The sequence below is a fragment of the Phacochoerus africanus genome, chromosome 4, assembly GCF_016906955.1.
Source record: "Phacochoerus africanus isolate WHEZ1 chromosome 4, ROS_Pafr_v1, whole genome shotgun sequence".
In the NCBI taxonomy this organism is placed as follows: Eukaryota; Metazoa; Chordata; class Mammalia; order Artiodactyla; family Suidae; genus Phacochoerus; species Phacochoerus africanus.
The window spans coordinates 11,893,956-11,949,412 of NC_062547.1; the positions used below are offsets into that span (position 1 = coordinate 11,893,956).

The following is a 55,457-nucleotide window of genomic DNA, read 5'->3' on the forward strand; positions in this document are numbered from 1 at the left end:
CCACCCTGTTTTAAGGAAAACATCTATACCTAACTACCACTTTGCGTGTCAACAGGGACCTGGCTATGGTGATTTTGCCAACTGCCTACAACAAAATTGCCCTTTGCTGCTTTTAAAAAAAAATCAGCTGTGTTTGCATACAATGAACTGCACGCATTTCAAGGTACAATTTGAGGGACTTTGACATATATGTACAGCCATGAAACTGTCTCCACAACTAGGATAAGGAATGCCTCCGTCATCCCAAAAAGTTGTGCCCCTGAGAACTTGCAGAATCTCAGCCCCTAACTCTGTCCAAGCCTGCACTGAGAGACCACCAGACTGTAATATGCTGAGTCCTTAGCATGCCCCCAATATCACCCCCTCCCCCCATGCAAGTGCCTGCCTGGGAAGCACAGAGCTGCCAGGACAATTTACTGTCTGTGGCGGCGGGCACCTGAGATGGGCCACTGACCTCCCTTGCTTCGAGAATTTATTGGAAGGGCCTTGCAGTTGTGAATATGCAACTCCTGCAATTCACAAGTGTCTCTCTCAAGGACCGAGAGCCATTCCTTTGAATGAGATCATCAGGAAGGACGGGGGTCAATGTCACCCAGCCACCCACCTTCCATAACCGCCAGCCCGAAGGCACAACCCACGGAAATGCATGGACATTGATGGACTCTGCAATTTTTCACTTTTCTTCGGGGCCAGATTGGAGTGGAGCTCAGCCCTTTCCCTAGGTTTCAGTAACATCAGGCTGTGTTCAGCTCTGACCTTTCTTTCTACTCCTTGCCTCCACGTTCTGTCTGTATTGAAGCCAACCTCTCATCCTGCTGTTAACTCCTGAGGTCCCTGGAGACCACCCACTTTCTGTCTCATTTCCTCCTCCAAGCAGACATCACTAACTTTCCTTCCGTGCCCTTTCCTTTGAAGCCCAAGCAACACAAAGCTAATTTTCTTGGCTCACTCCCAGCCATCTATGAATCCACAGATAACTCCCACAGGATTTCATCCTCTTCAAATATCCTCCATTTTTAAAAGGGTCAGGTTTTTTTTTTTTTTTTTTGAGTAAATATTTTTTAAAAAAGATTTCAAAAGTCAAGTGATCAGAACACATGCTATTTTTTAGATAACGCACAGAGGATTAAAACAAACTTTTGAACTGCGGTGGGGAAGTATTGTGGCACAGAGAAGAGACACCAGCTTGGGAGGTATGAGCTTTGATGTCTTCGTGGGACAACAGAAAATTCTTTAAAGGCATCTAAACTTCTGGGTAGTCAGTCTTTTCATCAGGGAAATGGAAGAATTCACTGCCTCAAGCCCCTTTGCAAGCAGGCAAGATCTGCACAATATTATTTATTTTTTTTTGTCTTTTGTCTTTTTTTGTTGTTGTTGTTGTTGTTGCTATTTCTTGGGCTGCTCCCTCGGCATATGGAGGTTCCCAGGCTAGGGGTCTAATCGGAGCTGTAGCTGCCAGCCTACGCCAGAGCCACAGCAATGAGGGATCCGAGCCGCGTCTGCAACCTACACCACAGCTCACGGCAACGCCGGATCGTTAAGCCACTGAGCAAGGGCAGGGACCGAACCCGCAACCTCATGGTTTCTAGTTGGATTCGTTAACCACTGCGCCACGACGGGAACTCCAAGATCTGCACAATATTAATATTGATATTAATATTGGATCCATTGATCTAGGAGATTTCTAGAATTTTGGAGCTTTTTTTGAACATATATTAAAACTTAAAAAAATTGAAGTGTAGTTGATTTACACTATTCTGTTAGTTTCAGGTGCATGGCAAAGCGATTTGGTTATCTATCCATCTATCATCTATTTACTATATCCTTTTTTCTATTTCTTCCTATTATAGTTTATTAAGTTTTAAATAATGTTGCCCTCAATTTCCTTGTGTCTAGTCTTAGACTGTGTTCTGTCTATTGCTTTACCAAGCCAGTTGCATCTCAATTAACTAAAACCCTCAACTTTTCTGGGGGTGGGTAGGGGACACACCTATGGTAGTGGAAGTTCCCAGGCCAGGGATGGAACCCTTGCCACAGGAGTAGCCAGAGCCGCAACAGTGACAATACCAGATCCGTAACCCTCTGAACCACTAGGGAACTCGCTCAGTTGTTTCTTGATATTTAACTGATGGCTGATGGGTGGTGGCAAGAAAAACGTTTTAGGGAGTTCCCGTCGTGGCGCAGTGGTTAACGAATCCGACTAGGAACCATGAGGTTGCGGGTTCGATCCCTGCCCTTGCTCAGAGGGTTAACGATCCGGCGTTGCCGTGAGCTGTGGTGTAGGTTGCAGACGCGGCTCGGATCCCGTGTTGCTGTGGCTCTGGCGTGGGCCGGTGGCTACAGCTCCAATTCGACCCCTGGCCTGGGAACCTCCATATGCCGCGGGAGCGGCCCTAGAAATAGCAAAAAGACAAAAAAAAAAAAAACGTTTTAGAACAAGAATTTCCAGGGGCGACTTATCATAGTGGTTAAGAGACTGGGCCCTGAATCCCAAACACGGGAGCTTCTGTGCAGAAATTAGCTGTGAATGTAATCCTATCACCTATACAACTGAAACGTGCTGAGAATGGTGAGCACGAGATGTACGCGCCACTAAGAAAGTAAAGTTGGAGGGTGGGAGGGTAACTAGGAATCCTTTTGAATGGGTGCCTGTTTGCAACAGGAAAGAAGAAAACAGAGAACTGTGTTTATATATATTTTGCTTTTGGCAAGAACGAACTCAAGATCCTAAGAAATTCTTTAGAAAATTGCCCAGGCAAACCGTTCTAATAAACGAGGCTTCTTGAAATTCATGGAGGGCCCAACTCGAGGGAAAACACAACCCTCTTTTCCACCCAGTGTGCATTGTCCCTTCCCTCCTAACCAGCTGACCTCCTGTCTATGCTCTGCAAGTCCCCTTCTTAATACTGAAGAGCCCGTTATTCTGCTGTGCATCACTCAAGTTCTTCGCTTGAATAGACATCATCCTCTACCTCTCAGGAGGGTGATGAACATTGAAAATATTTCTGAAATCCATAATCAAGCCGCACGGACACACATGCACAGACAGGCAGTCGGACACACCAGCACGCACCAAAGAGCCCCAATGTCACCGAATGACCTCACTTAAAGCTCCCAACCCTCCAGTCCCTACCCGGGAAGTAGTGCTGGCCGTTGGGTGGCAGACACTGACCTTAGGAGTGATTGTCCAGGAATAGTCCCCTCTAAGGTAGACATGCATCTGATGGTTGGTTGGTACAGTATCTTCTCTCCTATTCTCAGGGGCTAAGGGCAGGCTCCAAGAATCACTTCTGTGTGGTCCTACCACACTGCCCCATGGATACCCCATGGCTGCTGCCATGGATACACCAGCCTCTCAGCCCCAGGCCCAACGGAAGGATCACCAAAGGGAATACATTTGGATGTGATGGTTGAACCTGAGTAGCCAGACTTTCCTACTGGGATGCCGCTCCCTTGAGTGTTATTAAGACATTGATCATGCACGGGAAGGGGTGGGCAAACAGGCACATTTTGGTTTCGCAATTCTCCTAAGGCAGGGGAGGAGATGAATCTTCAGAGATCTTGTGATGAGATCCTAAATGTCTTTGCCTCAAAGGCTCACAGGAGACAGACAAGTCTGTCTCCTGACGAGGCAAGAACTCAGGGAAAATACACAGAACTCCCAGGAGATTGTGCTCCAGCTCATGCCCTTTCTTTTCTCTTTTCTTTAGGTAGATGATTTGCTCGTTGTCTGAATAACATACATCATTGAATTCATTATAAAGACTGGGAAGCACATTTTCTCTTTGTTTTCAAGCAAACTCCTCACAAAAAGAGAGCATATAAGGAGACAAAGAATGTGTTGATACCATTCATAGAACAAGTTTTTTTTTTTTTTTTTTGCTTTTTAGGGCCACACCCGTGGCATATGGAGGTTCCCAGGCTAGGGGTCGAATCAGAGCTGTAGCCGCCAGCCTACACCACAGCCACAGCAATGTGGGATCCGAGCCGTGTCTGTGACCTACACCACAGCTCACAGCAACGCTGGATCCTTAACCCACTGAGTGAGGCCAGGGATCAAACCGCAACCTCAAGGTTCCTAGTTGGATTTGTTTCTGCTGCACCACTACGGGAACTCCTATAGTTTCTTTTTCATTTCACTGTTGAAATACTATAGGAAGAGATGCTTTCACTCATCTACAATCTGGTTGCCTGTTTTTTTTTAAATCTTATAATTTCTTTTTTATTGAATTGTTGAAGTACTATAGGAAAAGATCTAAATTTTATTTTATTTTATTTATTTTTTATTATTTATTTATTTATTTATTTTCCCACCATATAGCAAGGGGATCAAGTTATCATTACATGTATACATTACATACATTTTATTTTTTTTAATTTACTTTTTGGCTGCACTCATGGCATGTGGAAGTTCCCTGGCCAGGGATCGAACCTGAGCCACAGCAATGACAATGCCAGATCCTTAACCTGCTGAGTCACCAGGGAACTCCCCCAATATTGTTTTTGAAACCTTATCTCTTACTATAGATCCGCGGATAGTCTCACTTGGAAATACTGCACACCTTCGACTTAAAATACCTAAAATTGATCTGATCATTGCTATCAAGCGCTAAACACTTTCCTCTCTGTAGCGGGTGTAGTCATACTCCTTGTCTCAAGGGTCCAGTATCATTGAAATACCTCTGATGAGTCCCCTTAGCCCCCCCCCCCCTTTTTTGGCCTTTTGTAACCCTTTTTGGCTTCTTCCTTCATTGGCCCTAATTTTTCATAATTTACTTCTTGAACTTGTCAGTTCTGCTCTGATATTCATGCTTTTGTGCAATCCCGTCCCCTCACATGTGGACTGGACTTGGTGATTTGCTTCTAATGAAGAGAATACAGCAAAAGTGATAAGATGTCACTTTTTCTTTTTAATTTTTTTTTTTGTCTTTTTAGGGCTGCAACTGAGGCATATGGAAGGTGCCAGGCTAAGGGTAGAATTGGAGTTGTGGTTGCCGGCCTCCACCACAGCCACAGCAATGCCAGCTTCAAACCACATCTGCAGCCTATGCTGCAGCTCATGGCCTTGCCGGATCCTTAACCCACTGAGTGAGGCCTGGGATCGAACTCAAGTCCTTATGGATACTAGTTGAGTTCATTACCATTGAGCCACAAAGGGAACTCCAGGATGTCACTTTTAAGACCATGACTTCTGTCTTGCTGACACAGTTTTTTCGTTTTTGTTTTTTTTTGCTTTGATCACTTTCTCTGACAAAGTAAACTGCCCTATGGGAGAGGCCCAAAAGGCTAGCAACTCGAGATGGCCTCCAGCCAACAGCCAGGAAGGAACTGCAACCCTCAGACCAAGAGCTCATGATTCTTCTGGTCAGGTCAGTGAACTTAGAGACTGGCCCTTCCCCAGCTGAACCTTGAGATAAGGTTGCAGCCCTGACTGCAGCTTAATAGTCTGCTATTAAGTGAGATTTCTGTGGACAACTTTCTGTTTTAGACCTGAAAGATAAGTCACGCCACAGTAACAATGACACAACTCTGCAAATCCCTCCAGGGTAGTGTTTTGTGAGTGGAATATCAGATGCTTCAACATAGTTTCTGTGGTGCTGATTGTACTAGCATCTTAGAAAGTAAGCTGAAACAATCTGAATCTTCTTTGACTTTCTCAAAGAAGTCTAGAATGACAGGATCATTCCTTTTTTATTATTCAATGAATTGATTACATTTATAGTTGTACAATGATCATCACAATCCAATTGTATAGTATTTCCATCCCACACCCTCCGTGCATGCCCCCACCCCCACCCCGTCTCCTTCAGAAACCCTAAGTTTTTCAAAGTCTGTGAGTCAGTATCCATTCTGAAGAAGTTCATTGTGTCCTTGTTTCAGATTCCACATGTAAGTGGTGTTTCATTGTCTGACTGACTTCACTGAGCATGATAGTTTCTAGGTCCATCCATGTTGCTAAAAATGCCATTATTTCGTTCCTTTGAATGGCTGAGTCATATTCCATTGTGTATATGTACCACATCTTCTTGATCCACTCCTCTGTCTATGCACCTTCAGGTTGTTTCCATGAGAAGGATGGCATCACTCCTAAACCAGTCCATTTATGTGTATAGATACACTTATTTGCTTATAAAAATGTTGCAGAAGTTTAAAAATCAATGTTTCTAATGTAGAAAAAAAAAATCACAGACAGTAGGGCCAAATACAAGGGATTTGTGTAGGATAAGTTAGCATCTGCTTAATATGTAATGTTGCCCTAGAAAATGTCTCTACTTGGAGGAAAAAATATATTAATCCAAATAATTATTTGATGTTATGGTGAAGGGAAGTAAATGTAATGCTTGCTATTCTCCTGAAGTCCACTGCTTTTGTTTTTGTTTTTTCTACTCGTGCCACGTGGAAGTTCCCAGGCCAGGGACTGAACGCTCGCCATAGCAGTGACCTGAGCCACAGCAGTGAGAGCACCGGATCCTTAACTTAGGCCACCAGGGAACTCCACCTCACTGTGTTTTATCAGGTTGTTTTGCATGCTGCAAACAGGTCAAGGCAGCTTCATGGGCAGCTTTTGCTGAGCGGCTGTAATTTGTGGAGTCCTGCAATTGGGAACATAAACTCTGATGGTACAGAGTTTTGGTGACTTAAAACGTCGCCCAGTCACAAAGGTTTTGCTTGAGGTAGAGTCAACAGAGAGGTTGGAAAAGAAGGCATCCTTGTGACAAGTTCAGAGGGTCAGAAGAGCACTGACATCTGAGCAAAGATGGAACCAGGTGGTAAATGGGGATTTTTCTGCAGATAGATGCAGCGGAGGACAAATTTATGTCTTTATTGGAATTTTATTTTATTTTGTTTTTTCTCTTTAAAAATATTGGCGTATAGTTACTTTACAATGTTGTGTTGGTGTCAGATGTGCAGTAAAATGAATCAGTTACACGTATACATATATCCATTCTTGTTCAGATTATTTTCCCAAGTAGGTTATCCTAGCATATTGAGTAGAGTTCCCTGTGCTTACAGTAGGTCCTTGTTGATTATCTATTTTATATATAGTAATGTGTATTTTATAAATAACAGTGTGTATATGTTCATCCCAAACTCCTAATTTATCCCTGTTTCTCCCCACCCCCCCCACCTTTCCCCTTTGGTAACCATAAGTTTGTTTTTGAAGACTATGATTCTGTTTCTGTTTTGTATCCTTTTTTTTTTTTTTGGTCTTTTGTCTTTTTAGGGGCACACCTGTGGCATATGGAGGTTCCCAGGCTAGGGGTTGAATTGCAGCTGTAGCTTCCAGCCACAGCCACAGCCACAGCCACAGCAGTGTGGGATCCGAGCCGTGTCTGAGACCCACACCACAGCTCACAGCAACACTGGCTCCTTAACCCATTGAGCAAAGCCAGGGATGGAACCCGCATCCTCATGGATACTAGTTGGGTTTGTTGACCACTGAGCCACAACAGGAACTCCTCTGTCATTTTGTTTAGATTCCACATGTAAGTGATATCATATGATGTTTGACTCTCTTTGACTTTCACTAAGTATGATAATCTCTAGGTCCATCAATGTTGCTGCAAATAGCATTATTTCTTCTTTTTATGGTGGAGTATATATACCACATATATTCCATTGTACATATATACATTCCATTGTATATGCACCCCATCTTTATCCACTCCTCTGTCAATGGACAGTTAGGTTGCTTCTACGTCTTGGCTATTGTAAATAGTGCTGCAGTGAACATTGGGGTGCATTCCAGAATATTTTTGAGTGGTGAGAGTAGAATGGAGCACAGGAAAGGATAATCAATAAGAAAAAAGACTTGTTTCTATAGGAACTTCTGCATCAGTAAATGTTTGTTTACAAGTAGCCTATGGAAAGGATGGGGCTAAGTGATGGTTGTCTTCCATGAGTCTTGCCTTCTTGGCCAGTCTTCTTTGGGCAATGTACTCCAGTGTTCCATCTTTTGGAACCTAGCCTGCAAGTCTAGTGTCATCCTAATCTCCAGGATTACCTTCATCAATTTGCCCTTTTTTTTTTCTTTTTTTTCTTCCCCCACTTTTTAGGGCCGCACCCTCGACATATGGAAATTCCTAGGCTAGGGGTCCAATCAGAGCTACAGCTGCTGGCCACAGCCACAATCGCAGCCACACAGGATCTGAACCATGTCTGCGACCTACACCAAAGCTCACGTCAGTGCCAGATCCTTAACCCATTGAGCGAGGCCAGAGATTGAACCTAGGTCTTCATGGACACAAGACAGATTCGTTTCTGCTGAGCCACGATGGGAACTCCCAAGTATTTTTATGTAACAAGAGACTCTTTTTAGAGACAATGCTTTAGACCTCATAATCTAATCCAACCGTGAGGTTTTAGCCATGATCGTAAACGTGGAGGAGATCCCTAGAGCTCACCATTTTTCATGTTCTTTCTTCTCTCTGGCATCAGAACCAGATTACATTCTCGAGACCCCCTTGCAGTTAACTGGGGTACATGATGAAGGGCTGGCCCACCAACCATGGTCAAAAATGACACACACTACTTTCAGGACTGGTTCCCATCCATCCCTCCCCTTTCCACATTATTCTTTTTTTTTTGTCTTTTTGTCTTTTTTTTTTTTGCTATTTCTTGGGCTGCTCCCGAGGCATATAGAGAGGCTAGGGGTCGAATGGGAGCTGTAGCCACTGGCCTACACCAGAGCCACAGCAACACGGGATCCGAGCCGCGTCTGCAACCTACACCACAGCTCACGGCAACGCCGGATCGTTAACCCACTGAGCAAGGGCAGGGACCGAACCCGCAACCTCATGGTTTCTAGTTGGATTCGTTAACCACTGCGCCACGACGGGAACTCCCTATACTTTTTCTTAACATATGAAATTCCCTGGAGCTGCAGTCATAGGATCCCAGATCCTGGATCCCATTGGAGTGGGGATCAAATCCACACCTCTGCAGCGACCTGAGCTGCCTGCAGTCTGCTTCTTAACCCACTGTGCACAGCAGGAACTTCTTTCTTAGCTTTTCTTTAGCTTCTAATGCATTAAATGGGAAGTGTAAAGGAGTTGTGAGTTCTCATGTGCAGAAACAGAGAGAAACCTGGGTCTGGCTAGTCTATGATTGGAATAATCCTGCTATGTAATAGGGAGTCACTTTCTTCCTTTGAGAATGCTTAGTATCGGCCTTTTGTAAAGACATTAAAACAAATTTCAATTAAAAATATTACTGGGGTACAGGTGATTTACAACATTGTGTTAGTTTCAAGTGTGCAGCAAAGTGAATCAGCCATATGTATATACATAGCCACTCTTTCTCAGATTCTTTTCCCATCTAGGTTATTGCAGAATATGGAGCAGAGTTCCCTGTGCTATATAGTAGGTCCTTGCTAGTTATCTGTTCTATAGATGGTAGTGCATATATGTCAACCTCAAACTCCCAATTTGTTCTCCCCCCCCCCCCCCCCGCCCCCCTGCTACCCTGCTTAGCATCTGTCTTTGCTTAAGCCTTTCACAAATTCAGGTGCGCTGTCTACAGGCTCTGCCTGTCTGTGTTATTTCTGTATGAATGCTCCCACATAGAACATTACCGATTTCTGCCCAGGAAGAAATCTTGGAGCCATTTGGGGATCCTCTCTCCCCAAGCAAAAGCGTGGATTTGCATTGTTTGGGGGACCACAGGTGGAGTTCTCTTTTCCCTATTTTCCTTTTAAATGTCAAATACTGGTCTTCACTCCATGGGCGTCTGGCTTTGTGGCTGCCGCGAGCCCACCATCACACAAGTGTGACCTACCCTTGCACCAGCCTCTCCCTCTGCACATACTGGTTTATGTGCTTGAATTGTCCTTCTCTGTCTTGTTACCCTTGGCAATGGTAAGGGGTATATTGTCAAACATCTTTTCAAACTCTCAGGAAAAGTGCTTACAATATTTCCACTATACTTTGTTCTTATCTTTGTGAAAGCAACTTGAGGTAGGCTTCTGAGACATTGACTCTATTGAATCCTTCTGCAGCAATTTGACTCCTAACACTGTCAGGCACATAATCAGCTCTGTCAATACGTGTGGGAGGAATAATTGAAAGTGGGTAGTGGAAGGTGTGAATGGGACTCACTTTAAAACGGTATCACATATAGGTTCCCAGCACATACTATAGGACCAAACGTGTCAGGATCCTATGGTCCCATAGATATATATTTTTTTGTCGTTGTTGTTGTTGCCATTTCTTGGGCCGCTCCCGCGGCATATGGAGGTTCCCAGGCTAGGGGTTGAATCGGAGCTGTAGCCATCGGCCTACGCCAGAGCCACAGCAACGCGGGATCCGAGCCGCGTCTGCAATCTACACCACAGCTCACGGCAACGCCGGATCCTTAACCCACTGAGCAAGGGCAGGGACCGAACCTGCAACCTCATGGCTCCTAGTTGTATTCGTTAACCACTGCGCCACGACGGGAACTCCCCCATAGATATTAATTGCTTTCGGCCTTATGGTGATCTCTTCCCATTTTGAGAAAGTGAAATATTTGATATTTATCTTAACATTTTGGTATTACCTTGTCCTCATAGAATTTTTTTTCATATTAAAAAAGTTCTTATTCTATTCTTTCTACTCTATTCTATTCATTTTGCCTTTTAGGGCCACACCTGTGGCATATGGAAGTTCCCGGGCTAGGGGTTGATTTGGGAGCTGCAGCTGCTGGCCTAAGCCACAGCCACAGCCACAGCAATGCTGTATCTAAGCTGCCAGTTCTGAGCTTAATATCTGCCTTTTGTAAAGAATTTTTTAAAAATTCAATTTAATTTAATTTAATTTAATTTTTGTCTTTTTGTCTTTTTAGGGCTGCACCCTTGTCATATGAGGTTCCCGAGCTAGGGGTCGAATCTGAGCTGTAGCTGCCTGCCTACAGCTACACCAGATCTGAGCCACGTCTGCAACTTACACCACATCTCACGGCAATGCCAGATTCTTAACCCACTGAGCAAGGCCAGGGATTGAACCTGGGTCCTCATGGATGCGAGTCAGATTTGTTTCCACTGAGCCACGGTGGGAACTCCTGTAAAGAAATATTTAAAAAATTTAAATTAAAAACATTTTATTGGGGTACAGTGGATTTACAACCTACACCACCGCTCATGGCAACACCGGATCCTGAACACACTGCGTGAGGCCAGGGATGGAACGTGCATCCTCATGGATACTAGTTGGGTTCGTTAAAGCTGAGCCTTCTTCCCATTTTTGAGAAAATGAAATTTTATGTTTGTCTTTATATGTTGGTATTGTCTCATTCTCATAGAATTATTTTCATATTAAACAATTTCTTTTTAAAAATTAAAGATGATTTACAATGTTGTGCCAATTTTTGCTATACAGCAAAGTGACCCAGTCATTGTCACACACATACACACACACACATATATACACGCAATCCCTTTCTCATACTATCTTCCATCATGTAGGACCTCATTGCTTATCGTTGTCCTCACGGAATTTAAATCCTTTCTGAATGCTCCAGTCGTTTCTTTAGTCTCCTCATGGCTGATTTCATTTCCTGGTTCCTCAAGGTATAGATCATAGGATTGAGCAGTGGAGAGATGACAGTGAAGGTGACAGAGATAGCGGTATCTGTGGGGAGGGCGGTGAAGGGCCGGGCGTAGACGTAGATGCAGGGCACGAAGTGCAGGGTCACCACGGTGATGTGGGCGGTGCAGGTGGAGATGGCTTTCCTCCTGCCCTCCCCCTGGTGAGACCTCAGCATCCTGAGGATGACTGTGTACGAGATGAGGAGAAAGAAGAATATGAACCAGCTGACCAGTCCATTGTTGGAAATCATCAGGAGCTCCAGGGTGAAGGTGTCAGTGCAGGCGAGTTTGAGGACCTGGGGGACATCACAGTAGAAAGTATCCAGAACATTGGGTCCACAGAAGGGGAGTGGGAGCAGCAGGGAGATCTGCACAACGGAGTGGACAAAGCCCCCCACCCAGGAGGCCACCACGAGGCTAGTGCATCGTTCCTTACTCATGATGGTCAGATAGTGGAGGGGTCTTGAGATGGCCACGTAGCGATCAAAGGCCATCACGGAGAGAGAGAAAACATCTGCTCCCCCCAGAAGGTGGAAGAAGAACATTTGGGTGACACAGCCATTGAAGGAGATGGTCTTTCTCTCTGACGGAAGATCAACTAGGACCTTAGGAGCTGTGATGGAGGAGAAGCAGATGTCAAGAACGGAGAGGTTGCGGAGCAGGAAGTACATGGGGGTGTGCAGATGAGATTCCCAGGTAACTGTCACCATGATGAGGAGGTTTCCCGCCAGAGTCGTCATGTACACCAAAAGCAAAAAGACAAATAAGACCCAGCTCAGCTCTCGCGACTGAGTAATTCCCAGGAAAATAAATTCTTTCACTCGGGTATAATTTCCCTGATCCATTGAGTCACAGATCTTTTTTTTTCAAGTATATCTCTGGAAGAAATAACAGCATATTAAAGAATGTGTTATGAAATCTACTATTGTCTTTTCTGTCACTTGAGTTTTTTTTCCTTTTTCTTTTTCGTGGCCGCACCTTGCTACTGATGCTGTGGTTCAAAGCCCTCTTCCCAACAACTGGGAATAAGTGTAAAGTGCCATTTACCCTCTAGGGATTTTTTTTTTTTTTTTGCCTAGGAATTTGAACTAATGCATATGTTAAAAAAATTGAGTATTGTATCACACATCTGCTTATAAATAAATTTATTTCTTTATGCAACTGTAAATATAAGCATTTGCATTAAAAAAACCTTTACAGAAAGAAAGCCAACTATAATGTTCAATTTGTGCTTCAGTCATCTGGATATCTGGCTTTGGGGCATAGGGGTGGCAACTTTCAAGGTCTCAGCATTATAGCAATGTGGGTAGAATTATGGAGCTCTGTTTTGTTTATTTTTTCCCTCACTTTTAGTGAAAATTTATGTTCATTTTATTGCTTCTAAAACCCATCATATCCATGTGAAATATGTATTATGTTCCTGATTTTATGGATGAGGAAATCAAGAAAAATTAAGAAACTTGTTCAAGTTCTCACCACTGGTAGAGCCATATCACAAACCGAGATCTGTCTTATTCCAAAGACCTATGGTCTTGGGAGTTCTCTTGTGGTGCAGTGGGTTAAGAATCTAGTACTGTTTTCGCATCAGCTCAGGTTGCTCCTGTGGCATGAGCTCCCGGCCTGGGAATTTCCACTTGCCACAGGCGCAGCCAAAAAAAACAAACGGAAAGAAACCCTAACAACTGCAACTACACTTCTTCCCGGTGTTGGTCAGCCCTTCCCAGAAAATCCTGGAAAGGAAAAAAAAATCCTTTGCCAAGCAAGTGAAAGTAGAATGTGGGCATAAGATGGTGATGTTAGAAGCTGGCGCCTGGTGAATACAAGGTTTGAGAGTTCCCATCGTGGCGCAGTGGTTAACGAATCCGACTAGGAACCATGAGGTTGCGGGTTTGATCCCTGCCCTTGCGCAGTGGGTTGAGGATCCGGCGTTGCCCTGAGCTGTGGTGTAGGTTGCAGACGCGGCTCGGATCCCGCGTTGCTGTGTCTCTGGCGTAGGCTGGTGGCTACAGCTCCGATTCAACCCCTAGCCTGGGAACCTCCATATGCCACGGGAGCAGCCCAAGAAATGGCAAAAAGACAAAAAAAAAAAAAAAAAGGTTTGGCTGAAAGTGACTCACATGAGAGGATGTCAGAAGTGACTTAGAAAAAAAAGGAGAATTTTAAAAGTAGACTTTGCAGTCTTTAGAAGTACCTTCACCCAGAACCTGCATCAACCACAGAGTGTTCAGTGCAAGGTGCAGAAATGAGTTCTGGGTAGCATTATCTCAAACACAAGCTCCTTCCTAAAATAATGGATCTTGTGAGTTCCTACGGATGCTGTCTTTGTACCGAGTGGGGAGGATACTTTGAACCTGCAGCGTTGTACACACTGCGCTGAAACACAGGCCCAATAAAGAAGGAGGGAGGGGAAGTGGATAAAGAAATACAGATGTGGGGAGGGATAAATTAGGAGTTTGGAATTAACATATACACTCCACACTACATAAAACAGATAACCAATAAGTACCTACTGTATAGCACATGGAACTCAATATTTTGGGAAAGGCATCTATAAGTGAAACCTATAAGGGAAAAGCATCTGAAAGAGAAATATGTGCATATATCTGTATGAATATCTGAATCACTTTGCTGTATACTTGAAACTGACACAACATTGTAATCAACTATACTTCCATTAAAAAAAAAGTTATAGTTTTATCTGTTTTTGTAAAGTCAAAAGAAGGATCATGAGGGTTTCTCAGAAATCACCCCAAAGGTGATTTGGAAATCACCCCATGCTTTGGAAACAAGCTTATCAAACATCTTGGTCAGAGCCTGTAAACCGAGGGTTACCCCACAGCCCAGCTTCCCAGAAAGAATGCTGCTCCATTCTCTACATTGAGTTGAATCTCTGAGAGCTTGCCTATGCCACAGTTTTCTCTCTCCCAATATTGAAAAGCCTCTACTCTTAATTGAATCCTTAAATTTTTAGAAGTCTTATGCATATTGAGTTTCGAAGCTGGCCAGATTGCATGTACTAAATCCAGGAATTGCTGACTTTCAGTGCTGTTTTTCCAAGGCAATTGTCCTCCTGAGAGGCAGGAAGTAGCCAGGCACCTTCTCAATTACCTTCAAAACAATTCAAACCTCACCCTCCTCCCTCCCACCCCCAAGTAAAATGCCTCACATCCCCTGGAGCCAACTGAACTTCCTCTTCTATTTTACAAGCCACAATTTCCTTCTTCCTCATAGTGAACAACTACCGCTTTTCTTGGCTTCATTAAAAGTCTTGGTTTCAAAAGGAACATTCTATACATTTGTAGCATTTCTGAAAAATCTACACCCACAGCTTTTGAGTTTTGGAAGTTCACAGGCAAGCACTAACAGACTCAGTCTCCCAGTGAAAAAAATCAACCCTCTTATGATGCTCCCACTGCTTCTTAGAAGTAGGTTCTGGGGAAAGTCTATGTTTCATGGACAGCCTACCTCAAAGCTAGCGATTTGGTTATGTTTTTCTTTCAGCTGGGAAAGGGCAGCCTCGGGGAATCACCTCATTCTGATTCTTCACCTGACAGTGCCTCAACCACCTCTCTTGTCCCTCAGCCACACGCCTAATAAAGGAATTTGCAAAGGGAATATTGTTGCGTATGAATGCGGAAGCTGAGTGGCCAATTCAATGGTGTTCTTGTGAGAGTCATTAAAATGTCACCAAGGCCTCCTCCTTTCTATCTCCCTCATCGCCTCTCTGCCCCATCCCATGTGTGCATGCAGAGACACTAGTGCATCTTCAGGACATAGCCTTTTCTCTAGAGGAAGCCCATGAAACGGTGCATTATCATCCTTGGCTTAGGAGGAACATGCTGTGTTGCACCACACCATGGAGCGTGCGTTTTTCCTTCTTCCCAAAATTGTTTTGCTTTCAATCAGCTGGGAAATGAAACTTAAGTAAAAGGGTAACAACAGAAAAACAAACCAGAACTCAGTGGTTACTGCTAGGGTAGCTCTCAGAGACTGGAGGGTGTAGATTTATTTTTATTTTTTATTTTTTGCTTTTTAGGGCTGTACTCGAGGCACATAGAAATTCCCAGGCTAGGGGTTGAATCTGAGCTGCAGCTGCCAGCCTGCACCACAGCCACAGCAACGCCAGATCCAAGCCCTGTCTGTGACCTACACTACAGCTCACGGCAATGTCGGATCCATCACCCACTGAGGGAGGCCAGGGATCGAACCTGCATCCTTATGGATACTGGTTGAATTCATTACCTATGTGCCACAACAGGAATCCCCAGCTTGTGTCTTTATGTCATCAAGATAAATGATAGACATGTGTGTAAATGGATGCAATTGACCTCCCCTTCCCCTGAGTTATTGAAACAGGTTGTATCTTGTGTTCAGACATAGGTTGAGGAAGTGTCAGGGACAATGGCACGGCAGGGCTTTCCGAGTTCCTGCCCCTGGGATCATATTTCTGTAGCTGAAATGTGGCCTCTGCCTCTGTGCATTGGCACAAATTAAGTCTCAGAGAAAGAGTTTTAGGTGAAGCAGAAAGAACAGCTTAATTGCTTTGCCAGGCAAAGGAGGCCATGGCAGGCTAAGGCCTCAAAACTGTGTCCTGTCTTGAGAGGAAATAGCAAAAGGTTTTATAGATTCAGCTCAGAAGACAGGGTTATTGATTAAGGTGTCTATATTATTCTCCCTCCATAGATCATTTCAGAGTCGCTGGGTCCATCGGTCAGTCCAGTGATGGTTTTGAAACTGACAATACTTATGACTTGAACCCAACCAGCAGATTGGAACTTGAACCCAGCCTAAACCCAGACTAGGACTTGAGCCCACGTGCTGGAACTCGAATTTAGCCAAAAGTCAGATTGAGACTTGAACCCACAGTTTTTAAATTAGAGTCACTCACCTGGTGTCTGGACTTACTGAGGTTCAGGTTCTTTGTGCCTCAGTGCAGAAGGAATTCAGCAAGAGAGAAAGTGATAGGCAAGAAATAGATTTATTAAGATGCTTGTGAGAGATGCAAGCAGGCAGGCAAGGAGGCTCTGCCCTAAGGATTAGGTGGGCTACAGTTTTTTTTTGTCTTTTTGCCATTTCTTGGGCCGCTCCCGTGGCATATGGAGGTTCCCAGGCTAGGGGTCTAATCAGAGCTGTAGCCACCGGCCTACACCAAAGCCACAGCAATGTGGGATCCGAATTGCATCTGTGACCCACACCACAGCTCATGGCAATGCCGGATCCTTAACCCACTGAGCAAGGCCAGGGATTGAACCCGCAACCTCATGGTTCCTAGTTGGATTCGTTAACCACTGGGCCACGACGGGAACTCCAGGTGGGCTACAGTTTTATCATCCAAGGGAAATGGGGGTGGGAAAAACCACCTCTTTCTCTTTCTTCAAGTAGTAGCTTCTCCTTGGTATCCGGTATCAGAGTATTTGACCCTATAAGGTCAAACTAGGACTGTCATGGTGCTTATTAAAAACAGCAGAAGGGTGGTCCTTAAATTCCTGCCCTTGGTCTGAACCTGGATGCTGGCCTCGCCCCATCCCCACCCAATGGCCTGAGGTGCATATCTGGCACCTCCACCAGTCAAGCAAGCCTGCCTCCTTCTGAAGGCCCTCCGGAGCAATCACCAACCCACAATGATCTCCCAAAGCTCCCCCGGCCCCCTCTCTCCATCCATGGTTCCCCACTGGGACCCCCCCACCCCCCGCCCCCAACCACCACACATGCAACTATCCCACTCCATCCCTATCCGTTTCTGGCTGTCTTTGGGGTTATCGTTCCTTGACCTTCTCTTTGGAAAGAAGATTGCTCACAGGGAAGTGGCGATAGGTGGTGTTGTTCCATTACAGAAGAAAAACTAGATGCAATAAAACACTGGGTGCAGTAACTCTAACTAGAAAGTAAACATTAGCAATACGTTTGTGTGTCAAGGCAGGGCATAACATAATGGAGGTGGTTTTAACTAGTGTTGTTTTTTAGCTGTAACACAATTTCCTAATGATTAACTCTGGAGTCAGTCTTTGGAGACTGAGGGGAGGCCTGGGAGGTGAAAGGAAAAGCCTTTTACTTGAAAATATAAGGACTCAGGCGTTTGTACATGGTTTCACTTCTGAGATACAGTGATTCAGACTCTATAGGTTTTTGATGCCATCCCGATCTCACATAGGGATAACACTCTGATTTGAGGGAGTCACAAGGGGTGGGAAGAAAAGGAAAGGACCCATTTGCATGAACTGGGCTCTAAAGTGGCTTGCGGTATGCATTTTTCATAGGCAATTTCATAACGAAAATCTTAGAGAGTCTAGAGACTAGAGACCCGAGCTGCCGGAGCAAATATAGCAGAACCCGATGAGCAGTGAGTTGACAAGAATTTGTGGGCTGGGTTAATGCTATAAAAAGTTAGAGCTGATTGACAGGAGCAGGAAATAATGAACAAGTGAGTCAGTTCGTTAATGGATGCTTAAGGGGCCAGCCCAGGTCCGATGAGGGACAGAAGTGAAGCTTTGGCTGCCTCCCCTGGGCTCTCTTCTAACCCACTGGCTCTGCCTTCGTGGTCTGACCCCTTATCCCTTCTCTCTAAGCCATGGTTATCTTTGACCCATTGTATTCTTTTGCTATGAAACTCTCTCGCACTGTGTACCTCATCATCTTCAGGGTAATTCTTCGAGTTGTATATAAATAACAGGAACACCTATTGTCATGTTTTAATGACAAAGCTAGAAATTTTAAGGAGTTCCCTTTGTGGCTCTGTGGGTTAAGAACTCTACATAGTGTCTATGAGAATGGGGGTTCAATCCCTGGCCTTGTTCAGTGGATTAAGGATCCACTTTTTTTTTTTTGCTTTTTTTTTGCTTTTTAGGGCCTCACTTGAGGCATGTGGAGGTCCCCAGGCTAGGGGTCAAATTGGAGCTACAGCTGCCGGCCTACAACACGGCTGCAGCAATGAGAGCTATGAGCAGCGTCTGTGAGCTACACCGCAATTCACGGCAATGCCGGATCCTTAACCCACTGAGCGAGCCCAGGGATTGGACCTGCAACCTCATGGTTCCTGGTTGGATTTGTTTGTGCTGTGCCACGACAGGAACCCCAGGATCCACTTTTTTTTTATAAGAAAAAAAATGAAAACTAGGAATTTTAAGATGATAGGTGCTTTGACTTCTAGGTACATTCCATCTTTTCCACACCATTTTTTTCCCCTAATAATGACGAGTATAGATCATACAGAGGAGAAGAGCGTGACAGGTCAATGGGTAACGGAATGTGAGTGAAGCATAGTAGTTTAGTTATTAAAGTGGATCCATTTGCCTTTACCTGAGCATTTACTGTCTGCCCCGCTGTGTATGTTTCACATACACCATCTCATTCTAACCTTCACAACAACTCCAAGAGAAGGATCATGTCAGCACCTTTGTACAGGGGACCTGTGACCTGTGAGGAGTTAAAATAGCTCAAGATCACACAGATGGATGGTAGAGATAGGATTTGGATCCAGGTCTGTTTAACTCTGAAGTTCGAGCTTTCAGCCACAGGTGCTCTACTTTTTTACTTTTAACCATATTTTCCCAGACAAAACCACAAGCCTATACTGCCTCTTCACAAATATGAACATATTGAAAGATAGAGTTTTATTCTTCTTTAACACCCTCTTTCTCCCTTTCTTCCTCCTTTTCTCGGATGGGGAGAATGTAAATCCTCAGTGGTGTCGTCAGTCTGATATTTGCTCTGGTAAGACTACAACGGTGCACAAGTTCTTGAGTAATGAGAACGGATTGCTCTTGGTGTAGGATCCCTGAGGTTCTGCCTGCCTTTGTCATGAGAATGTGAATTTGGCATGTCTAGTTCTGCATAAGACAAATCCCTTGAGGACATTATGGGAAATATTCTCAAGCTTCTTCATTACTGATAGGAATCTAGGAGGACAACCACTACATACCTTTGAGGTTCTCCATGGGTTACAAGCCCATATGGAGCTTAACTCAGCAGAAAAAATGTTCTTAATCTGTGATAGGCCCGTATGTACTCATATATGTGTATTTCAGAGGCAGTGATCATGAAATCTTTCTAGAACAGGATTGCAGTTGGGCCATGGACAGGTCCAGCAATGAAATAAATTGCATTCCTGTGGCAAGAGGAATTGACCATCTGAAGACTTATCTCTAACTAAATTGATAGAAGATCTTGAGGAAATCACTCTATTCTTCTATTTCGTATTACTCACCTCTTGGAAAAGGGATCACTCTTCACATGCCATAAAACTTTCATGGTTACCACATTTTTTTTTAGTCTTTGAGTGGAAATATATCAATCAGCTCAATCCTATAACACAAGATACTTCATGTTCACCAGAAGCTTGGGTTATTAGTATCCTGTTAACTTAAATTGGAAAAAAAAGTGTTATCTAGTGAGTTTAGTTGGTTTATTGACCGTATATCTGAGTATATAAATAGACTCCATGGGTAAAACACTGAATGGAGTCTTTGTTGGTGAAGAGGATGGAGAGCCTCAGTCTATCGCCTTTCAGAAGGGATGAGTCTTCCCTTCAGTTTCCTCATGGCCGACTTCATCTCCTGGTTCCTCAGAGTGTAGATCAAGGGGTTCAGCAGTGGGGAGATGACAGTGAAGGTGACGGAGATGGCCTTATCCGTGGGGAGGGCGGTGAAGGGCCGGGCGTAGACGTAGATGCAGGGCACGAAGTGCACGGTCACCACGGAGATGTGGGCAGTGCAGGTGGAGACGGCTTTCTTTCTGCCCTCACCGGAGTGAGACCTCAGCATCGTCAAGATGACTGTGTAGGACACCAGGAGGAAGAGGAACCACAGTGTAGAGATGAAGCCATTGTTGGAAATCATCAAGACCTCAAGGGCAAAGGTGTTGGTGCAGGCGAGTTTGAGGACCTGGGGGACATCACAGTAGAAGCCATCCACAACGTTGGGTCCACAGAAGGGGAGTGGGAGCAGCAGGGAGATCTGCACGACGGAGTGGACAAAGCCCCCCAGCCAGGAGGCCACAATGAGGGCAGTGCACCGGCCCCTGCTCATGACGGTCACATAGTGCAGGGGCTTGGAGATGGCCACGTAGCGATCAAAGGCCATCACGGAGAGAGAGAAAATATCTGCCCCACCGACGAGGTGGAAGAAGAACATCTGTGTCATGCAGCTTGTATATGATATTGTCTTTATCTTTGTCAGAAGGTCTACCAGGACCTTGGGAGCAGTGATAGAGGAGAAGCAGATGTCCAAGACGGAGAGGTTGCGGAGCAGGAAGTACATGGGGGTGTGCAGGCGAGACTCCCAGGTCACCGTGACCATGATGAGGAGGTTTCCCAGAAGAGTTGTCATGTACACAAAGCTCAAAAAAAGAAAGAAGACCAAGCTTAGGTCTTGGGACTGAGTCAGTCCCAGAAATATAAATTCTGTTACTCTGGTGCCATTTCTCAACTCCATTGAATCATGTTTCCTCTTCCTCTGTAGATTGGAAAAAATTGAAAGTGTTATTTTGGAAAGTGTTTACTCTCTCTTAATAGATTCAGGTTTATAGAGTCAGGTATTTGGTCTAAAAACTGGTAAGATATTATCCCCACTGAATTGCTGCTCTGGGGTTATTGCTAGTGTGTGAAAGTGATATAACACAAGCATGCATTTTATTGTTCTTTCTCTGAGAGTTCCCTTGTGGCCTAGTGGTTAAAGGATCTGATGTTGTCACTGCTGTGGCTTGGGTGGTGAGGGTTTGATTCCTGGCCCAGGAACTTTTGGAGGCTGCAGTTGCTGCCCCCAAATTATTCTTCTGTAAATTATAGATATTTTAGAAAATGCACAAAATAATGTTCTAAATATTCAAGATAAAGAGGTGGATATTAAATATTCATAAAGGAGGTATTGTGGTATGATGGATATAAAAATGGTATCAGTTTGGTGTATGGGTAAGAAAATGCCTATTGATATGACTGAGTTCCTATAAATCCTACAGGAATGTGTTGCTTCCCCCCTCCCCATCCCCCAGACTGGGTGGCTCATTTACATGGTTTAAGAATTGCTGTCTTGGAGTTCCCGGTCGTGGCGCAGTGGTTAACGAATCCGACTAGGAACCATGAGGTTGCGGGTTCGGTCCCTGCCCTTGCTTAGTGGGTTAAGGATCCGGCGTTGCCGTGAGCTGTGGTGTAGGTTGCAGATGCGGCTCGGATCCCCGCGTTGCTGTGGCTCTGGCGTAGGCTGGTGGCTACAGCTCTGATTTGACCCCTAGCCTGGGAACCTCCATATGCCGCGGGAGCGGCCCAAAGAAATAGCAACAAGACAAAAAAAAAAAAAAAAACCTTAATGACAGAAGACATCTCCCTGGGATTCATACATAATGAAATTTCATTCCTATTTCAGGCAAACAAATTAGAAAACCAAAGCAACCCCCTCCCCCCCCCCAAAAAAAAAGTGGTAGCAGAAGGGATTGAATAAATTAAAAAAAAAAAAAAGAATTGGTGTCTTTAGAATGGTTCTCTTTGGCCTTCATTCTGCAGAAGCACCCCTTTCTTTTTCAAACCACAAGTGTAATTCTATGAAAAATTAGAAAGCTTTAAGGTCATTATTGCTCTATTCTTCCTTAAGGGGATTTCTTTGTTTCTGCATTTACTTTAAACTACTTCAGGTACTCAAACCCCTGGGTGTCAAAATAACAGCTATGGAAATAAAGGTGTAACTCAGAGCTTCAGTTCATTGCTTCAGTGTATTGCTTAAAATTAATTTTTTAAAATGCAGCGATCATGGACACATAGACTCATGTACTTCAAGTGTACACTTCAATAAGCTTTGACACAGGCACAGGCCCCTGCCATCCTCACTATATTTAAGATAATTAGCATGTCTATCACTCCCAAAGCATCCTTGTGACCCTTCGTAATGTCTCCTCTGCCCCTCCTTCTTCAGGCAACCACTGAGCTGCTTGCCTTCTGTCACTCTGCATTAGTTTGTATTTTCATTTTTTTTATTTTATGATTTTTATTTTTCCATTACAGTTGATTTACCCTGTTCTGTCAATTTCTACTGTACAGCAAAGTTACCCAGTTATATATACGTATAACTGTATATATATGAAAATATATGTATACATATACATTCTTTTTATCACATTATCCTCCATCATGTTCCATCACAAGTGACTGGATATGTTCCCTGTGCTACACAGCAGGATCTCATTGCTTACCCACTCCAAATGCAGTAGTTTACATCTATTAAAGAAAGACAGTTGGTTTGTATTTCCTAAATTTTTTTTTATGAACTGTATTTTACAATGTGTACTCTCTTTTTGTTTGGCTTCTTTTACTCATAAAAATTATCCATGTTTTGGTGCGGACCAACATTTTGTTCCCTTTTATTACATGGCTATGCCACGGTTTATTTATCAACTCACTTATGGGTGAACATTTGGGTGGTTTTTAGTTTTTGGCTCTTATCTTAAAGCTTCTATGAGTAGGTCTTCACATGGACATATCTTTTCATTTCACTCGGGTAAGTATCTAAGAGTGGAATGGCTGTAACTCTTCAAATTCAATGCTAAAATATACAAACCAATTAAAATGAAAAGGACAAAAGGTTTGAACAGACACTTGAGCAAGAAGATAGAGAGATAGCAAATGAGCATAGGAGAAGATGCTTAGTGTCATTCACCCTGAGAAAATGTAAATGAAAACCACAGTGAGATAATAGTGCGTACCTGTTAGAATGGCTAATATTAAAAAGATGGATATATCCAGAGTGGGCAAAAATGAGGAGGAATTGGAATGCTGGTGGGAACATAAAATGGTACAACCACTTTAAAAAACAGTTTGCTTGTTTCTTAGGATGTTGAACGTGTACTCACGGTATACTCTTGATGGCTTTTGAATTCCTATTTTTTTTTTTTTTTGGTGAGTCCTTGAAATGGACCTTAACTTCTTTCTTTGCAGTTTATCTCTCTTTTCTTTCTATAATCAGAAACAAAGGAAAAGTGAAAGCCACTTACCCTCCCACTTTTGGGGTGTATTTTTCCAGTTCGGATGAAGACATTTCTTTTCGCCCAGCTCACTTTCCCTTCAAGCTGTCTTTCCTCTGTTTGCAATTTTGTCCAAAGGCTATTTGGTATGGAAAACTGAAAAAGCTACTGAGAGGCATCACAGCGTACAGCAGATACAGGGGGATTATGGTATCACTCGGCCTGTTCAGATCGCAGCTGGACACTTACTGGTTATGCAAACACAGGCAGGTGCCTTCACCCACCTGCCCTCAGGCTCTGCACTGGTGTTTAGAAACAGGAGCATCTCCCTCATATGATTTTTGTGAGGGTTAAATGAATTCATCTATGTAAAGCATCAGGACTTGGAGCACTACCTAATCCTTAATAAGAGTGATATGTGTGACCTTAAAGAAAAACTCTGGGTTAGTAACTCTCACAGACACATGACTTCTTTAAAGATACTGGTAATCTTTCAGAAGAACGGAAGGTTCATCCTGGCATGTAGCATCGTGTGTACTTATTACATTATTTGCAGTCAAAATCTATTTGTAAGTATTAACAATTACATCCAGCTTTCAATTTTTCTCACTCATTTCTACTCTTACGTACAGGTAGCCAGACGTCACAGATGTACATGCCCAGGTAGGGTTATGCATCTTACCTGAAATGCCAAGGTTTCTTTCCAGGTCTCCAACACCTTAATTAATACTCACATGAATCATTCCGTTTCAGAAAATTCTCTTAAATGCCCCTCTGAAGGGCAGTGATTTCAATGGCTTCTCTTTCACCTTTATGTGGAAAAGGGCAGACACTGAAATAGTATTTTCTTGAGTCTTCCATGCTGATATACCACGCCCTGTCGTATTGACCAATTCCTTAATCCCCTAACCAGGATGAGAATTATCAGAGGGCATGTAGTTGGATGTGGTGCTGGAACAATTCTGCTGATGGAGAGGCTGTTTCAGTGGGAGTAATTAAGAAACGACTCAGGAGCTCCCGTCGTGGCGCAGTGGTTAACGAATCCGACTAGGAACCGTGAGGTTGCGGGTTCGGTCCCTGCCCTTGCTCAGTGGCTTAACGATCCGGCGTTGCCGTGAGCTGTGGTGTAGGTTGCAGATGCGGCTCGGATCCCGCGTTGCTGTGGGTCTGGCGTAGGCCGGTGGCTACAGCTCCGATTCAACCCCTAGCCTGGGAACCTCCATATGCCGCGGGAGCGGCCCAAGAAATAGCAACAACAACAACAACAACAACAACAAAAAAGACAAAAGACAAAAAAAAAGAAAAAAAAAAAAAAGAAACGACTCAAGCATATATGCTTAGGAACACAAATTTGGTCATGGGTCTAAAACTTTCCAGCAGTAGTAGATTCTCTCCCTGACCAACACTGCTCAGCTGCCCCTGGATTTTTCAACAAAGCCTTGACTTTTGGAGCTCCATGCTTGTCTCTGCATCGTCCAGTGGTAGCCCAAATCTTGCTGAGCTATGGTAGCCAGACTCTCCCATCTGCCACATCTGATCACCTGCCATCTCATCCTCTGTCACCCCCCAGGTGGTGTCTGATCACCCTGGCCTGCCTTCAGCAAGAATCCTGTTAGGTCAGTTTAGCCACGATGCCCCCTGCCCAGTCCTCTGATGATTACCTCTTGGTAATTTTCCTAGAGGGAAATGAATGTCAGTCCTTAGGGACTGTGAGCAACTTGCTAAGGCAGTTTCATCCATGCAGGGAGATTCCTGAAGGGTGATACACAGGTAAGGGCAGGAGACCTCAGATCTGAGGGTTATGTACGTGAGAGTGAAGGAGATCTGAGTGGGGTGATGACCAAAGTGGGTGATGGATTTCTCATGGGCTACACACATCCTACTTGCTTGACCTTCACAATTTTTCAAAATCCTCACTGCCTCCAGGGAGACTAACTTAAGTCATACCTTCATAATTTCTACTGCAGTAACTTTCTAACTGGTCTTCCCATTTTGTCCTTACCTCTCCTGCAATTCTGTTAAAACATGCATCATTTTTTTTCCTTTCTAGGGCTGCACCTGCGGCATATGGAAGTTCCCAGGCTAGGTGCTGAATACACGCTGAAGCTGCAGGTCTACTCCACAGCCACAGCAATGCTGGGTCTGAGCCGAATCTGTGATGTATGCTGCAGCTTGAGGCAACACCGGATCCTTAATCTACTGAGCGAGGCCAGGGATTGAACTCATCCTCATAGACACTGTCGGGTTCTTAACCTACTGAACCACAGCAGGAACTCCAAAAACATGCATAATTATTCCACTTTCCAGAGCCCTCTAAGGACAACCCATCTTACTTTATGTGAAAGTCAAAATTCTTAGGATGGTTTCAAAGGTTGTAATGAACTGGTCCCATGGTCCAACCATCTCTCTGACCTCAACTACTACCACTTTCCTCCTTCTTCCTCTCATCGAATTACAAAGGCTTCCTTGCTGTTTCATGGATGCTCAGGGCACACCCCCACCTCAGGGCCTTGGCATGTCTGATTGTGCCCTGAGATGTGTACCACAACATCACCATTTTCCTAGTTTTGAGTATTTTAAGATCCATAGTATACTCCAGAAATGGAGCAAAACAAACAAAAAAACAAATGAAAAAAACAAAAAAACCCTCCTAGGTTGTAAATAGCATAATAGGTAAGCAAAAAAAAAAAAAAAAAGCCGAGTTGATACATTGACCAGTGTTTTCCATGTCATTCCAATCCTTCTGAATGTATACATAGTCTGAAGAAGCTTCAGAGGTTTCTATGCGTTTTAGAGAGTTAGGTGTCAGGGAATAAAAGCATATCTGTTGTTTTTTTCCGTATTCTCCAATGATTTGAGCAGCAAAAACAAGTGAGAGGAAATATTCATTCATCGACTTTTAAATTTTTCTTCTTTTTAAGGCCACACCTACCGCATATGGCAATTCCTAGGCTGGGGTCAAATCAGAGCTGCAGCTGCAGGCCTATGGTACAGCTATGGCAGCACTGGATCCAGAGCTGCATCCATGACCTACACCACAGATTGCTGTAATGCTGGATCTTTAACCCACTGAGCAAGGCCAGGGATTGAACCCACATCCTCATGGACACCACCTTGGGTTTCTAACCCAACAAACCACAATGGGAACCCCTTGATTTTTAAGATTTGTATGAGTGTTTTCTATGTTCTGCTTGTTCTGCCAGGTTTTTGGATAAAACTGCAAAGCATAAAGTTAAGAAGGCACTGAGGGTTAGAGCCAAGCTCAAGGTGCTGAGGAAGAGCAGTGGATGGTGGCCAGTGGGCCAGGGCATCAGAGGAAGGTCAGAGGAAGGACCTTGCACCAGCTCATAGAGATTTTTCATTTAATTAATTTTTTTGTTTTTTGTTGCATTCTCTTTTACTTCTTTCTTTTCTTTTTGGCTGCCCTGTGGTATATGAAGTTCCCAGGCCAGGGATCAGATCTGAGCCACAGTTGCAACCTATGCCATAGCTGAGCTGGATCCTTAATCTGCTGTGCTGGGCAGGGGATTGAACCTGTGTCCCTGCAAACCAGAGACACAGCTGATCCTGTTGTGCCACAGTAGGAACTCCCAGGTCATGGGACTCATGACTGCTGAGGTCCATATTCTTTTTTTTTTCTTTTTAGGGCCATACCCATGGCATATGGAAGTTTCCAGGCTAGGGGTCAAATCAGAACTACAGCTGCTGGCCTACACTACAGCTCATGGCCATACTGGATCCCCAACCCACTGAGCAAGGCCAGGGATCGAACTCATATCCTCAGGGATACTAGTTGGATTCATTTCCACTGAGCCATGGTGGGAACTCTAATTCAAGCTCTGCTATCTTCAAGGCTGCTTCCCTCAACTACTGGCATGTGGGCTTTAGATGGAAAAATCTTCAGGTAATAGATATTTAATTTATTCATATTTTACAGTCAGAAGAGGAACATCATTTGGATGTGTTTACTTTCTTAGATGTAATTACTTTGTGAAAGACCTTATAGAATCCCAATGTTAAAACTGCATTCTTTTCTTTTTTTTCTTTTAAAGTTGTATTGAAATATAGCTAATTTACAGGGTTGTGATCATTTCTGTACAACAAAGTGATTTAGTTATACAAGTACACATATCCATTCTTTTTCATATTCTTTTCCCATGTAGGTTACAGCAGAATATTGGGCAGAGTTCCCTGTGCTATACACCAGGTCTCTGTTGACTATCCATTCTATGTACAATAATGTGCATATGCTGATCCCAGACCCCCAGTCCATTGCTCCCCCCCACATCTGTCCCCTTTGGCAAATAGAAGTTTGTTTTCACAGTCTGGGAGTCTGTTTCTGTTTTGTAAATAAATTCATTTGTATCTTTTTTTAGATTCCTTCCATATACAACTGATATCACATGATGTTTATCTTTCCAAACTGTGTTATTTTCTAATATGTCTCAGCTCTCTTCCTGTGAACAGTGTAGGAATTAATGGGAATGTGTGGATATACAGCAATTTTTTTTGCCTTTTTAATTGAAAAATTCATTTAGGCAAGTGTAGATTCCCATGTTGTTGTAAAAAAGAACATGGAGGATCCCAGCTTAACTCACTTTCCCCCAATGATGGTTTCACAACATCAAGTTGTACATATTAAATAGAAGTCATTTTTATTTGTCAATCACATCTCTGTAGAGCTGAAAAAACCCCTACAACTATCTAATGTGATAAGATGGTCTGAGTGTATTTGGATTCCATTTTCTTTCTCTCTTCCAAGGCTGCATAGCAAAAGTGACATAACACTTTTCTGGCTAAGTATTTTGAAACATGAAACCCATTTTTTTCCATCATTACACAATGATCACAATATCTGTAAGTCATAGTATCTTAGCAGAAATATGAAAATTAATCAAATATAGTTTATTTGATGGACAAACATTTTCAAAGATGGCGAGTGGGGGTGAGCTAGCAGTCTATCCCACTGACAGAAGGCATGACTCTTCCCTTCAGTTTCCTCATGGCCAACATCATCTCATGGTTCCTCAGGGTGTAGATCAAGGGGTTCAACAATGGGGAGATGACAGTGAGGGTGACGGAGATGGCCTTATCTGTGGGGAGGGCGGTGAAGGGCTGGGGGTAGACATAGATGCAGGGCACGAAGTGCAAGGTCACCATGGTGACGTGGGAGGTGAAGGTAGAGATGGCTTTCCTCCTGCCCTCCTCCTGGTGAGACCTTAGTAATAATAATATGACCAAGTAGGACACCAGGAGGAAGATGAACCACAGCATGGCGAGCAGTCCATTGTTAGAAATCATCAGCAGCTCAAGCACAAAAATGTCAGTGCAGGCAAGTTTGAGGACATGGAGGACATTTCAGTAGAAAGTGTCAAGGACATTGGTGTGCAGAAGGGGAGTGGCAGCAAGAGTGAAATCTGCACGATGGAGTGGACAAAGCCCCCCACCCAGGAGGCCACTATTAACCCAATGCAACAGCTTCTACTCATGATGGTCATGTAGTGTGTAGTGTAGCGGCTTGGAGATGGCCACATACCGATTTAATGCCATCACTGACAAAGAAAATACATCCACCCCTCCAATAAGGTGGAAGAAGAACATCTGGGTGAAGCAGCCATTGTAGGAGATGGTCTTTCTTGGTGACAAAAGATCTGCCAGAACTTTGGGAGCTGTGATGGAGGAAAAGCACATGTTGGCAATAGATAAATTACAGAGCAAAAATATACATGGGTGTGTGAAGGCGAGACTCACAGGTCTCAGTGATCATGATGAGGAGGTTTCCCTGCAGAGTTGTCATATACACCAAAAGCAGGAAAAGAAATAATACCAAGCTCAGTTCTTGCTCCTGGGTTAGGCCAAGGAAAATAAATTCTTTTGCAGCAGTGCAGTTCCCCAGCTCCATTGGAACATCTTCTTTTTCTCTTTTGTTTCAGCTACTTTGTATGAAAATACTTGGCTATATGTGTTTTCTTCTCTTTTTCCTCCTCCTCCTTCTCCTTCCTCTAAAATGTTTTCTTCTTCAGCACCATGAGTACAATTCAGAATCTTTCCCACGTGGTGGTAGTATTCATAATTTGTTGAGCTGTCCAAATATCTAATATAGCAGTCATTTCAGTGATCCAATTACATGATCACATGTGAAGTGTTTCAATAATCCTTTTCCAGTAATACTGTTTTTGGAAAGAATAAGCATTTGTGTTCAGTAGTGATATTTACATAGCCTATTTTATATGGATTTATTTTGGTTTCAAAATTTCATTGTTATTATTTATTTATTTTTCTGTTCTTTTAAATTGAAGTATAGTTGCTGTACAATATTATATAAGTTTCAGGTGTACAACATAGTGATACACAATTTTTAAAGTTTATATTCCATTTATGGTTGCTATAAAATACTGGTTATATTCCTTATATTGTACAATATATTCCTGTAGCATATTTTTTGCCTTTTATTAAATATTTTCTGTTATGATTGATTTACAATGTTGTGTCAATTTCTGCTGTACAGCAATGTGACCCAGTCATACATATATATACATTCTTTTTTTACATTATCCCCCATCATGTTCCATCACAAGTGATTATATATATAGTTCTCTGTGCTATGCAGCAGGATCCCATTTAAATTCCATACAAATTTATTGACATCAAGAACTTTCTGAAGGATTCATTCATATTCAAACCGTATATTTGTATGTAAAGATAAGAAAGAGGAGTTCCTGGCATGGCTCTGTGGTTAATGAATCTGACTAGCATCCATGAGGATGCAGGTTTGATCCCTGACCTTGCTCAGTGAGTTAAGGATCTGGTGTTGCTGTGACCTGTGGTGTAGGTCAAAGACACTTCTCGGATCCTGCATTGCTGTGGCTGTGGCATAGGCCAGTGGCTATAGCTCCGATTTGACCCCTAGCCTGAGAATCTGCATAAACTGTGGGTATTGCCCTAAACAGCAAAATAAAATAAAATAAAAAAATAAAAAAAGACATGACTCCAGCCATTGTGGACTTAGAGGCTACAGATTTAATATTCATAATAGCAAATATTGTGTTGTTCAAGCGGGTTTTATCTTGCTATGATTACAATGTTGCTGTGGTATGAGTCAGTTTCCTTGCTCTTGGCTGTTTTCTGTCAGATTTCTTAAAAATTCAGCCTGTTATTTTGTATAGGTAACTTGTTATTTTGATTCCTTTACCCTAAAGAGATTATTTGCTTTATAATTATTTAAAAATATATAAAATTTGCTATTGGAAAACAGATACGTAAATCCACATCTCAAAGAACATTGTAATTTTTCTTGTGGTTAAAACACAAATGTGACAGCTACTCTCTTAATAAATTTTTAAGTGCATCATGTAGTTTTGTTAACTATGGCCATGGTTTTGTACAGCACATCTTTTGAACATATTCATCTTGTATAACTGACACAATCCTTGCTTGGGGAGGTGGGTAGAGAATAAAGATGGTGACCTTTCAAGAGGTGGTCCATGTCGCATCAGGCATACTCTCCTCTGCCTCTTTCCTTTTGTGGACTGAAGCTAAAAGAGTGGAGGGAATCACACAGCAGGGAGAGACACAGGTATCATTAGCATAATGCCCTTTTTTACATAAGCTGTTACTGACTACTTTTTGGAAATTTTATAATTTTTATTTGTTCCTCCTTATACTTAGCCAGTGAACATTTACTACAATCTTCCAATGCGTATAGGTAAATTGGACCACATGGCCAAAGAGTTTACAGCCTAAAAAAATGATTGATTTGTGCAAATTGATGAATGTAATGCATGATCAAATGAGAAATGCCTGATGAAGTGCAGATTTGGGTGGGATAGGAGATGATAGGAGATGTCATGATTTTCATCAGTAACAAAAACTATTATATTTAGAGAGCTTACTACATGTGAAGAGGTATTAAAAGTTGATTATTTAATTTTACCATCACCCTTTAGTAAGCATTCTTCTTCTTCTTCTTCTTCTTTTTTTTTTGTATTTTTAGGGCCGTACCCATGACATACAGACGTTCCCTGGATAGGGGTCAAATCAGAAATGTAGCTGCTGGCCTACACCACAGCTCCTGGCAATGTTGGACCCCAGATCCACTGAGTGAGGTCAGGGATTGAACCTGTGTCCTCACGAATACTAGTCAAGTTTATTACCGCTGAGCTATGATGGGAACTCCATAAGTACTGTTATTCTTGGCTTTCATATGGAATATATTATGAATCTATATTTGGTTGAAGGAAGGAATAGATAGAAATAAGATGGAAAGAAACAGTTTCTTTTTAAAAAGACCTTAAACAGTAACTTTTTAAATAACCTCTTCACATATACACACACACATACATGTAGAGTTTAATTTTGTATAACAAAAATGTCTCATGAAGTCTATCTGAGGATAAGCATTTGACAGAAAGGGACTCTGGAAGTCATGCCAAATGGCCCAAATTTCTGCATTCCTCTTAACACAACATCCCTCTTCCCAAAGGTTAACACCCACCTTTGCTGTCTTTGTCACTGAGAAGATCACCTTGGCTCTGAAACATTTAATATAACAGAAGTATTAAGGTCAAACTATTTCTACAAAATCAGTAACAACATGTCGATTTCACTATGCATAACTTTAACCTTAGCTAGACATTTAGAATGTCTTTACCTCATTCCTTGGATCCTGAAACTCCAAGTACAAATTGTATGCCATGGGGTGGAGGGCAGAACAAAACACTGGTGACATTAATTCTTGAAATTTTTTTCTGAAGGTAAAGCCCTTTGGAGGACTAAATATCTTAGTGTTGGAGTTCCCTGGTGGCTCAGCCTGTTAAGGACTGGTGTTGTCACTGCGGTGGCTCAGGTCACTGCTGTGGTGTGGTTTCAATCCCTGGCCTGGGAACTTCCACATGCTGCAGGTGTGGCAAATATATATTATGTATTAGTCCAATCTATCTATTATTTATCTGTCTCTCTATCTATCTATCTATCTATCTATCTATCTATCTATCTATCTATCTATCTTGGTGTCTTTTCTCCCCTTTCAGGAGAGAAAGGGTAGATTCAAAGAATCACATCTTCAAGACTCTTCACTGTGTTCTTGTGTTATACACAAATCCTTCAGCTTCAGGCCTAATATAAGAATTGGAAAGGAAATATTATTGGACAAGGAAGGGGAAGTCAAATGCCTGATTGTGCCGCTGGTGATGAATTTTCAATGGGAGTTACTAAAAGTCACTGAGACATGCATATGTACACACACACGCACCTGCGCGCGCACACACACACAGACACGGACACATTTTAATTGGTGTTCGAATTATTTGGAGGCAGTAGGTGAAATCTAGACCTTTATCCACAGCTCAGTCAGAACTTTGTTAAAACGTGCCAGCTGCTGTTCCCAAGTGACTAAAAATGTCCAATTTGTATGGCTTGCAAGGCTCAGAGGACACCACAGACAAGAGAGTTTTAATTATATTACCAAAAACAGAAAGAAGAGAACTGGACCTCAAATCTTTCGTTATTAGTCCAGTTTCTCATTACACACAGGATGCTCAGTCTCATGAGTCCCCAGGTAGAGAAACACGACTTAGATGGTGTTTGGGGGCTGCGCAATTTTCTTGTTTTCCAACATCCCACTCATACCGAATCTTTCAATTTTGATTAAGTATGTTACTCTGAGATATCTCATACATTGAGCTAGATAAGCATGTTAATAAAGCTGTCAGCACAATTATGGCAGTTATTCAGAATTAATTCAATTTATTAAGTTGTTTCATCTTATGTAGAATGCACTTTCCCTGTTTCCAGAATGATAGTGGGCTTGGATTTACCTGCCTTTCCATTTTGTTTTAGTACATTAAACTAGTCAACAAAGATAAAAACTGCCTTGGACCCAGCCTAAATAAACAAACAAACAAACAAATAAATAAATAAATGGAGCTACAACAAGCTAAAGGGCGTCTGCAGAGCAAAAGACGTCATCAACAAATAAAAGGACAACACCCAGAATGGGAGAAAATATTTGCCAATCATATATCAGATAAGGCATGTGAAAGTTCCCAGGCCAGGGATGGAAGCCATACCACAGCAGCCGCTGCTGTGACAAAAATGGATCCTTAACCGGCTGTGCCGCAAGAGAACACCTCCATTTTATTTATTTATTTATTTATTTATTTTAATTTTTTTGTCTTTTGTCTTTTTACCCCCCCCCCCCCGCCCCGGTTGAATTGGAGCTATAGCTGCTGGCCCTGTGCCACAGCCACAGCAATGTGGGATTTGAGTTGTGTCTGCAGCCTACGCTACAGATCACAGCAATACTGGATCCTTAACCCATTGAGCAAGGCCAAGGATTGAACCTGTGTCCTCATGGATGCTAGTCAGATTTGTTTATGTTGAGCCATGACAGGAATTCTCCCTCCTCCATTTATTAAATTTTGCTTTTGTTGCTTGTGTTTTTGGTGTCAGATCCAAAAGTAGCATTGCCAAACCAATGTCAAAGAGATTTTCCCCTAATTTTTCTTCTAGGAGTTTTATAGTTTCAAGTTTCATGTTTAAATATATCTCCATCAAGTGAATTTTGTTGTTGTTTTTAATTTTAGGGCCTCACTGGTGGTATACGGAGGACCCCAGGCTAGGGGTTGAATTGGAGCTGTAGCTGCTGGCTACACCACAGCCACAGCAATACCAGATCCGAGGTGTGTCTATGACCTACACCACAGCTCACTGCAACGCTGGATCGTTAAACCCCTGAGTGAGACCAGGGGTCGAACCTGTGTCCTCATGGATGCTAGTTGGGTTTGTTTCCACTGAGCCACAACAGGAACTTCCATTCAAGTGAATTTTTGTGAGTGGTGTAAAATAGGGGTCCAATTTCATTTTTTAAATTGGAGTCTTCCGCCATTTTAAGTTTTATTTTTATTTATTTATGTATTTATTTTTTAGGACTGCACCTGTGGCATATGGGAATTCCCTTTACTTCAGACTCATGCTCTATTCCATCCTATACAGAGTCCAGAAAGTGGTGACATCTTGGGGTTGGCTTCTCTAGCCCATGAACTTGAGACTTGTGCATGAGTGTGGTGCTAATTCCTAGACTCTTGGAATAAGCAAGTGGCCACCATCCTTTGTCAGGTCCCCCTCCCACCCCTGGCCCCTCTTCCTTGCATCTATCTTTCTCTCCTGCTTCCTTTTCAGCTCCTCTTCCTCTTCATCCCAGTTGAAACATCACTCTCGAATCAGTTTTCTATGGCTGCTGTAACAAAATTATCACACACTCAGTGGCTTAAACCAACATAAATTTATTATCTTGCAATTCTGTGGGTCAAAAATCTGACATGGGTCTTTCTGGAGGTTCTAGGGAAGAATCCACTCTCTTGGTTTTTCTAGCTTCTGGCTACCCACATTCCTTGGCTGTGGGCTCTTCCATCTCTAAAGCCAAGTACTTCTCACATTGCATTAATCCAACTTTCTCTCTGTATTCCCCTTCTACTTTTAAGGCCCTTGTGATGACATTGACCCTACCCAGATATTCTGGAATAACCTTCCTATTTTAAGGTCAGCTCATTAGCAAACTTAATTCCATTTACAACCATGATTTCCTTTGCCATATGTTATAACATTCACAGATTCTGGGTACTAAGATATTAACTATATTGTCTCCTATAACCCCTCATATTCTGTTTCTGTATTTGTTACCTGTCAATCTGGAACCTCCAAACTCTGAATGCTGAAAGATTTTTAAGGTCATTTAATAGTAAAAATCTGATCTGACCTGAACTAATTTTAAGTGGAAAAATTTGATCTGAATTAATATGAGGACATATATACCTTTAATCAATTGCACATAGTGGGAATATTCACATATTTTCTTGCAGAAATTGATTTAAGTGTTTGGGTATTAGAGGCTCCCAATGGGATAGATGATATGCTATATAATATATGCACTGAATTATCTTTCTAAAGCTAAGAAATTTTAAATTGATCCCAGGCATCTATCCATAGAAAACCATGACTCGCAAAGACACATGTACTCCAATGTTCATTGCAGCACTATTTACAATAGCCAAGAAATGGAAACAACCTAAATGTCCATCGACAGAGGAGTGGATCCAGAAGATGTGGTCCATGTACACAATGGAATATTACTCAGCCATCAAAAAGAACGAAATACCAGCATTTTTAGCAACATGGATGGACCTAGAAACTATCATGCTAAGTGAAGTCAGCCATACAATGAGACACCAACATCCACTGCTTTCACTGACATGTGGAATCTGAAAAAAGGACGTACTGAACTTCTTTGCAGAACAGATGCTGACTCACAGACATTGAAAAACTTATGGTCTCTGGAGGAGACAGTTTGGGGGGCAGGGGGATGTGCTTGGGCTGTGGGATGGAAATCCTGTGAAATCAGATTGTTATGATCATTATACAACTACAGATGTGATAAGTTCATTTGAGTAATAAAAAAATATATATATATAAAATAAATTTTAAATTGCAAGACCTATCTGCTCCAAATAAGTTAAAATAACGGGATGTGGTTCTGCATAAAGCCTAGAGTATAAAATCCTAGGACACTCTGGTTCAATCATTTCCATTTCCTTTGGCTTCTGTAGTAATGTAAAGTCAGTTTTGTTTTGTTTTTCCCTTTTTAGAGCCACATGTGCTGCATATGGAAGTTCCCAGGCTATGGGTCAAATTAGAGCTGCAGCTGCCAGCCTACGCCACAACCACAGCAATGGCAAGATCCCAGCTGCATCTGCAACCTACACTACAGTTCACAGCAATGCCAGATCCTTAACTCACTGAGTGAGGCCAGGGATTGAACCCTCATCCTCATGGATACTAGTTGGATTCTTACTGCTGAACCACAAAGGGAACTCCTAAAGTTAGTTTTAAATACTAAAAAAACAAGATTAATTAGAATTTGGTATCATCTTCTTGCATGCATTATTTCATCCTTTTATACATATTTGAAACACTTACTCATAGCTTCTTAGGGGTTAGGCAGTATTCTAGATACTGGCAATATAAAGGAGAATCAGATCTACTGATTTGAAGTTTTATGAGGCTTTAAAATGGACAGCGGTAGGAGAAATGATAAAGAAGTACATATAGGAAAAATAAGAGTATTTGTTGGGTTGAACATACATTTTTTCCTTTTTCAACTGATCTAACTAGGTTATGCCTGAGGCAGTGGTATGAACACAGCATAGGTAGCTCCAGATTTTGGCCATTGTGGTAATTATGTACTGGAGCTGTACAAATCAGATGGTGACTTAGAGGTCACATCCAATTTATCTCTTCCTCCTCCTTTGCAGCATCCAATTCTGACAAAGTTATCCGGGCACAAGGCAATGGAAATCTTTAAAAGCTAAGACTCTTTACATATACCAAATATTTTCGGGAGGTCTTGCCAGTGTATTTTACAGGTAGGTTGATTAAAAAGAAAGTCCAAAAGGGGAATGCGGTGGTGGAAGGGATAAATTAAAAGGTTGAGATTAACATACACACACCTGATACCACCTCACGCCAGTCAGAATGGCCATAATTAATAAATTCACAGACAACAAATGCTGGAGGGGGTGTGGAGAAAAGGGAACTCTCCTGCACTGTTGGTGGGAATGTAAGCTCGTACAACCACTGTGGAGAACAGTATGGAGGTACCTTAGAAATCTATACATAGAACTACCATATGACCTAGCAGTCCCACTCTTGGCCATATATCTGGATAGAACTTTCCTTAAAAAAGACACATGCACCCACATGTTCATTGCAGCCCTATTCACAATAGCCAAGACATGGAAACGACCCAAATGTCCATCCACGGATGATTGGATTAGGAAGATGTGGTATATATACACAATGGAATACTACTCAGCCATAAAAAAGAACGACATAATGCCATTTGCAGCAACATGGATAGAACTAGAGAGTCTCATCTTGAGTGAAGTAAGTCAGAAATAGAAAGACAAATACCGTATGATATCACTCATATCTGGTATTTAATATACAGCACAAATGAACCTTTCCACAGAAAAGAAAATCATGGACTTGGAGAATAGACTTGTGGTTGCCAAGGGAGAGGGGGAGGGAGTGGGGTGGTTGGGGAGCTTGGGGTTAATAGATGCAGACTATTGCCTTTGGGATGGATTAGCAATGAGATCCTGCTGTGTAGCTCTGGAAACTTTGTCTAGTTACTTATGATAGAGCATGATAATGTGCAAAAAACAGAATGTGTACATTTATGTGTAACTGGGTCACCATGCTGTACAGTAGAAAACAAAAAATTGTTTTGGGGAAATAACTATTAAAATAATAATAATAATAATAATAAAATATACACCACTATATATAAAATAGATAAGTAACAAGGACCTACTCCATGGCACAGGGAAATCTACTCAATATTCTATAATAACCTACATGGGAAAAGAATCTGTAACTGATTCACTGTGCTGTACACCTGAAAATAACCTGTAACTGATTTACTGTGGTGTATACCTGAAATTAACTCAACATTGTAAGTCAACTATACTCCAATAAAATTTAAGAAAGGATGGTCCAAATTTGCTGACAAAACAGAAGTGTTCAAGCAGAATGTTTGCAGACCATGTTTAGTACAGAGCATGTACTTGATAAATAGTCATAGAGTAACTGTTGTTGAACTGGGACCAAGCTGCTGGATGCCTGTTGCATGGAGACGGATGTCCCTGTTGTCTATTACATGCCTGGACATTGCAGTGCTAGCCTTTACCTCATTACCTGGACACACGATTTCTACTATGGTTCATAGTTGAGCCCTGCTTGCTGTCACTTACTCTTCAAAGACTATGTTCTTCCCTATAACTTCCTTCTGGTGTTTCTTTTCAAAGACTGTGTTCCAGGTTACTGATGCTTTGTATCTGTGCCATCCTGGTATAGTTAGTTGTTTAGGTATGGTTGAGCCCCAATGTATGACAGCTAATAGTTTAAGAAAATATTTCAATTATATACTTGCATCTTGATCTGCAATCTATAATGAGGCTATCCCCTTGCAGAAAGCATGAGTCTTCCATTCAGTCTCCTCATGGCTGACTTCATCTCCTGGTTCCTCAGGGTGTAGATCATGGGGTTCAGGACAGGGATGATGACAGTGAAGGTGATGGAGACAGCTCTGTCCATGGGGAGGGCAGTGAAGGGCCGGGCATAGACATAGATGCAGGGCACGAAGTGCAGGGTCACCACGGTGATGTGGGCAGTGCAGGTGGAGATGGCTTTCTTTCTGCCCTCACCGGAGTGAGACCTCAGCATCACAAGGATGACTGTGTAAGACACAAGAAGAAGGACAAACCACAGGGTCGTGACTAAGCCATTGTTGGAAATCATCAGCAGCTCCAGAACAAAGGTGTCGGTGCAGGCGAGTTTGAGGACCTGGGGGACATCACAGTAGAAGCCATCCACAACGTTGGGTCCACAGAAGGGGAGTGGGAGCAGCAGGGAGATCTGCACGACGGAGTGGACAAAGCCCCCCAGCCAGGAGGCCACAATGAGGGCAGTGCACCGGCCCCTGCTCATGACGGTCACATAGTGCAGGGGCTTGGAGATGGCCACGTAGCGATCAAAGGCCATCATGGAGAGAGAGAAAATATCTGCCCCACCGAGGAGGTGGAAGAAGAACATCTGTGTGATGCAGCCGTTGAAGGAGATGGTCTTTCTCCTGGAAAGAAGGTCTACCAGGACCTTGGGGGCAGTGATGGAGGAGAAGCAGATGTCCAAGACGGAGAGGTTGCGGAGCAGGAAGTACATGGGGGTGTGCAGGTGAGACTCCCGGGTCACCGTGACCATGATGGCAAGATTTGCTAACACAGTTGTTACATAAACTGTAGATAAGAAGAAAAACAAGAGCAAGCTCAACTCTTGAGACTGGGTAATTCCACAAAAAATAAATTCAGACACCCTGGTATGATTTCTCAAGGCCATTGGATGATATTTTTTCCTCCACGTACAGCTTTAAAGGAAATAATGATATTACTAAAGCAATGAAATCAAGCAAAGATTTATCTCATGCATAAATTGAACATACATAATTAAAAAAAATCACATGTTTTATTTTACATGAACTTACTGTATTACCCAGGGAAATCACTCAGTCCCACCTGCTTCAGCTCCCCTATTAGTATAAGTTATAGGTTTGTTTCCCTATTATAATCAGAGGGGGTCCTTGGGTTCTGTTAAAGTCTACCCCAAGAAGTTGCTGAGAAAGAGAACTTAAGGAAGGTTTTGTGGAAGTGGTTGTGGGTTCCCTACATCTTAATGAATCAGAGCAACTCTGATTTTATTCACTTTCTACTTTGTTCCTATGGCTTAAACATCATTAGAATAAATCAATCCTTAAATGCCTTTCAGCAACAACATGATAGGGATCGATTTCAATAGCATGTTATAGTTTTAAAAGCAACTGCACATCTAATTTCAATAAAATTTCCTAACATCCTTCTGAGTTTTGTGGGAAGGCATTATCTTTCCCACTTCAACAACAGTGAATCTGAACTCAATAAGCATAAATTGATTTTCAAGGTCATACAGAAAATCAGTGTCACAGAGAAGGTAACATAAATGTCTTCCATTTCTTAGTCCTAGGATCTCTCCACTATACTACACTGCCTGCCAGTTTAATAATACATAAATCCAAAAATAATTTGTGTAAGGGACTCTGTACAGGAATTTTCTAGCACCTTCCACAGTGAATTTCATCACTCCCTCAATTTCCACTCTCCATCACAATGGAATTTTAGACTATTGTTCTTCTATTACCTTTCAGAAATGTCTCTTTAATTTCAGTTCATAAACACTCAGGGGTTGGGGTTTAACACAAAGAATATGGCAAAGATGGTGATGGTTCAGTCCATAAGGAAGACAGCAAAGGTCCAGGCTTGCATCCACAGAGAAATGTCATGAAATGCAAGTTACCACAGTGAAATATTCGGTCCAGGTAAATGCGGATTTCCTCCTGTGCCCTTTCTATACAATTAAGCAGTTTCTGGTGAGCTTGCAATCTGCATTTCCTGATGGAGTACAAAATAACACAGGATATAAGCAAAGGTTGCTCCCAGTTCCTGGAGACCTGTTGGTTCTCTTACTGTAGAGTCCTTGTTGGGGAAGAAAGAGGGAATTCATTATATTTTTCCCACGTGAGTCAGGAGTAGGCAACGTTTTATGGCTTGAGAATTAATTTAGGAAAAATCATGTTCTTGAAGAAGCTTAACAAATATGTGTAACGTCACATAGTCCAATACATACTTCACCCATGTCAGTTCATATTCTGCCCATGTCAGTTCCACAGTTTCTGAGAAGACTTATGATGGTGGAAATGGTGAAAAGATAAAAATTAACTCAGAGAAAAAAAAAGATCCTCAGCCTTAGCATCTCTCTGAATTACTAAAACCTCTATATAGAGAGATGGTCCCTAGATTAGTGCCCGGCTGGAAAGCATCCTACTTTGTTTGTGTTGAAACAAGCTTTCAGAGCCTTGAGAAATTATGTGGATGAATAAACAAAAGCCACACATTGTTAGAGTTCCCTGGTGCTTCAGTGGATTAAGGATCCAGTGCTGTCACTGCTGTGGCTCTGGTTACTGCTGTGGTGCTGGTTTGATCCCTGATCAGGGAACTTCCGCACACCACGGGAGCGGCCAAATGATTGCACCAATGGTGGATGGAGCCCCCATTCTCACAGATACTAGGTCAGGTCCTTAACCTGCTGAGTCACAACAGGAACTGCAAAAACCCGCCACACTTTGCCTCTCATTTGGTCTGGAGGATAGGACTAGTTTTGCTTCTCCAGTTTAGCCAGTCTTTGTGGACTTAATCACCTCCACAGCCTGTACTGATAGGTAGCACGTTTTATATCAAAGACTTGTCTGAGTTACCCACATTGCAAGGACACTGGACACTGTGTCACATCTCTCCTAAGGATTCTACTGTCTTCATGGCTCTCCATGTGCCCCTTCTCTTCAGCCTGTTAAACCCTTACCATTTCTGCTTAGATGGTTGTAGGAATTCCCAAACTGGTCTTTTGGTGTTGTCGTCTCTAACTACATCCTCTCTGTTGTTTCCAGAAATATAAGTCACAAATGGGATCATTTATTCCTTTGTTTGAAAATTTTCCATGACTCTATATTGCCTACAAAACATCAAACTCCTTCAATAGCAACCAAGACTTTTTTCCATCTTGGCTCTTATCTAGTGCCCTGTTTCCTTCAATCTTGTTTCAGATCTTTAAATGTTATGCAAATTCTTGCTGGCTTCTGCCTTTGGATCTGTGTTCCTGTTGTTATCTCCACCCACCATGTCCTCCTCACTCTTAGACTCTCCTCCTTGACGAGCACTGAGTTTTCATCACTCAGGTCCAGAGTCCCCTCTTCTCTGAAAAATTTCCTAATATCCTTTTATGACCATAATTCCCTGCACTGACTTCTTTTCTGGCACAGATAATGGTTTATTCCTTCTGATTTATACTATGTTTATATTTTCTTAGTTCTTTGTAGCTTCCCTGTTACACCTCAAGTTCATCCTGTCTGCTTAGTGTTTCGTCCATCCCAATGTCATCAAAACTTTACTTAGTTTGGGGCACATGTTCAGTGCTCAATGATTTTTTTTTCAGTTAATGAATAAACTTCACTCATAAGTGTGCATCATGACTTATAAGCATGGGCAATGGAGTGTGAGTGAGCAAGAAGGATCTTGACAAACATAGCCTAAGAAACCCTTTTGTTAATGTCTTTGGACTGGCTTCAGGCATGCCAGATAGAGATTTATTTTCTGATCCAGGCTTTAAAATATCTCTGTGACCTTGAGAAAGTCATGCTGCCTCTCTGGCCTCAGATCTTCAGTTGTAAAATGTGCAGACAGTTTAGTATGATGTAGTCTGATGCAGGATCTAGCATGATGCGGGGTAAGACAAGGGGTTTGGAGGCACCCTGGGATTGGAATTCTGCCTCTGCCTCCTTTGTTACTCAGAGCAAGTCCTTTATTTTCCTTTAATTTCCTCCTCTGTAAACTGGGAAGCATAGCACTTACTTCACTGGGTAGCATGAGGAGTAACTATAATCATGTTTCGTAAAGTACCCAGAACATAATAGGCATTCAGTTAACTCATTTCCTTTCTCTTTCCCTGAAAATACAGTGCCTGCCCTGAAAGGTTATTTATGAGGACAGTTGCAGAATGTAAAATGCTACTCAACAGAAGAACAGCTTCTCTTTGAACCAACTTGCTTACTTTTATTCCAGTGAACTTGTGTAAATTAACCAAGTGGACCAGAGACTTCAGCGCTGGGTTATCGAGTTTGGGACTTAAGGCAAAAGAGACTCAGTGAGTCATGGGCAATGTAACTATACCCGGCTGCCTCTGCAACCTCCATAGTTTTTAAGGGAATTTGGGCTTAAAATCATGGTTTTTAAGGAAGCACCCATCCTGTGGAAAGAGGCTCTGTGACAAATCCTAAGCTGGAACAAAATCTGCTCCTTATATGCAACTCAATCACTTCACCAAATACAAACTGCTTTTTCTCTTACCATGTGGTGGTGTCCTCTTCTTCTTAGGAAGACATTCCTCCTTACCCAATATTTTTAACATCCACTTTGTTTTCTGTCACTGAAGTTTTCAGCTATTTGTGCGGTATCTTACACACTGGGTGTACTTTTCATGCTCATACCATTCATGTGTGGTCTGCAATGACTCACATTCTGACGGTTCAATATCTTTACCTAAATTCTTCAGCAGCCAATCAGGAAGTGACACATTTTGAGACTGGGTAGCTGGGCCTCAGGTTATATGATGCTAAGAAATAGCGTGACAGAAGGTGAAGTTCTTCTGAAGATTAGTAATACTGGACTTCAACATCTTCTCTTCACCCTTCTTGTTGGAAACGCCAGACTCAGGAAGTCATGTCACTATGGCTCTTCTGCTTGTCCCAACGTGTCCCTGCTAGGCTTAGTCCCTCAGGCCCAAGCCTAATATGCATATTAGCCAAGAGAATTTTATTGGATGTGAGCCTGGAAACAGAATGGACATTCTTCTGCTAGTGTTGGAGTTCCAGTGGGGATTATTAAATCTTTGCTAAGTCATTACCACACAAAGTACACACACACACAAACATGAAGGTGTTTCAAACATTTCAATAACTTCCAAATTCTTGCAAGGCCCCAGAAGACATAAATCTATATAGTGTGTGATTTTGTCAGTATTGGGGATATATTTGTACGAACATTTAATGTGATATGATCATTCATTCTCAATGTGGGCATCATGCCCAACGGGGCAAAAACTGGTTCTTGGGGACCAAAAAAACCCTTAGATATAACAGTGATCTGTGGTTCTTCAGAGAACCTCAGTACATAAAAAGATATATAATATATCTTTCGGAGTAAGTTTTCTTGAGGGAGAGCAAGGAAAAACATCTAATAAAGATCCTTTGGTGGTGGAGGGGAATGAGTTAATTTTATTTATTTATTTATTTATTCTTTTTATGGCCACACCTGAGGCACATGGTAGTTCCTGGGCCAGGGGTCGAATCAGAGGCAGCAGCTGCTGGCCTATGCTACAGCCTCAGAAACACCAGATCTTAGTTGAATCTGTGACCTACTCTGTGGCTTGGGGCAACACTGGATGCTTAACACACTGAGTGAGGCCAGGGATTGAACCAGCATCCTCAAGGACAGAGACTATGTCAGTTTCTTAGCCCACTGAGCTGCAACAGCAATTCTAGGGGGCAATAATTTTTAAAATTTTGAGAAGCCCTGGCAATAAGGTTAAGAGTCTTGGACCAATGTCTCTGTCTTGTAAGACACAGAGAAGATCCCGATGTGCACCACCTAGAAGGACTTTTTTAGCTAAATATGAGCCCATCTCAACAATTTGCAAAAAGCTGTTCTGTACGTTTCAATTTCCTCAGCTTCCTTATTCCTCTTGACCAATTCTTTAATGATGATTGGAGACAGAAGGTGCAATTGGATGTGAGCATAGAGAGAAAAAGGAGATTTACTGTCTCTTTGCAGATTTACTTCCTTGGAATTCTTCTCTTGGGAGAGAAGAGGATTATAACATAGACCCAGTGACTATTCTTTTTTTTTTGTCTTTTTTTTGCTATTTCTTTGGGCTGCTCCTGAGGCATATGGAGGTTCTCAGGCTGTAGCCACTGGCCAACATCAGAGCCACAGCAACGAGGGATCTGAGCCGCCGTCTGCAACCTACACCACAGCTCACGGCAACGCTGGATCGTCAACCCACTGAGCAAGGGCAGGGACCGAACCCGCAACCTCACGGTTCCTAGTTGGATTCGTTAACCAGTGCGCCACGACGGGAACTCCCCAGTGACTATTCTTAAGTGACCCTGTATAAAGTTACTATATACAGTTTTTTTTTTTTTTTAACTCTCCTGGTACACAAAATGGGTCTTGAGTGTATGAAAAGTTATTCCTTAGGTAATTTTTTTTTTATACCAGAGTGATTTTCTTGAATTGCCTATGCATACATAGATGAAAACTATAGTTTTGCTCCAGCTCTAAAAGCCTTGGGGTGAAATAGAAACAGGGGATAGAGGTAAGAAGGAAGTTCAGGTTAGCATAAAATAAATGTGGATTCTGTGCAGATATATCTCCAAATTGTTAATTCTCTCTTTTTTTTTTGCTTTTTAGGGATGCACTGTAGGCATAAGGGGGTTCCTAGGCTATAGCTGCTGACTTAGTGACAGACACAGCAATGTGGGATCTGAGCCGAGTCTGTGACCTACACCACAGCTCATGGCAACACTGGATCCCCAACCCACTTAGCGAGGCCAGGGATGGAACCTGCATCTTCATGGATACTAGTCAGATTCATTTCCGCTGAGCCATGATGGGATCTCCTGTAATTCTTTTGAGATTAATTTTAGTGGGCAAAAATGTAGAATGGACTTGAGTATAGGAAATGCTTGGTCCATGTATATAGATTTGTTCATGTATATATCTGACAACTTAAACTGTTCCTTCTCTTTTCACTAATTCATGAACTACTTTGAAGACTCTGCACTCACAATATTAAGTCAGGAAGTGATTCTAATAATCCACTGAAAACAGCAGCACCACTAGAGAGAGAATGTATGAAATAAACACATTCATATTCTGTTTATATGCATATTTAGGAGCAGACGTGTAGACAATAGGGAACATTGTGTGCCTGATCGTTGTCAGGAGTGGTGCTATATTTTGCAGCTATAATGCTCTCAACATTGATCACATTTCATTCTCATGACAACCTTGTGTGTAGACAATGCTATTTCCACCTTGCAGGTGGAGAAAATGAGGTCCGATATGTTGGCTTGAGAGCCACAGAGCACACCAAAATAGTATTTTGGGATTTTTTTTTTGTCTTTTTAGGGCCGCATCCAGGGCATATAGAGGTTCCCAGGCTAGGGTCAAATCGGAGATGTAGCTTCCAGCCTACACTACAGCCACAGCAACACTGGATCCAAAGTTCATCTTAGACCTACACTACAGCTCATGGCAAAGCCAGATCCTTAACCTAATGAATGAGGCCAGGGATCAAACCCATGTCCTCATGGATACTAGTCAGGTTCATTAACCACTGAACCATGATGGGAACTCCAACATTTAGGTTATTGATTTCAACCACATGCCCCATGCTTCTCCCTAGTCCATAAGCCCCTCGCTGATGTTTGACCTCATCTCTTCCTTTTGTTCTTATATTATCTCTAATTGGAGCTCCTGTTATGGCTCAGTGGGTTAAGGACCTGATGTTTTCTCTGTGAGGATGCAGGTTTGATCCCTGGCCTTGCTCAGTGGGTTAAGGATCCAGTGTTGCCATAAGTTGTGGCACAGGTTGCAGCTGCCTGCAACCCCTGGCCTGGGAACTTCCATATGTGGCAGGTGAGGTCATAAAAAGATAAAAAAGAATTTAGTGGCTCTGGGGATATAGACAAATGACTGTAGAGAAAGAGCCAGCTGTCTCTGACCCTTAGGTTAGCAGCGAGGTAACCAACTCAAATTAGATTTCCAGGCTCCATCTGACTGCTCATCCCAATTTATTGCTTTCAAAAGGCCCAAGCCGCCTCTGCATTCTCTTCATGGCTGACTTCATCTCCTGGTTCCTCAGAGTGTAGATCAGGGGGTTCAGCATGGGGGTGAGGACTGTGTTACTGATGGACACAGCTGTGTCCATGGGCAGTGTAGAGAAGGGCCGGCAGTAGATGTACACGCAAGGCACGAAATGAAGAGTCACCACCAGGATGTGGGAGGTGCAGGTGGAGAGGGCTTTGTTCCGGCCCTCCCCAGAATGAGGTCTCAGCATCACCAGAATGCTCGTGTAGGACCCCAGGAGCAAGAGCAACCACAGCAGGGTCACCAGCCCATTGTTAGAGATCATGAGCAGCTCCAGAGCAAAGGTGTCGGTGCAGGCCAGCTTAACCACCTGGGGCACATCACAGTAGAAGGCATCCAGGACATTGGGGCCACAGAAGGGGAGTGGAAGCATCAGAATAATCTGAACAATGGAGTGCAAGCCACCACCCACCCAGGAAGCCACCACCAAGGCCAACCACACCTCTCTCCTCATAATTGTTACATAGTGCAGAGGTTTGGAGATTGCAAGGTATCTGTCATAGGCCATCACAGAGAGGAAAAAAATATCTGCCCCACCAGCAAAGTGGAAAAAAAAGATCTGAGCCAAGCAGCCATCGTAGGAGATGGCTTTCCTTTCTGATAAAAGATCCACCAGGAATTTGGGAACGGTGACAGATGAAAAAGCAATGTCCAGGACAGATTTGTTCCGCAGGAGAAAGTACATGGGAGTGTGGAGGGGGGACTCACAGGTGATGGTCACTACAATGAGAGCATTACCCAGCACAGTTGCTACATAAACAGCAAGGAAAACCACAAACAAGAAAAGCTCCAGTTTCCGGAAGTGAGTGATTTCCAGGAAGACAAATTCCTTCACGTTGGTGTGGTTGCTCTGGACCATGATGGGGAGAGCACCCTCTTCTAGATCTACTTTGGCAGAAGATATTTTAGAGTTAGGAGTGTGAAGTCCTGAGGCGACAACATCATTTATCATATATGGTTATAAGGTTCTTTTAAGCATTTAGATCATAGTGCCTACTAAGAAAAACTGAGCTAGAGTCTCCCCCTCCTTTTTTAGTCACACCCATGGCATATGGAAGTTCCCCAGGCCAGGGATCAAACTCACGCTGCAGTCGCAACCTGCACTGCAGCTGGGGCAATGCTGGATCCCACAGTGCACCACACAGGAACTTCCCAGGGTTTTCCTTTTTGCAGCCTGAAAATTCTTTCTTTTTTGGGGGGTGTGTGTGTGTGTGTGTGTCTTTTTGTCTTTTTAGGGCCGCACTGACAGCATATGGAGGTTCCCAGGCTAGGGGTCTAATCGGAGCTGTAGCTGCTGGCCTAAACCACAGCCATAGCAATGTGGGATCTGAGCGCATCTTTGACTTACACCACAGCTCCTGGCAACACCGGATCCTTAACCTATTGAGTGAGGCCAGGGGTCGAACCTGCAACCTCATCGTTCCTAGTTGGCTTCGTTAACCACTGAGCCACGATGGGAACTCCTAGAATGAGTTTTAATACAAAAAAAAATCCTATAATTTGAATGTGTCTTGAGAAGCCGAGTATTTTACAGGAGAGGCAGCAGATTTCAGTCAGCCTAAGTCTTTTAATTCTAAATGACATATTTCAAGAATTGCACATGAGCGTTTTACTTCTTAGGGGCTGCAGACAAAACACTATCGAAGTCATAAGGTTTATGTGTGCTAAGCTGAAGGTGCCTGCAATCCCATCCTCAGCATGTCCTCACCTACCTTTGCATTAGAAAGGTGAGCCTGCCAGTTTCCCCATCTTCACTGTCTGCTCTTCACCCAAACACATGCACAATTCACACTGCTCTCTTAGACACTGGATTGGAAGTCTAATGATATAATAATCAGCATAGGGAATAGCGTCAGGTATTTGTAGGAAAAATAATTTTCACTGGAGAAACTGGCAGTTTCAGATGCCATGGGAGTTATTAAAAAGTTAATAAGCTACGTGTATCTATATTGGAATTTTCCAATCTCATTTTCAGTTATTGCTTTCTAGTTTAATTCCACTGTGGTCTGAGAGCATACTTTGTGTGATTTTTGAATAGAATGGTTTATAGCCCTGAATGTGGTCTGTTCTGGTAAATGTTCTATGGAAGCCTAAGAAGAATGTATATTATGCTATTGTTGCATGAAATATTTTATAAATATCAATTAGATCCTGTTGAGTAATGGTGCTATTTAATTCAATTGTGTCCTTATTGAATTTCTGCCTGTTGGACCTGTCAATTATTGATAGAGGGATGGTGGCGTCTCTATGTAGTGGATTTGTCTGTTTTTCCTTGTGTTTCTAGCAGTTTTTCCCTCCTGTATTTTGACATCTGTTGTTAAGTGCACACATATTAAGGGTCGTTACGTATTCCCAGAAATTTTATCCCCTTACTATTATCATTATAAAGTCTCTCTTCTTATCTCTGATAATTTTTCTTGTAATTATCAAATTAATATATCTACTCCAGCTTACTTTTGGTATATCTTTCTTCATCACATTGCTTTTTATCTCTATCTTTATATTTAAAGTGGATTTCTTATGGAAAACATGTAATTGGGTCTTAAAAAAAATCCACTGTGGAATGTCAACTGGTACAACCACGATGGAAAATAGTATTGCAGTTCTTCAGAAAACAAAATATAAAACTACCATATAATCCAGCAATCCCACTCCTGGACATATATGTGGACAAAACTATAATTTAAAAAGATGTAGGAGTTCCTGTCGTGGCTCAGTGGTTAGTGAACTCGATTAGCATCCATGAGGACATGGGTTGGATCCCTGGCCTCCCTTAGTGGGTTAAGGATTTGGCGTTGTCCTGAGCTGTGGTGTAGGTTGCAGACGTGGCTTGGATCTGCATTGCTGAGGCTGTGGCTGCAGCTGATTGGACCCCTAGTCTGGGAAGCTCCGTATGCTGAGGGTATGGCCCTAAAAAAAAAAAATATATATATATGTATATATAATATTTTATATGTATATTAAAAAGACAGCTTGTCCCATTTGAATAGTTTTTTTTGGGGGGGGGGCTTTTTTAGGGCCATTCTTGCAGCATATGGAGGTTCCCAGGCTAGGGGTCTAATAGGAGGTAGGGCTACACCACAACCCCAGCAATGTCAGATCTGAGCCGTGTCTGTGACCTCCACCACAGCTCACGACAACGCCGGATCCTTAACCCACTGAGTGAAGCCAGGGATCGAACCTGAAACGTCATGGTTCCTAGTTGGATTCATTTCCACTGCACACAAGAGGAACTCCTGAATAGTTCTCATATAATGATTATCATATAGGTTGTATATCACATGATCTTCATACCACCACACAACACTGATACATTTGGGAGCATCTCACTGATGAAGGAAGATCTTACATAAGATCAAGTGAGGTTCCCAAGGTTATACAGGTGAAAATAGGTAGGATTCAAACTTTGCCATGTATTAACATTACCAATATTTTAAAACCTATGATGTCCACTCTTCTAGACGGCTCTTTATGTCATGATGCCTCTTTTTAAAAACTAAAAAAATCTGACTTGTTAAAATGGTTCTGTGAACGTGAAACTTGCAACTTACCTGTCCTCAATTATAGGGTCCTTATAAAAACATATTCACTTATTAATGTTATTCACCATTTACAGTATTCTCAGTAAGTTGCCCATCTTCCTGGTCTGGTTTCATTCCCAGCATCGAGCTGCATGAAAGTATTGAACTTAGGTATTTGAAAAGCTCATGGTATAATGCTTACTTCATGATAATGTATATGAGGAAGATCAATTATTATTGCAATGCTGGGATCTCAGATTTTAGCCCCCGGGGGAATCATAAAACTTGACCCTACAATTTAGGCATACTTCCACCAGGTGGCAGCAGCATTCCAGAGGGAGTTCTAAGCTAGCAGGCATCAGTGAAGGTAATGGTTTGTTAATACAGTTATCTCAGTTGTAACCATACTGTTTGGGTTCTTCTACTTTAGCTCTTTTGTTTCATAGTAAAAACCTGAGAGATCAAGATCCTAATCTCCCTCATTAAAATGGGAATCAGAGCTTAATTTCTATGACTTCTAGCTTGGTACTTTCCTTTTGCACACACACACATATTTTATATATATGTGTGTGTATATATATATATATATTTTAGAGCTTCAGGTGCAGCATATGGAAATTCCCAGGCTAGGGGTCGAATAGGAGCTGTAGCTGTTGCTACGCCACAGCCACAGCAACAGGGGATCTGAGCCACTTCTGTGACCTACACCACAGCTCACAGCAATGCTAGATCCTTAATCCACTGAGTGAGGCTAGAGATCGAACCCGCAACCTCATGGTTACTAGTCAGATTTGTTTCTGCTGTACCACAATGGGAAGTCCCTCAATATTGTATTTTACTTACAAGCACTTCTAGATTTTTCTCTGGGCTTTGCTTTGAATCAATTAATCTCAATAAAATGCTAAAATGTTAAACAGACACAAAAGCAAACATATTGTAAGGAGGAGCTGTTAGTGAACTAACTCTAGAATGTATAGAATCTTAGTGAGATGAATTTCAAAGAAATATCTCCTAAATATTTGCTTTTATGTACCGTTTGCTTTTATACTTTTTGATGCTTGCTTAAACTTCTGCTTTAAATTCTTAGATTTAATCATATTTGAAATGTGATATTTTAAAGTAAGGGAATGGAGAGTTTATGGTTATATCCAGGTGAGTTAAATAAGGCAACAGTTCTTCCAGAACAAATTGACAAACACATTCAGTGCCCCTACTTTACAATTTTTTCTCTCCATTTGTTTTTTTTTTAATTTTTATTTTTTGGTCTTTTTAGGGCTGCACCAGTGGTATATGGAGGTTCCCAGGCTAGAGGTCGAATCAGAGCTACAGCTGCTGGCCTACGCCACAGCCACAGCAACGCAAGGTCCAAGCCTCGTCTGTGACCTACATCATAGATCACGGCAATGCCAGATCCTTAACCCACTGAGATAATTTGCTTTTTTTAAAACCACACAGTAAGCATTAAATGTTAATCATTAATTTTGAAAATACAAAAATACAGAATTCTGCATACAATTTCAGAGCTCTACAGACTTCAAGGAGATATTCAGGTGAAGAATCCTTAGCTTAGCCTGTTTCCTGGGTCAGGAGTGGACAGGTCTTGCCAAGGCCCTCATTTTCTCTCTGAGCCCCATCAGCATAGCCAAGCACCTGCTGTGGGCAGGGGATCCTCGCTGACATGAGTGTCTTGGTCACCAGTGCTGTCAATACACCTGAGGGGCGGAGATAATTCCCATTCAACTGATGAGGAGTAATAACTTGCCAGAGGGCTCAGGGTGGAGGAGTTGCTGCTGAAATCCATCTTCCAACGCCTTTAGCTGTCTTCCTGAGAGAAGGCTGCTGAGGATTCCTGAGGTTCAAGGCTGCTCTTCACCTCGCTCTGTCCTGTCTGTGACACTTCATGAACACAAGATCCTAAGACACATGCCCCGAGTCCTCAGACTGGCAGTGATGTCTCCCAAATCGATTCTGGCAGTGTAGGTGCCCATGAGAAAGAACCCCCATCTGGAGGGGCCCTTTCTGCTGCAGCACTGCCAAGTCACTATGTCACTTCAGCAACAAGGTCAAAGACGCAGGCTCTGGTGTCAGAGACCATTCCGAGTCCCGACTCTGCTTCTTATGTGCCCTCAGGAGGCTTGGTTTCCTCACCCGTGACAACAGGAGGGCTCCAACCGCCTAGGGTGCTTTGTGGGGATCAAGTGAGGTGGTGGGGGTGGGGCTGCTGTACGGTACCTGATGTGTCAGCCCTCCCGGAATGGTGGTGGTCTTACCTCATCCAACCTTGGTTTCCAGGTGAGGAGACCAGGCCCAAAGTAGCGAGCGAGCACTAGCTCACCGGGTCTTCTTTCAGTTGATCCTTTCTAACCATACCATGCCTCCTCTCAGGCTGATCTGACAAAAATTTCCCTCAGTTGGTTGCATGATGATCAAGGAAGAAAAGAAAATTTTCATGGGGCATTTAAATATCTCAGGGAATGGAAAAGATCAGAACAAATAAATCATATTGACACCGGAAAATGACTGTGCAGAAGTAGGGGAAGTGGTGAGGCAGAAGAAGGAGCAGGATTTCATCTGCCAGTGACAACTCTGCCTCTCTCCAGAGCAAGAGCACCTGAAGAATGGTGGTGTTTCCAGCCCAGCTCCCTGTTTTCAGCAACGGCAGTCATTACTCAGAAAGCTCACTGGCAAAGGTAGCCCTTCCAAAGAGCACGAGACCTCCAGCTAAGACAAATCATTTCAGCCCATTTTTGCAGGGGAAGAAATGGATTAACAAAGAAGCAACCAAGAGTCTAAAAGAGGCGGCTGAAAAGGTGATCAAAAATGTGACTTAGAACTAACTCTACAACAAAATAAATTAAAAAAAAAAATCTGGCTTAGGCGTTAGAAGCACTGGCTTTCTAGGCTATGGACAACTGTCTGCTCAAGAATCATCCGGCCTGACAGGAAGTAGGTGTTTTTCTGTGTATATTCAGATCCAACCAGCATTTACGCAGTGTCTGTTGTGTGCCAGGCACCAAGGAAAAGCTTCTTTTTCTAAACTTCATTTATTGCGAATGAGTCTGAGAAGGTGGCATCCTCAGCCTCTTTTTTTTTAAATGAGGAAATAGGAGCAGAGTAAATGGTTGCCTGGGATTTGCTATATCTCTCCTGATTCCAAGCAAGGTGCTGTCTCTACTAGACCAGTCCGCCTTGTCCTACACTTAAGAAAATCCTGCATATGAGCTCATGGCCGAGAGGGTGCAGGCTCTTCTTAAGAAAACACGCTCGGACCTTCTTTCCCACGGCATCTAGTGACCACATGAAAGGGCTTTCAAGTCAGATCCAGAATTCAATGTCATTTTACTAGCCTGGATCCCCTTAAAAAATGCCACAACAAGAGATACAAACTTTTAACACACTTTATTGTTTTAGGGGCCAAACAAGGCAGCATTTACATGGGTAAAAAATGTACCTCATTGAAAATGATACATGACGGTATTGTCGAGTGATCCTAATCACAGGATCTGAGGATGGGAAGGACAATCTTTGGATGATGTTGCTTAGGACGCTTGTTCATTTATTAGAAAGGGGGAGTTCCCATCACGGCTCAGCGGTAACAAACCCGCCTAGTATCCATGAGGACGCGGGTTCGATCCCTGGCCTCGCTCAGTGGGTTAAAGATCTGGAGTTGCTGTGGCTGTGGTGTAGGCTGGCAGCTACAGCTCCAATTTGACCCCTAGCCTGGGAACTTCTGTATGCAGCCCTAAAAAGACAAAAAAAAACCCACCCCCCATGAACATTTATTAAAAAGTGTCCTTTCACATGTCATGGTTGGGGGAAGGCAAGAGTGTAGGACCGTGGCATATGCTGGGTGGTGGCCGAGAGCTTACCCACTAGAGTAGGTGGGCTGGTAAATCAGCAGTAAGTCAGGAAGGGAGTGAGACCAGCCCTCCCCCCGGCCCCCACCATGACTCCAGTAAATCTGATTCATGAACACACTCTCTATTACTTTCAACCACCATATGGAGGTTCCCAGGCTAAGGGCTGAATAGGAGCTGTAGCTGCTGGCCTATACCAAAGTCACAGCATTTCGGGATCTGAGCCACATCTGAGCTCACGGCAACGCTGGATCCTTAACCCACTGAGGGAGGCCAGGGATCGAACCTGTGTCCTCATGGATGCTAGTCAGATTCGTTTCTGCTAAGCCACGACAGGAACTCTGGAGATGATTTCCTGATCGCATGGTATGGGGGACTAAGGTTGGCAGTCAGCTCCCGCCCTTTTCCATGCTGCAGGACAGACAGGATAACAGTGCCATTTCCTGCATTCCTAGGCTGGCATGAGCTTCTGATAAAAGTGACTCTTATGGCCCCAGCTTTAAAAAATATTGTTACCATGCAGAGTAAATGAAAACGTGATTCCTTAGAAATAATACGGCACCTCCCTCTTTTACCTATGCCCTCCAATCAGTGTTTTTAAAAATTAATTTTTCCCTTTGGTTATATATTTTTTTCTTTTTAGGGCAGAAACAGCGGCATATGGAAGCTCCCAGGCTAGGGGTTGAGCTGAAGCTGCTGCTCCTGGCCTAGGCCACAGCCCCAGCACTGCCAGATCCTCATGGATACTAGTTGGGTTTGTTACCACTGAACCATGGTAACCGTTGAATTCCTTCTGCCAACTGATTTTTATTTTCAGACTGAAGATTGCTAACTTAATCTCCACAAAACAGATGAATTCCTCCTTTGTAAATTTTATTCCTGAAGAAAAGTTTTCAAAAAACAAGAAATCAGTGTTTCAAAATTTCAGACTTTCAGAATTTGAGGGAGAGTGAGCCCAATTCACTCAGGCCCAAGGGTGGGAAGGGTAAACTGACTCACCCCCGGGGATACATCCACGTTGTGGCAGTTCTGGGAGTAGCACCCAACATGTTAAAGTGTTGAGGCACTGTTTTTATCACGATGAAAATGAGTGAGAGTTAAAAGTCAGATAGAGGAGTTCCCATCGTGGCACAGTGGTTAACAAATCTGACTAGGAACCATGAGGTTGCAGGTTCCATCCCTGGCCTTGCTCAGTGGGTTAGGGAACCGGCGTTGCCATGAGCTGTGGTGTAGGTTGCAGACGCTGCTTGGATCCCACGTTGCTGTGGCTCTGGTGTAGGCCAGCGGCTACAGCTCCAATTGGACCCCTAGCTTGGGAACCTCCATATGCCGCGGGAGTGGCCCTAGAAAAGGCAAAAAAAAAAAAAAAGACAAAGAAAAAAAAAAGAAAAAAGGACAAAAGTCAGATAGAAGGAAAGGAGCTTTTGGCCATGACCCTAGAGGCAGAGTT

At 42.8% G+C, this 55,457-nt stretch overlaps 4 protein-coding genes and 1 pseudogene across 4 annotated transcripts; all 5 read right to left on the bottom strand.

The window, feature by feature from the left end:
- Nucleotides 1-11,472: 11,472 nt before the first annotated feature.
- On the bottom strand, nt 11,473-12,408 carry LOC125123957 (olfactory receptor 4D9). The gene has a single exon (XM_047774129.1). The coding sequence runs from the start codon at nt 12,406-12,408 to the stop codon at nt 11,473-11,475; it is 936 nt and encodes a 311-aa protein (XP_047630085.1).
- A 7,647-nt stretch (nt 12,409-20,055) lies between these two features.
- On the bottom strand, nt 20,056-20,991 carry LOC125123958 (olfactory receptor 4D11). The gene has a single exon (XM_047774131.1). The coding sequence runs from the start codon at nt 20,989-20,991 to the stop codon at nt 20,056-20,058; it is 936 nt and encodes a 311-aa protein (XP_047630087.1).
- A 7,465-nt stretch (nt 20,992-28,456) lies between these two features.
- On the bottom strand, nt 28,457-38,286 carry LOC125124406 (olfactory receptor 4D10-like; annotated as a pseudogene).
- A 232-nt stretch (nt 38,287-38,518) lies between these two features.
- Nucleotides 38,519-39,454, bottom strand: LOC125123959 (olfactory receptor 4D9-like). Its single transcript, XM_047774132.1, has one exon. The coding sequence runs from the start codon at nt 39,452-39,454 to the stop codon at nt 38,519-38,521; it is 936 nt and encodes a 311-aa protein (XP_047630088.1).
- Nucleotides 39,455-46,470: 7,016 nt separating this feature from the next.
- Nucleotides 46,471-47,506, bottom strand: LOC125123960 (olfactory receptor 4D6). The gene has a single exon (XM_047774133.1). The coding sequence runs from the start codon at nt 47,486-47,488 to the stop codon at nt 46,544-46,546; it is 945 nt and encodes a 314-aa protein (XP_047630089.1). The 5' UTR covers nt 47,489-47,506; the 3' UTR covers nt 46,471-46,543.
- Between the last annotated feature and the right edge of the window lie 7,951 nt (nt 47,507-55,457).

Excerpts from the sequence above, each read along its gene's own strand:
- LOC125123957 (XM_047774129.1), bottom strand. The coding sequence starts at position 12,408 with ATGGATCAGGGAAATTATACCCGAGTGAAAGAATTTATTTTCCTGGGA.
- LOC125123958 (XM_047774131.1), bottom strand. The coding sequence starts at position 20,991 with ATGGAGTTGAGAAATGGCACCAGAGTAACAGAATTTATATTTCTGGGA.
- LOC125123959 (XM_047774132.1), bottom strand. The coding sequence starts at position 39,454 with ATGGCCTTGAGAAATCATACCAGGGTGTCTGAATTTATTTTTTGTGGA.
- LOC125123960 (XM_047774133.1), bottom strand. The coding sequence starts at position 47,488 with ATGGTCCAGAGCAACCACACCAACGTGAAGGAATTTGTCTTCCTGGAA.